This window comes from Lepisosteus oculatus, chromosome 13 (assembly GCF_040954835.1).
Source record: "Lepisosteus oculatus isolate fLepOcu1 chromosome 13, fLepOcu1.hap2, whole genome shotgun sequence".
NCBI lineage: Eukaryota > Metazoa > Chordata > Actinopteri > Semionotiformes > Lepisosteidae > Lepisosteus > Lepisosteus oculatus.
This window is the reverse complement of record NC_090708.1, coordinates 27,081,596-27,153,684: the sequence shown is the minus strand read 5'-3', so window position 1 is coordinate 27,153,684 and position 72,089 is coordinate 27,081,596. Positions and strand designations below refer to the sequence as shown.

General features: G+C 38.2%; 4 protein-coding genes across 4 annotated transcripts; all 4 read left to right on the top strand.

Annotated features, from left to right (window-relative positions):
* Positions 1-12,799: 12,799 nt before the first annotated feature.
* On the top strand, positions 12,800-13,830 carry LOC138242191 (olfactory receptor 6N1-like). Its single transcript, XM_069197562.1, has one exon. It carries the CDS (start codon positions 12,800-12,802, stop codon positions 13,766-13,768), a length of 969 nt encoding a protein of 322 aa, XP_069053663.1. The 3' UTR covers positions 13,769-13,830.
* Positions 13,831-22,699: 8,869 nt separating this feature from the next.
* On the top strand, positions 22,700-23,674 carry LOC102695164 (olfactory receptor 6N1-like). The gene has a single exon (XM_015361539.2). The coding sequence runs from the start codon at positions 22,700-22,702 to the stop codon at positions 23,672-23,674; it is 975 nt and encodes a 324-aa protein (XP_015217025.2).
* Positions 23,675-30,518: 6,844 nt separating this feature from the next.
* On the top strand, positions 30,519-35,725 carry LOC138242254 (olfactory receptor 6F1-like). Its single transcript, XM_069197743.1, has 3 exons — positions 30,519-30,565; positions 33,593-34,533; positions 35,651-35,725. The coding sequence occupies exons 2-3, from the start codon at positions 33,631-33,633 to the stop codon at positions 35,723-35,725; spliced, it is 978 nt and encodes a 325-aa protein (XP_069053844.1). The 5' UTR covers positions 30,519-30,565; positions 33,593-33,630.
* Positions 35,726-51,434: 15,709 nt separating this feature from the next.
* On the top strand, positions 51,435-55,778 carry LOC102694962 (putative olfactory receptor 2W6). The gene is made up of 3 exons (XM_069197742.1): positions 51,435-51,664; positions 53,014-53,185; positions 55,701-55,778. The coding sequence occupies exons 1-3, from the start codon at positions 51,435-51,437 to the stop codon at positions 55,776-55,778; spliced, it is 480 nt and encodes a 159-aa protein (XP_069053843.1).
* The last annotated feature ends 16,311 nt before the right edge of the window (positions 55,779-72,089 follow it).

The following is a 72,089-nucleotide window of genomic DNA, read 5'->3' as shown; positions in this document are numbered from 1 at the left end:
CTTAGACCATTCCAGTCTATCGTCGATGTGCACTCCCAGGTACTTGTACGAGTCCACCATCTCCACGCCACTCCCATGGATGTAGACAGGAGTAGGTTTGACCTTTTTCCTCCTGAAATCTACCACCAGTTCCTTTGTCTTTGTTACATTCAGTTCCAAGTGGTTCACCCCACACCACTCCACAAAGCTGCTGACCAGTCCTCTGTACTTCTCCTCCTGCTCACCCTTGATACATCCCACAATTGCAGAGTCATCTGAGAACTTCTGCAGGTGGCATGACTTTGAGTTGTACCTAAATTCCAAAGAATAGAGGGTGAAGAGGAATGGAGAAAGAACTGTCCCTTGAGGTGCCCCTGTGTTACTCACTACCTGTTCAGACACACAGTTCTGAAGTCTCACAGACTATGGTCTGCCTGTCAGGTAGTCAGTGATCCACAAGGTCATGGAGGCATCGACTTGCATCTCCTCCAGCTTCCTCCTTAGAAGTAAGGGCTGGATGGTATTGAAGGCACTGGAGAAGTCGAAAAACATGATCCTTGCAGTGTTGCCAGCCCTGTCCAGGTGTGAGTAGGCCCTTTGCAGCATGTAGATGATCGCATCCTCCACACCAACACTGGGCTGGTAGGCGACCTGTAGGGTGTCCAGTGATGAGCTGACCAGGGGTCTCAGGTGGGATAAGACCAGCCTCTCCAATGTCTTCATGACGTGAGAAGTCTTTGCAACTGGTCTGTAGTCGTTGAGAACAGACGGGCACCCTTTCTTTGGTACCGGGACCAGGCATGATGTCTTCCAGAGCACCGGGACTCTCTCCAAGCGCAGGCTCAGGTTGAACAGTCGCTGGAGCACTCTGCTCAGCTGATAAGCACAGGCCCTCAGAACTCTGGGACAGATGTTATCTGGTCCTGTGGCCTTACCCTGGTGCAGCCTCTAATAGGCCCCTATGATACAAGATAACATTAAACTGTATCAAACTGAACAATGTAATGATGAATAGCACAGATAGTCTCCACCATGTTTCCAGGCTGGTTTATTGCCAAAGACCACAGGTAAAAAGTCACTATTGAGAACCCAAAGGTACTGTAGATCCACTAATCAGGGATCTGTAGGGAAGAACCACACCTAACAGCACCTTGGCCAGTCACCAACTGGTGATGTTGCCCTATATAAAATGGAACACAAGTCCTTTTTCTTTGGTTAATTCACTGATTTAAACTGGTCAACTAAAATTTATGAACATGTGATTGCATGCAGCCCAAGTCAGAACTTGACCTTTTCTCCAAGAAGCCAGGCTGAGAAAATGAGTCAACAAAGTACCAAAGTCGGACCAAAATAGTTTCTGAAACAGAAGAAATCTTGTGTTCAGGAACCCGTTATTATTTTAGCCTGATCAACAAAATTAGACAGTTGGACTCTTTACCAATATCCAGAATATTCTGAACAAAAAGCTCTACCATGAAATGAACCAAGTTTCCCTTTTGACTACCTTTTGAACCTCAAGAAGACAAATTGTGTACAGGCTGTCTTAAAGACCAAAATTTATCAGGACACAAATTTGGTAGAGCTGCCTGAGCCCAGTGCAAGAAAAAACTCAAGTATGTTTGAACGATGGATCTTTAAGAGAAACTATATTTTATTTAACACATAATTCTCTAGAGTTTAATTAATATTCCAAACACATTTGGCATTTACTTCACAATAGTAAATGTAGATTTGCATGTGTCTGAGAATATAAATGTGATTTAACTATATGAGACTGATAAAACCTGTGCGCTAGAATGTAACACATTGAAGTAATTGTAATGTAATATTTTCACTCTGAAGTAATTGGTACTGATGTTTGGAATCTTTAGAAAGAGGAGTGCATTCCAGGGATGGTTTGTTCAGATAATTGTTCAGATAAGCGCCACAACTGAACTATCTAACAGCCTTTCGCTGAAAAACAGGCACAGTAACTCTGCTAGTGGAGTTAGGAAGAGAATGGCAACCAAAACTGTGGTGGATGTATATCATTGGATGCAGGATTCCAATATCAAGGAAATAATTATGTTTAACATGCATTAACTGCAGTAAGAAGTACCTAATGAGCATTTTGGTGGAATCCGGGATGATGCATCACAAAATGAGAAAGAAAAAATGAGAAAGAAGACCTTGATCAGGGGATTAGCAGGTGGTTTTGAAGAGCTCTCATTTCAACAGTACAGTTGTGGGTAGTTGGCATACAATTAAACTCATGGCAGAACTCCAAATGTAGAGAAAGAACAATGAAAATAAAGCTGTTGTGATAGAACAAACATAGGAGAAATAGAGGAAAAATCATTAAGGACACAAAACTCTCGAGTACCTCAAGAGGGCTAAACAACTAAATCCTTGTCAAGTGTGATGAGCCTTGTTCTTTTCCTGGTTTGACTTTATCATTTCTTACTGACTGAGAAGCAAGAATGGTAACCCCAATGCAAGCCCGGTGGGCAGTGATTCGTCGAATATACATTTATATCATGGCGAAAATACTGCTATATGTATATATACGTCGCCGCGACGTATAATCAACGTTGAATTGCAACCGTAAAACTGACAACATTAATAAACACATATATATCGTCGAAAACACATCTAACACAGTGCCTGAGGCTTTTTACTGTATATATCGTGTGTGCCACAACTAGGAGTATATGGCAATCTGCATAGTGTACGAAGTAAATTATTTTTGCAGTAATTAATATATTTACTATATTTATTACTATATTTATTATACGCGTGTAAATAAATTAATTACTGTGAAAATAATGTACTTTATTACTATGATTATAATTACTATGATATACTGGAAATACCTGCATAGTGTGACCTTTTTTACTCACCCTTTTAAAGTTAACAACATTTTTATCGTTGTCATTTTGTTCTTTAAATCAAATTAGATTATATAAATGTAAACAGTAGAAAATCTCTGTTAAAATCCCAAAAATAAAACTGCTGACGGGAATTGCCGGTAATTACCGAGCATACGATACGGTCTAAAACGTGCAACAGTGCTGTATGTAATTTATTTACACAGCTTTGCATACAGGGGTTTCGCGAGGGGGTCTTGCCACCTGCCTGAAAAAATGTAATTAAATGTTGATTTCTTTGAATGACGATATTTCTATTTTTATTTTCTTAAGAAAAGTTGATACCGTTTCCTTTTATATTCCATAGTCCTTATAGTACCTTACATACAGCAGTCACTGTTTATTTACTGTTTACTGTTTATTTACTGTTTATTTGCATGTGTTACAATTATCTGTAGGTGCACATCAGCACGCAGGGGGCACACCAAATCAGACTTTATGTCAAAGCACTATTTATCCCGATGGAGGAAGCGACATGCAGAGCTAAATGCTCTTGGTGAATCCAGCAGTGATGATCAAGATGACAGTTTTCACATAGATGACACCAAGGAGGAGAATGTGGAACAATCGTCTGGTGATATGGGTGCTAGTGTCAATGATGACATTACACATCAGGATTCAAATGACTATGGGTATACTGAAGAAGGTATTACTTCTGAAGAAGAAATCTTGAACGAGGTTGAAATTTCTGACTCTGATGAATCTGATGTAACTGACCCCAGTCCTGAATCTACTGACCCTTGTAGATGAGGCAAAGACTGACCCAGCAAGGCCAAATCTATCGAACTTGTAGCTTGGTCTGCTAAGCATGGTTGTAAAAGACAGTGTTTCAATGATTTATTGGAGATATTTAGACGTCAGGGGCACAAGCTTCCAAAGGATTACAGGACTCTCCTACAAACACCTAATAAAGTGCAAATCAGTGATTAATGCGGTGGTCAGTACATTTACTTTGGATTAAAGAAAGGAATCCTGAAAAACATATCTTCTTCTAAAACATTCCAAGAAGGCATGCATTCTGTAGACCTGTGTATCAATGTTGATGGAGTTCCTCTCTTCAAATCTACATCTGTGCAATTTTGGCCTATTTTGTGCTCTTTTCACCAATTCCAGCCTTTCATTGTAGCATTATTTTATGGAGGGTCCAAGCCTGAATCAGTTGATGATTATGTGAGTGACTTTTTAGAGGAGTTAAAGTTATGTTAATGTGAAGGCTACAGAGTTCCGCCAGTTCCTTTTGTATACAGGCCCCATTGTTCTTCGTAATGTTGTATCAAAGGAACTATACACCCATTTTCTGATGCTAACAGTTGCTCTTTCCATTATGTTGGACTCGGACGAAAGAAAGAGAAATGCCTGTCTCAACTATGCCCAAAAACTGCTTGATACCTTTGTTGATAATGCTCAGCATTTGTATGGACCAACATTTGTTGTATTTAATGTACACTGTTTGAGACATCTACATCAGGATGTGGTACAATTTAATTGTTCCTTAAATGATGTATCTGCATTCCCATTTGAAAACTTTCTACAGTCCTTGAAGAAACTAGTGTGGAACAGTCATAACCCTATAGCTCACGTAGTAAAGAGAATGAAGGAGAAGGAAAGAATTCAGAGCAACAGTGAAGCATCTGGTTCATGTATGTATATTTTGTCAAGACAAAAAGACTGTTGTTTCCTGTTGGATAATGAGGACTTTGCATTTGTGAAGGAGAAAAGAGCAGACAGAAGTCTTCTATGTGATGTTGTATGAGATACTCAGTCTTGTAAATTCTTCACTGAACCATGTGAGTCAAAACTGCTTAATATTGTATATGTTAATAGTCTGGAGATGCATGCAAGGGAGAAATTCCTCTCTGTAAAAGAGTTGCACAGAAAAGTATTGTGTCTCCCCTATGGTGCTGGTTATGTCCTCTTTCCTCTTCTACACGGCATAGAACATAATCCTGTTCCATGAAGAAGTTGCAACTTTGATTCACACAGGATGCTTCTGTCTGCTCTTTTCTCATGGTTAAGTTTATGTGTTAAAGTTTGTGAGGAATTGCATGTAGTGAATACCATCTAACTACAAATGTATAAATAAAGCAGAATGTTTATTATTGAATTATGTGTTTCATTGAGTATAATCATTATAAGCGAACACAAGTGTAGTAATCAGCACCACAATCTGAATTAAGACTCAAAATTAAAATGTGTATTTCTGTTTCAGGTGATGTGGACACGCGCTGTTTGGATAGAGCAGGAGGGGGAGATTGAGGGAGTCCTGCCCTCAAACTGGGTGGATGCCCGAAGAGAGTATGTGTGGTGGCCGAATGATCCAAAGCAGGCCACAAAACTATACAAAGAGAAGGCCAACCCTAATAAAGATACTTGGGTTACCTTCAAACTCAGTAAAGTTAAACATACATCAGGTATAGCTTTCTTTGAAAATAAGAGCAAATTCCTGTTAATTATAATAAATTTCGATTGAATATTTACAGTAACTGTCTATGTACATGTATTAGTGCAACAATACATTTTTCATATTTGATCATACGTAAGGTAAATATAATTATTTGTAGACAAGAAATCAGAGTGTGATCACTTTGATTTAACTACCTCTGTTACGGATGCTGAAGATGAGGATGAGACAACCAATCCAAAACGCAAAAGTAAGAAGCAGGTGTTCTCCGATTACGTTGATGGTATGTAAAAGTAACAATCTCAATAGCTATATTTTTAACCAGTTATTAATATCAACTGGTGCCTCATTTAGCTTGTACCTTGTACTCATTTATCTTGATTTTTTTTACAACCCTTTAAAATAAGTCATTTTGAAAGCTGTTCTGTATGAAAATGTTAAAAATCGTATCAGATTTGTTGATCATGGAAATTGCTAAGAATTTTGTTTAGATTATTCTGTTAAACTAATTTTCAGTATTATATTGAAATATGATAATTTTCTATTATATTACAGACTTTGATTCTGATGCTGCTACTCCAAGTAACTACATTTCTCTGCCTTCAAAGTTCCCAAAATAAATGAAATAAATGTATTGTAAAAAGTTACAGATCAAGTTGATTAAATAATTTAATTTGATATGAAATATTTTACTGCCATATTTTTTCTGTTTAGAAAAGAAGAAGCCACTGAAGCTGCCAGTGCCACCCCCAAAACTGAGGTTCTCTCCAAGGAAGAGTGTCTCCCAGACCTCACTCAACTGTTCAAGTACACTTAAAGGTAGGTTTTTGCAATTAAAGTTAAAATGTTTTCTTAATGTCCTTAGAAGTTAACCATCATCAATCATATTCAAAGACAAGTTATTCAGTTATTCAAAGACAAGTTGTTCAAAGACATTATTATTTATGTTATTGAAGCCCAACCATCAAAAGTGAGAACCTCCCCAAGGAAAAAAATGGTGCTGAGTTCTGGCTTCAACATTCCTGAAGGTATTACTACCTTTTTTTGCCTACATCTAATTACTCAATGAAATTGAGATGAAATTCACAAGTTAATTTTTTTTTTTAATTATGTCTGAGGTTATGTCACTGTACTTTCTGGAGTCTGGAGAACTGTCTACCATAAGCGGATTATATTAAAAGATTATTGGACTGGTGAACATTTTACATCCATACCTAAATATTAAATTAATCTGCAATATTATATTAACAGCCCAGGTAGTCCAAATTGTGACCTCACCATGCAAATTTCGAAGCCCTAAGCAAGTTATAAGACCAAAGTCTTCAACTGAACCCCAGAGTCACCATGCCTCCTCAGCTTCCCGCTCACCCTCGTCTTCTCCCTCATCTCGATCAGGTGAGGAAATAATGGCTTTATAAATGTTTTAACACAAGGCTTTGTAGACATGAACAATACTACATTACTTGTACCATATTAATTAAATTATTAAATTTAAGAATAGTTTATGATCCCTCTGCAAATGATAGATTTGATAGGTATGAGATTATTGTTAACTTTTTAATTTCTAGTATCAAACCAGGATTGGCCAGATGGTAGAAATGATCCTGGAAGACTGTCAAAAAGTATGTATTTTTTATTGTATCAAGTAATAAATAAAACTACATATATTATAGTTTTACACAGAATGTATTTTAATTATGTGTAGGCTCATATACAATATAAACATATGTTGTGTTTTACCACAATGCTACAATCGACACAAACATATTCAAAATTGAAGCTATGTTTTTAATAAATACACCAATGGAGTTTAATTGACATTGTTTATAGAATCCTAGTTTGATGACAAACTATTATGACTTAATTGAAATATTAAGTTGTGTGATAAAGTAAATGTTTTCCATAACTGAATTATTTTCAGAGTCTCCCAGGCAGAAGACCACGTCCATACCACAGGAATTTTTAATTTTTAAGATTATAAATTGCATGTAGCACATTAGCAACACTACAGTGATGCTAATGTGACAATAATGTAAGAAAATCCTAACCTAATTCCTTTTAAATGCTGGTATAAAATGTTAATTATTTCAGAGTTTCAGAAGGGGGTATTGGGCCTCCTGATAGAGATGAGGGATGAATTGAGGCGTTTGGGTAGGTCCACAGAGCCGGTGGACTCCCAATTCCACATCAGGAGGCTGACAACAATGGAAGAGTTCTGTGTATACGAGAAAGCACTTGACAGCATGGACAATCAAAACCTGCTGGTATGATATTATATTCTCTCTGTGGTGTAGAAAATATTCACTACTAATATTCTGGGTTTCAGATAGGTCATAATTTTATAACCTACATCTGATTAATATTTTCATGTTCTAAAAAGTTACTACAATTTTTTACTTTTAAAAATGGTCACTTTGTATTTTTAGACTGAGAAAATACTGCAAAAAAGTAAATATGTGAAAATGTGTTTGTTCCATTGACTGTGTTAATGGGTATGTCTGATTAGTTGATTAATGAATATCTAGTAGTAAAAATAGCTTACATGTGTTATACTTTTTCAATAAAACATATTTAAATGTGTATCTGCAATATGATATAGCTGTAAACACACATTCAGAAGCGGAAAAGGACAAACTCACACACAACATTTATTAACATCTATCTATCTTCTAACCTCACACAGTTCTGCAGGGGAGCTGAAATCTCAGCAAGCAACATGTATGGATGGTCCAATACAGCCTTTTTATTAACTATAGTTGTAAATGTCTAAATGTGTTATCATTAACATGCATGCTGTGGAAAAAAAAACGTCTTTACTACTAGAGATTAACGTGTTCTATCTGTCTATCCAGGCTAGTCAGCCAGGTAGCCTCAGTCACACCTTAGACAAATTTTTCTTGAACTTGTGGAGGTCACAAACACTTTGGTTTGTCTCCTGCAGTTCCTAAAAGAATATGTGACCAAGTGCAGTGAGTTCATTTCTTTTATTTTTGAGAAATTATGTCAAGCTTATTTATGAATAGAATATTGAATTCTACTAATCTGTTGCTGTATATCTATAAAAAGTAGGCATATGTAAAAGATGTACTGTATGTCCCCTTGTATCACCTTTGGGCCAGTTTCTCAAGCAATCACTTTCTGTCTCTCTGGATTAATAAAAGCTACAGCTGCAGCTCTGCAGTCAGCAGACTCTGGGGTCACTGTGAAGATCTACCCATAAAAGCAGCTGAGAAAACAGGATGACTTTCTTGTCCAGCAGGTGTGTCTTGTGCTGAATGAGCACTGTGAACAGACTGAGGCTCCAGGTATGTGACTCACTGAACTGCATACAGTATAAAAGTTAAACTATCAGCTTTTTATGTAAATCTTTCTTTTTATTTTTCAAAAGAATGTGTTAATTACGTATTTCAGCAGGTGTGCATACAGTTTGTAAAGTAATTCTGTTCATTATCATTCTTTATTTTTAGATTTAGAAATTTAGATTTGGAAGACTCACAAATCTCATAAGAAAAAAATAATTATGCTTGGGGAATATTCTAAACATTTAATTATATTTTTCTCACTTTTCCAAAATTGAAAACAAATATATTTAAAATGCATATCTATATATTACAATATATATTTATATAAATTTTAAATACACTATAACATGTATTTATTTAAGTTCTTATGGAATCCTATAGAATATGAGAGCACATTAATAGTGCTTCATGCATACTGTATGCACATTACTATGATGCTTATATTACATGTAATGTTGACCTTGGACATTAAAATAAAATCTTCACACCATCACAATTTATTGTCTGATGCAGCATGCAGAATTGATTGGCAGAAACCTACTATACAGAAAACTGCCTTTATACTACTAATTTACAGATGTAGCCATACAAAATGTGCAGTAAAACCCTGTACAGCGGGAAATGATCTACAGCCTACCTCATTACATGATTGGCTGGCAAAAATGACTAACAGGAGGCACTTGTGGTGCATTAGTTGTGAGTTAAATAATTGCTTCATTTAATCTCTTTACTGTGCCTGTTTAAATCTGCCTAATATGGAATATTAATATGGAATTTTTCAACTAAAGGGAACTTTTGGTAGCTTAGCATAAAAATAAGAGGAGCATAACATCTCTGAACATCATAAACTATATTAATTTAGGAATATACGTAAATATATTATCAAATTGTATATAGCTGGTAGTGGTAGTTTAAATAAAAAACACACAACAGTATTCCACTTTCTTCATAAACATTTTATGCATCAAAGTCTTTCAATTGGTCACTTACTTTGGTTATTTTGGAAATGTTTTGACGTGCTCATTCTGACTATATTAAGTTTATATACTTTATAAAAATCTATAATGTTTTAACCTTTTCTATGAATATTGTGCTCGTTATTGTCGTAAAACTCTTCGTACTTTTTATAATCCGCTAAATAAAAATATTAATTTAAGGATCTACATATACCATACCATAGTCTACTTTTTCTGTAAACATCTGCATCAATTGGACCCATTCACTTGTGATTACTTGGAAACATTTTGCCTGCCCTTTTCAGCTATAGCTTAAGCTGCCGAGTGGCATAATGGCTTTGGTGTGTGATTTGCATTCTGGAAGCAAGGGTTTGAATCCTGTTTAGGCTATGAGTTTTCCATTAACAAATAAATATTTATTTTAACAAAACTAAAATAGTAAGTATTATGGACACTATATTGATTTTTTTGGTATTTCTTAATATAATCCGTGTTCAAAGTTAAATGAATTATTAATAACAACTAATAATTTCAAACTGCTTGTATTTTGAACTTATATTTTGTTCGGGGTGATTTGTCACTGTTTTCACAACCCTCTCTTTCTTATTAAAATTAAAAGGTGTTCCAGCCCTCTCTTTAATGTGTGAACCTCCCTCTGTATTTCCTGTTTTCACACAGATAAGAATAAACTACATATGCAACATTTTTCACAGGTGGAAAGATGTTCTGTGCTCAATAGGTCTTTCACCACGCATTATGTCACATTTTTTAAGTAGCAATGTCGAAGCCTTCTGTAGTCTGTCGAAATCTTTAAAAATTTAACCAAATAGTGTAGGTGAGGCTGTTATCAGTCCCAAGACTATAAAGCGGCTAGAAATACATAGACTGGTGAATTTACACTTGTTAAAAACTTGTTCCAAATTTAATGTGATACGGAATATATTATAAATAATATTAATAATGAATGACCTTGGATGATCTGTAAGCTGAAGAGTTATAGATGAGACACATTGAGTCTTTTCTTTTCATCCTTGAATTAACTTTTATGTATTCCATTGCAGCCACTTTATGTAACGCAGATCCATACTTCTTTAACAAACATTTGTCACAAAGACTAGGAGTGTTACACCCTGCTGTGTTCATTATGTAGAACAGCCAGTTTTGCTTGGGGGATGGTAATGGAAAACATTCATGTTCTCATAGCGGGGTACTGGGGACCCCACCCTCCTGGACAGAGGTGATAAAGGTGTTAAAAATTCAAAGTGTTGCCTGTGGCAGGGTTCACCGTATTTTAAATTACTGAGAGGCTATGAAAAGGAGCAGCACCTGCGTGGATGTTAGTGGTTTTATAATAAATAACATAATAATTATTATTATTAACAACAACAACAATAATAATAATAATAATAATAATAATTATATAACAAATCGAATTTAAAAAAGTTGAACTAAAGCATGCGTTGATCTTGACATGCATGTGTGAAGTGGAGTTAACAGTTTCTGTTTTAAAAGGTTTTGGATTTGTGTTAAAGTTTAAGCTTTTAAAGTCCTGCAAAGTCTAAGTTAGGCAGGGACATGCTGTTGTGTCTTATTTTTTAAAATCAGCTTCCAACTTTCACCTTGCCGGTAACTACGGTAGCATATCTGGGGGCTTGTTCAAAATCTTCGATTTATTTTGTATAATTATGAAACTTGGATGGCATGCCTCAGTGACTCCGCCCTGGTCTCACTTGAAGTCAGATCCACATATACAGTATAACTGAAACAGTAGTGCACATGGCAATGAACGGCAGTGTGATCATATACTGTATAAATATACTGTATGTACAGTATGATAATGTATGTTTTCAAAGTATGTGTGAAATATTTTTCTTAATCCATTTATTAATCCAATCTATTTTTACACACCCAGCTATGTAGCAAATATAGCCAAAAGGATAGCTCTAAGGGTTAAATTCCAAGCTGAAAAGACAAGACTCAACGTGTATTCTCTGTAACTCTTCAGTTTACAGCACATCCATTCCATGGTAATTCATTATTAATATTATTTATAATATATTCCATATTGCATTTAAATTGGAACATTTTTTATAAAATATAAAAAGAGGGGAAACACAAGGTGTCTCCTCTGTAACTCTTCAGTTTACAAAATAATTTCCACACAGCCACACAACATTGTCACCACATAGTAAACAACAATCACTGGCTCACTTAAAGGTCTAACATGTCTTCACTGTCATGGTATGGTTTCAACATATTGATAAGCTATTCTCCTGTTAGTGGCAATTGTAAAAAATAACCTTCTTGTTCTTTGTTTAACTTAAAGAATTCCACATAGAAATTCTTAATCACAAAACCATCACATATAATAATTCACCCTGATACACACACTTACCCCAGAGCCAACAACAAGCTATAATAGTGGACTATTTTTATGTATTCGTCTATGTAAGAAACAAACCAAAAGTAATTCTCTGATCTGGCTTTGAACCTCCTGGGTGCAGTGTACTACATTATAGTCCATTGCCCATTACCACTATAAGGACAATAAAAGTTAAAAAAAATGTCAAAATGTTTCCAAAATGTCCACTTGTGATATTTTAGCTGCTCAGTTACATTATTCCATATTAATATAAGTATCAAGTGGTATAAAATCAGTACAACTTTTTTACAATAACAGGAAGTGGTGTTCTTACTACATATTCTTAGAAAAGGGAAAAAATGTATAACTTTTTATGCAGGAGAGTACAGTATATAAACTTGCTGCCTCACAGCACTATGGCCCTGGATTCAATTTTAGACCATGTTAGCTATCTGTTTGGAGATTGTATATTTTTCCTATGTTAACAATATTGGTCTCATAGACCAAAGAAATACTGGTAGATTCATTGTCTTTGAGAAAATTGGCTCTGGTGTGATGTGCGTGTTTTTTATTTCTGTGGTTTGCCCTGTGGTGGGTGGATGTGTACCCTACTTTCTGCCGTTTGCTTGCAGGGATAGGCTCTGGCTTCCCTCTGACACTGTAAGAAAATGGATGGTTGTATTTATTCTACAGTATAATACTACTGTATTATACACTATGATTATTCTTAAAAATAAAATGTTCAGCAGGCAATACTAAAAATTAAAAGTTTTCTGTAAATTGTTTATTTGTTTCTGTAAACGTTTTATTATTTCATATCCTTCTATGAAATCAAAAAGATAGTAACACAAATATGCATTAACTCCCAGGCACCCCTGTTTCCTGTCAGAGTCATGAACAGCTCCAATGTCACCCTGCACTCTGAGTTCATCATTGTGGGAGTGCCGAGCCTGCAGGAGCACTACAATGCACTCTTCCTTGTCTTCCTCATCCTCTTCCTGGCCACCTTTCTGGACAATCTCCTCATTGTGCTGTTGGTCAGCCTGGACCACCGGCTCCACTCTCCCATGTACATCCTGCTGTGGAACTTGTCCCTCTCAGACATTTTTCTGACCACGACCATCATACCCAAGTTATTAGAAGCTCTGCTGGGACATGGCAGCAGTATTTCCTTCTCAGGCTGTTTTGCACAGATGTATTTTTTTATCTCATTTGCTGCTGTTGAAGAGTTCCTTGTTGCAGCCATGGCTTATGACAGATATGTTGCTGTAGTGAAACCACTGCATTACAACACCATCATGAGCACCAATTTCTGTATTACAATGGCAGCCATAGTCTGGGTGCTGGGCTTCCTTGCACCTCTTTTGACAGTAGTACTGGCAAGCACATTGCCATTCTGTGGATCAAATTATGTCTTGCACATTGTCTGTGACTACCCCACTGTGATGTCATTGGCCTGTGGTGATGTTACAGGTCAAGTTACTTATACCTTGATAGTCGCCATGATTGTAATCTATGTCCCCTTTCTCTATGTCTTATGGACATACTGCAGAATTGTGAGGTCAGTGATAAAAATGAAAACAGTGGAGAGCCGTAAGAAGGCCTTCTCAATGTGCTCTTCACACATGACAGTGGTCTTCCTGTACTACGTGTCTGGTGCTGTGGTGTATATTGGGTTGAGAGTGGAAAGTATCCCCCCAGAAGGACGCATCTTCATTGGTGCAGTGTACTATTTCCTCACCCCTTTGCTCAACCCCATCATTTACAGCTTAAGAAATGAAAAAATCAAGGCAGCAGCTTACAGATACTTCAGACTACAGGCTCACCGCAGTATAAAGAAAACTGTCTTCCCAAGTAAATAAAACAGTTGGAGATATTTTAATATAATACACTCTGAAAAAGAAACACAGGGCAAAATGCACAGTTACAGGGATTGAATTGAATTTCTTATGATAGCTTTAGTATTACTGAGGAATTAATGTGTTTTAGTTCTGTATATTTTAATAAAAATTGCTTGATGATGTGCTGTGTTTTTTTATTAGTTTTTAATTACTGGTAGTTAATAACCTGTTGGTCATTTCTATGTAAGTTAATCTGGCACTAAGCACTTTTGGACATTGTCAGCTCGTATTGCCATTGTGGACTTTGCAAAAGAGTGAATATTGGTAGAATATAAAAAATGAATTGAAAAGTTAATGTATTGAACCAATCTGATTAAATTCTCTGTACTTTAAAGTTAAGTCAATTTTTAGCATAATTATATATAAGTTTGCCCAGTCTTGAATTGTATCTAAATCTGTTGTTATTTTTCTTTTCTGTCTCTAAAATGTGTGCTAATGCTCCTATTTTGATATAATCTGCAATCCTTTTTACTTTATTAGCTATGTTGGAATTTAGATAAGTGATATAAAATAGGTAGAGCAGCTTAATAAAGATATGTGTTCTATTCCACTATTTACTGTACATCACCACAGTGTGAGCATTATTTTCACCCCTTACCTTTACCTCCTGTCCATTAAATAGCTCTCAATCCAATGACATGCATTACTTGAATGCCTACTGTAAAAGAAGTCTTCTATGAGGAACATAAAAAGCTTTCTAAAAATATAAATACATCATATTACATCTTCTGTGTATGTCCTTTTCTTTTGCTGTATTTTTGTCTCTCAGTGTCCATTATTGTTGTACTGTTGTGTGAATTTACTGGCACATTTAGATATCGTTACAGTAAATGTGTTAGTGTTTTATTAGCTGTAAGGAATCAATCAACTGTCACGCCTGACATCCCTCCCTAGAGTACACTCCACTACTCCTGTTATTGTTCCTGTGATTAAGCTCCCCAGGTGTACCTTCTTAGGTGTATTATTTAAAGACTAGCTCCTCCAGTCCTCGAGGCTCATCATTAGGGTAAGGATGTTGGGAGGCCCGTCTAGCACCAGGAAACCCAACGTCCATCTCCTGAGGGCATAGACCTCATCCCCGACACCTCCCGCTTCCTGAGCCCGGGGTCTGAAGGATTTCGCCCTGTCACCCTTGGACCTCCGTGTTTTGTCTGTTCGTGTTTTCCCCCTCCGGGGATTTTAACCTTGTTGCGTCCCAGGATGGATTACTTGCAGCTGGACTCCCAGACTGTACCCTGACCTGCCTTTGGACCTGTTTGGATTTGGATGCCATTCTTTGTCTCCCTCGTTCAATGTCTCACGGACTGTCACTATTATTTTGTGCACTATTAAACCCCTCTGTTTCCTTTTAACACGCCTCTTATTTTCTCCAGCTCTTACCGCATCACATAGAGTCTACTACAAGACCTGGCACAGATCCCAGTCCATGGTCCTAACATTGACAGGACAACAGGCAGTCTCTGCACACGGATTCAAAGTAAGCAACTTGATTTTATTAACAAATAAATTCAAGTTAAACCAGCCAAAGTAACAGTACATTTAAACAATCTGCCTAGATACTAAGTGAAGCTGATCTTCACTTGAGGTCTACAAAGACATAGACGCATGTTAAGACAAAGATGCAAATATATAAGGGTTAAAATAGTGATTTTAATGTAACATGCTAAAATTGCCTTGAAGGTTAATCAGTTTCAAATACCTATTCAAAATTTAAATACTCAAAGCCTAGTAATTACATTTTTACTATCATGATTTAAATGTTATTAAAAACTGTGCTTAGGTGTTTAGGACAAGTCAATTCTCAAGGTCTGTAATGTGAACACTGAAATATAGTATAGCGCATCCAATAACCAGCTTGTTTATGGATTTCTAATTCCTGCTCAATAAGACAAAAGAGACAACTATCTGGATTTGTGGGTTTTGGTCAGTGTCCAATGCTTTTCTGTTGTCTTAGTGTCCATCTGTAGTGATATTACTGGGGCAAAACTGGAAGATCGTGCTGAAGCTTCATGCTGACTGAACTTTTCCCAGGAAGAACCTCCCTGTTAACAGTGGCAGCAGTTTATCCAAGCAGTATCTGGATTTTTTTGCCAGACAGATGTGAATATATGATACAGAATACATTTGTGTAACTCTTTTATGGGAAGTGGCAGGATGGAAAATTAAGCTTTGACTTACTGTATTTTTGCTTAATGTTTTTAGAAGTGTACTTTGTAAAAACTTACTCAAACTAGAGTGGTATGCTTGAAGCAGGTGAGAATTTTTAAACAAAAAAGTTCAAACTGCAATACCAATCTAGGTAATAGCTTTAACAATTTAAACATTTCTCCCTTGAACCACCAGTTTCACACATCCATGCATTTCTTTCTGTGCAGCTGGGATTCCTGCTGTGAAACCTGGCTTTCTTGACTTTCACACTGCTAATGATGGTCATCAAATCAATATCAATTGCAGGACAAAATAGCTTGTCATACTGCTCTGCACAAATGTACACATTACCTTTAATTACACCATATTAATTACAGCGCCATTTCCAGCACTAAATAGTGTATTGACCTTGTTACCAAACTCTGAATGAAAACACCAAAAACTGTAGATCTTTTCAAATGTTGTACTCTGACACGATGGTGATGATGGTGAGCTATTATTTGTCCTCAACATTGGAAAACAGAAAGATTTCCCCTGAAAGGCACATCTTAATTGTTTTTTTTTAACTACACCAATAAACAACATTACATACAACAGAATTCTTGGTTATTTAACAAACATAAAAGTATAACAAACATAAAGATAAACAAGAAGTGGGTTTTTGTGGTTTGCTATTTTGGGCCCGTTTCCTCCAGAGCTCACTTTTTGTCTCTCCAGATTAATAAGAGCTACAGCTACAGTTCTGTTTTCAGCGGCCTCTGGGGTCACTGGGAAGAGCTGCCCATAAAAGCAGCTGAGACGAGAGGAAGAGTTTCTTGTCCAACAGGTGTGTCCTGTGCAGGAAGAGCACAGAGAACAAACTCCAGGTATGTGACTCTCTGTATTTTCTGATTCAGTTTATTTTCTTCATATCATATTTTCCTTTTAAGGAGAATAGATTTTTTTTTCACATTTAAAAATTATTTCACATTCTTGCCTGCTAAGTTATTATTATAATTAAAAATGTGATATAAATGGACTTACAGTTCTAATATTTCTCATAACATTTTTTAAATCTATAATTTTCATAAACCTTAGTACATACAGTAAACATAATCTCTATATAATATTGTTGGATTGCAACAAATTAGAATGCAACAAATCATGGGCATTTTGCACCGACTTACTCCTTTCTTTCTATAATACTTCTTAATGCAGAAACACTGTTCTACTTAGAACACTCAATTGTGGTATATTTGTATTTAAGAAAATACATTATTTTAAAGTATTTGTAAAGTATTATAACTTTACGAATGTGTAGAAAGGAACAACTAATGTTAAGGCTAAAAATGCCTGACAGTGAATAAGATTTTTTTGTCAAATGGGATACGTACAACACTTCATATTTAGTACTCGTATAATTTACCTTAAAATTTTGGGATTGTTTTTTGAAGATTCTGATCAATATGAACTAAGATTGATAAATGATGAACTAGGTTTACTGTCTCCAAGATTAGGCCACTAGTTAAAGCACTTCAATGTGTGTACACATACACTGAATACAGTACATATAGTGAGACTGAGACACAGAGCACTAAATATCAGGATTATCTATTCAAATTATATTTATGTGAGATACTGTGTTTTTAATTTAGTGAGACTGTTCCTCCCCCCCCCCAAAAAAAAAGAACAGTCCAAACACTGATAAGAATCAGCCAGTCACTGCATTCTGATGTATGACTCAGACAAGTTTAGCTAACATTTAGTATTGTGAAGACTCAGAATGAACAGACAAAGAATACCAAAGGGATGAACTACTGTGTTTCAGTGAAGCAAATATTTCTTAGAAGAAGTGCTTATATAAACTGAAAACAAAAAAGATATTTACTTTATTTCAGATATTATCTGACATCAGAATTAATGAGCATGCAGAAGATGTTGAATTTCACCTCTCATGCAACAAAAAGGAAGTAGAAGTTGTTGCAACCCTGTCTCAGTGTGTAAATAACTTTGAACAAATACAGCTCTCTTTAGGATCTGAAATTAATGACAGACCATATTAGTTATAAATTACACCAGGATGAGCACCAAGGAAAAAATAAATAAATTCACAAAGCTGAATAGGAGCTACAAAACGTCTGATGTATAAATATATAAATCCATGATGTATGTATTTATCCTATGTTAATAATGTATTAGATATTTTCTATAATTCAAAGAATATATAATACAAGGAGCACTTGTGATCACAATACCATGAAATGTGTAAATGTTTACAAATATGACGTCATATTTACATAAAATATCAGTCTAGAAACATGAAAGATGATTTAATTCTAGATAACAGTTTTGAGAATAAATGTAATTTTGAACATTACCATTAATTTGGAAGATTATATTTTGTTCTTTCGTTATTTAATTCAGTCATGACTGGCATAATAATAACATTATTAAATGTTTTGTTTTGGTTTCATTTTATTACACACAATTTGAAGAGGTAAAATTTGAAATCAGTTAGAATATATTTTTCCCTTCCACTTTTTTTTTGGAGACAGATTTATTTTTAAATTTTATTTTTGTGAAAACTTTTGTGGGAAAACCTGCTTTAAAAAAAAATATGACAAATGGACAAACTGGGAATTCACACTTAACAAGGGTAAAGGAAACATATTCTGGAAATGAGAAAAGGAATCTGATCACACAGATTTGCCCTAAAAGTCACTGTGCAGTTTAAGGGTACCTCAGTCATTATCCAAGTCAAAGTGTTTTCTCTGATGTTATATCTCTAAATAAAAAAAAAACACAGTGATTATTATTAAAAAATAAAAATTATCGGGCCCAAACTGTCAAACCCTCACTGGGAAGGTTATGACATGCCACAACCATCTGGAAGCACATAGGTCACATTCACTCAAAGAGCACTGTCATAGAAAAAAAAAAAACCTTGAGTCATAAAAATAAACAAAATTCAACAGAATTTCGACAGAAAGATTGGGATCTCTTACGGAACAAAATAAGAGGAAGGGGTGTGAAGGTTTTTTACTTTTTTTATTATGTTTGATTCCTAAAAGTCATCAAGTATTCATGTCCTAAAATGATATTGAACATATTGATATAGGACCAAAAACATGAAAAACAAAACAACAAATGCAATAGAAATTATACCTGTATGTGAAACAATCTGCTTTGACGCAAAAGGTGATCGTTCACTCAGGAATTACAAAGAGAATAATAAGTTAAATAAAATACATTGACTATAACATTCTATTCTCTAGCTTGTAGGTTTTATCAGTTTCAGATAATCACATCACAGTTGTATTGTCAGATACAAGTAAATATGTGTCTTCTATCATGAATTAAACTATCAAATGTGTTTGGAATAATAGATCAACTCTCAAGAATTATAATGAAAATAAAGACATTTTATACTCAAAGATCCACTAGCTAAATGTTCTTTATGAATTTAAACTACCTGCTAAGAAGACTGAGATGGCTGGACTGGTCTATGGTCCAATTTTTCAGTTGCTTGCTCTGTGTAGGGAGTGCCCTGGTGCCAGAGAAACAGGGGACATCATTGCAAGAAGTAAGTGTCCTGTTGAACTTTGGACTTTAAAAGTCTATGCACAGCCGTTGGGTCTGGCCACAAATGAGACAGTGGGAGTCAAGGTTCGTTCCAGTTATAGCTTTTTACTGAATATACTAGAATACACAGAATATTGACAAAAGAGTAAGAGTCCAATTAGCTGTGGGTTCTAGAACACAAGATTTCTTCTTTTGCAGAACTTTTTACAGACTTACCCTCCCAGTGTCACGATCGCTAACCCCTCCTCTTAAGGGTGCTCCAGCCCTTCCTTGTTTTCTCCCATTTTCTGCACCTTTTCCTTATTCCCGCTCCCCCTTAAAAGCCAGACGCAGACTTCACTTCACCTTCCTCATTGAACTCTGCTTCATGAGAGCCCGGGGTCCTGCTGCGTCTGGCTCCATTATGGTTTTAACCTTCTGTTCCTGATTCCCTGCCCCGCCGGTCCCGACCCGGCTCATGCTTTTAACCCTTGGATGGATCTCCTGGCCTTGGACTCTACTCTTTCGTTTGGATTCCCTGTTTGGACTTTGGCTTTGTTTGTTCGCCCGGACTCACTTCCCCAGGACACCTGCTCACCTCGGACACGCCCCCCAGTATCCAGACCCTTTCCTGCATGACTTTCTCCCTAGTGTATCTTCACAATTCTGGCTCACGTCGTCTGCATAGGGCCCAGAATTAACTGCTTCGTGACTCCCAGCCTCACATTTAAGTTTACGTTTTCACATACTGTAGATGGAAAAATTGGCGGGGCAGGTTAGTTGGAAAGAGGAGCCAGTGAGTTAACCAACAAAAATAAGTTGTATGCTAGCTTTGAATGTGTGACATCACAGAAGGTGATTGGTTTAGAAAGTTATCAAGTGTATGCTTGGTACCCACTCTGAAAATACCTCATTGGTGGTTCGTCCTTTGGGTGATGAACAGTGTCCTACTCTGCTCAACGTTTTTCTTCCTTAGGATGCTCAACACTGCCACATTGATACTAGACAATTCATCATTACTGAGGTTGAGAGTCGATCCATTTTCTGAAAATATGCTCATAAAAATAATTCAAAATGATGATGAAAAAGACTTAATGCCTTTGCATTTTTGTTTGAATAAATTAAAAGGGGACATCATGGTTAATGCTACGCAGTACTTGGCAAGTATAGTGGTGTGCCTTTTCCTTTCCTCTTTTCTTTTTTGTATCGGTCTCTCATTTCCACTTGATCATTTCCACGCCTCATATCATTAACCCTTATGTTGTATTAATTCATTGGCACCCAGATAAATAATACAATTTCTGCACTGTGCTAATAAGATTAAGAAAACTAGTGCACCTTGATTAGAAAAGTAAAAGAACCAAGAAACACTGACTTTCATTTGGATGAAAAAAGATCCAGAGTCTAGCAATACTTTATATATGACGAGCAAACCAGGAAGCAATGTTAAAACATTACTGAAGATAAAGAAACAGAATGCAGCTATATTATGAGCTAAAGAACTACAACAAATTTGAAACAACATATGAATCAGCAGCACCCAGATGCCCCTGCACTGATACATTTTCATTGTAGCTAGTCAAGATATTAAATAGATAACTTGATATCTAAAAAAAATTGCACATCTTGGTTACTGATTAATGTGCAAGAAATAAGTTTCTCTTTTAAATGTGAGAGATTGGTCACACACACACTATGTGTGCTGCACTTGAGCTTCGTAATGGCACTCTGTCAGAAATAAATTGTGACTTCAATTTGATCATATTTTATTTTGAAAATGTTAAAATGACAGCGTAAAATCCTTTTTAAGCCTATCCAGTTAGAACATGTGTACATTAAGAAAAGGACTAAACTTAATTTCTTTAATTTTCCAAATAAACTGAATAAGTAAGATACATGTTAAATATAAAGATTAAAAGAATTAAAGGAATTTTAGACTTAAATAAAACTAAAACTCCTATACATTTATGTTATTTAATAACTAAATTAAACTGCATGACTAAAATGTGACCTTATTAAAACTGCAAAACTGAGTAATTATATTCAATATTTAGTTGACTAGATTAAAAGTGTACGACTAAAATGCGACTAAAGCTAAAACACATTTTAATCAACTTGACTAAGATGATGACTACATCAAAAAATGGTGACTAAATTAACACTGATCTGAATAAACATGCATTTATTATGAAACCAGTTAAGCCATTTTGATTAAAAACAGACAGTAACCATTGCACTGATTTTCTGACCTTTCAGCATTTTTTGTGCATTTGGACTGATTCAGGGTTGCTGTAGAAAATGGGCTAAAATCTTAGGCAGTTGAGAATCTTCTACTTTATTGAAGAATGCATTACTTCCAGTATTTTTAACTTCACCAGTATGAAGCTGATTCTAATATAAAGAAAACATAACATCAAATTCGAAAGTGTCATGATGGCCACTCAGACTGTAACAGAATAAGGAAACCTTGTAGGAGTGTGAGTATTTTTACAAGGCACTTTATAATGTATGATTAATAATGCATATTAATTGTGTCTGTTTTCCAGCATTTTGCAACTGTTGTGTCAACAAACATTAACAAATGTGTCACCAAAATTTGGAAATGTTAAAAAAATGAAAAACAAATAATATAGATTCCTTTTCTAGAGTAACTGAAGTGTTGGTATACACACATGAGACAGAGGCCATGCTCTGTGTACATAAATTACAACAGAGAGTCCGCAGTTGAGAAACGGCTTCATGTTTTATCATGGAGGCAACTATCCACTCAAAATCAGATTAAACATTTAAATAAGCTTTATTTTTTATATGAATAATAATGTATTTGTCCCAGTGACTTGAACATGTATTTAGCAGGAAGGAGCCAGTGGGTACCATTTGTTTTTTATTAGTCTTCAGTAGGTGTGCCATGGGATGGGAAAGGTCGAGACAAAATACACAATACAATTTGTTTTTGTGGGCTTCAAAACTTAGATCATGCTTATTGCTCTGGTCCTAGAATGATCTCTCTACTCAAGGTGTGTCAGTAGTTTTAAACTAATTTTATACTCTACCTGTTTATTTCGTGTTTCATGTATTAATTGATAGGAAATGTTTATGTGTGTGTTTTTAAAGCTTTTGTTTTTGTTTTATTATGATGGTGAATACTTAAATAAAATAAAGATAATTATTTTTATCTCCCTAGACCTTGTGAGATTCTCAACCATGGATGGCTCCAATATTACCCATCATTCTGAGTTCATAATTGTAGGAGTTCCTGGCCTACAGGAACACTACACTGCCCTCTTTATCTTCTTCCTCATCCTCTTCCTGGCCACATTCATTGGCAATCTCCTCATAGTGGTGTTAGTTGCCCTGGACCACCGACTACACATGCCCATGTATTTCTTCTTGTGGAATTTAGCTTTCTTAGATATTTTGACAACAGTGTCACTCATACCCAAGATGCTAGCAGTATTTCTGACCATTGATAGGACCATCTCCCTTACAGGCTGTTTTGCACAGATGTACTTTATTATCTCAGTTGGGGCTACAGAAGAATTTCTTGTAGCAGTTATGGCTTACGACAGATATATTGCTGTAGTGAAACCACTGCATTACAATAACATCATCAACACAAAGGTCTGTCTTACAATAACGGCCACAGTTTGGGTGATTGGTTTCCTGGTACCTCTTGTCTCTGTAGTATTGGCATCTCATCTACCATTCTGTGGCTCCAACTATATTCTTCATTGTTTCTGTGATTACCCCACTGTAATGTCCTTAGCCTGTGGTGACATTACAGTACAAGTGAACTTCGCTCTGCTACTTGCCATGATTGTGATTTATGTTACTTTCCTGTTTGTCCTGTGGTCCTACTGTAGAATTTTATGGTCAGTGATAAAAATGAAAACTGTAGAGAGCCGTAAAAAAGCTTTCTCTATGTGCTCTTCACACATGATGGCAGTCTTTCTGTACTATGTGTCCACTGCTGTGGTGTATAGTGGTCTGAGAGTGGAGAGTATCTCTCCTGATGGACGCATCTTCATTGGTGGACTGAACTACTTCCTTGTCCCATTGGTTAACCCCATCATTTACAGCTTAAGGAATGAAAAAATCAAGGCAGCAGCTCAGAGGCACTTCAGATTCAAAGCTCAATTTCTACCAAATTCAAAAAACTCTGTGACCACAACACACTAAACTCAGGTTTGAGTCCTGACAATACCTTTTGATCTCCGAATCATTGAAGAATGGACAAGTATTATTTAGAGTCTAATTCCTCACAATCACTGCAAAATACTTAGATGTGTAATTACATTATCAATCAACGCATGTGGCATTTTTGCTCAGTGAATGTTACAGGTAAATTACAACATATTTATTGTTATGGGTGATACATTTCTTGTTTACATATGTATTATCGTGTTTTAAATTGTTGGGAAAATGAATCAAAAATAGAATGTTCTGTGGATAAAAAGACATTTTCACCCAAATTGTTAATCTCCTGACAGATCTCAGACCACAAGAGCAAGTAACAATTAATTCCACTCTGATCCTTAGAAAGAAGAAATACAATCTTGTTTGTTCTTATATTTAACATATATATATATTAATTATGTTATATTTAACATATATATATATTAATTGAGCACTATTACATTATAATAGCCAGAACTGAAAACCACATATTCAAATATTATTCCAAGCCATCTTATTATTTGCCTTGTTTTCATTTTGTTATGTACAATACTAATGTACAGTAAATCATATTTCTAAACATCTGTGTGACTGGTTCATTCTAATATACAGTATTATGCTATTATCAAATAATGATTTCAATTTCTGATCATTGATTATTAATAGTCTATTTATCACCAATTTCTACAGTCCCACAAAAGGGTGGTCGCATTAAGTCATGGGCTTCAATTTGCCCAGCCCTAGGAATGACCCTGTATAAACCCCAAATGTATGTGAGGTATCACAGAGATACCTCTGTAATCATAAAAATATAACTTTAGTTTACAAATAAAAGTATAAATAATATATTTTAGACAATACTGTACAAATAAAAGAATAACTGTTACCAACACATGTAGAATAAGAGTACAGGTGTACAGTTTTGGGACATTAAGATCACACCATTCCCTTTCCCATTTAAAAGAATAGTTTTGTGAAGGTTGGAGAATGGCCAGGTTAGAAAACAGCTTGATAAAAATAAGGTGCTGCACCACTATATCTTTCTACAGACAGAGGCAGCATCAGGGATCTAATATAGACAGTAAGGAGAGAGTGGAGATCATACTATGACAAACATGCAAAAAATGGTCCGTAGGAGAGAAAATTAAGATCAGAACTTGATAATTAGGGAGGCAAACACTTTTGGTTTCTTGTGTTTAATAGGAATACACTCAGCTTTATGATGAGTCACCAAAGGTATAAATTATAATCAGTCATGTCAGAGATACTATACATGCTTTAGGAGAAACTGACATCACACAACTATTGGAGAAATAACCCTGACTCTTACCCTTTTTCCTTTCTCTTACCCCTCTGGCCTCCCAGAGATATTCTTTAGATACAACTCTCTGAAAGGGCTAGATGATTTAAACTTGTCAGGATGTCTCCAGTTTGTCCCTGTGTACTCTTTCTTTTAGATGAGACAAAATATACAAACTATTATAAAGGATTTTTTTAAAATCAGTGTCTGATACAGTGCTTTTTTCCTAGGCTCTAGAATAGTATTTTATTAAAGATATCTTTTTATATTTTGTCTAAGCACCAATAATAATTAATATAATTACCGTTGTAATTAACCTGTGTGATCTAGACTTTACTATACAAGCAAATGGAGAACAATTTCATAAATAATCCAAAACAAAAATCACTTTGTGGCAAATCACTTTAACCAAAATATCTTAATTTTGCATTTGCAAAAAAGCAACTAAACAGACCTAATGATAAATATAAAAATGCTCAGTCAAAATGAAATGACAGTTCTTACACGTGTCTTAGATAATAAACTAAACTACAAAAAGGAGATTTTTTATGTAACACTTTGTCATATTGTTAAAAATGGAGAGTTACTGGTGGAAATCAGGAAATGACTGAGCGGTTTAGTAAATAAGTAAAATAGTTATTCATATCCTCCAGCTTGTAAGTGATTTCTCCAGAATATATTGTACCTGAGCAGTAAGTATAATTAGAGGCATGTGAATTCTTTGTTCTCTGGCACAGCTTTGGAGGAAGGAGTAATAATCCAGGCACACTTCGTTAAACAAATGTTTATTAACAATGAGAAGACACAAACCACACTACACACAACAAAACATACAACACACAAGTTACTACATTTACAGTATGTAGCAGCAAGGCTTATTAGTAATGCAAGAATTACGTTTGCTGCTCCCTTGCCAGTTTCTCTGTCCCTCATCTTAGTGGTTCTGGACACAGAGAGGCCATTTCATTTGGTTCAGATTTAAGGTGTTTTTCTATGTGATAGAGTTTCCTGATAAGGAACAACTCCCAAGGCTGAGATTCTCTGGCCACCCTAATAAATGGTCATCTCTGGCGCCTTACTGTCTGGGAGATTCCAAGGGAGAGTCTCATCCCAGGTTGTTTACAACCCTAATGTCAGAGAGCATTGTTACTCATCCTCCACCTCGATCAGCCAATCAGGAACTGGTAGGGCAGGGTAACCCCATGTGGCCTCGAACACCTGCGGAACTTTCAACCAATGAACGACCGTAGTTTCTCCAGATAAAAGAGGTAGCACAGGGCCCAGAAGATTTCCTTCCAGGACATTCACAGACTTGGCTCAGACAATCACATGACGCCAAGTGTATCCGAGTGCCAGGACTTAGCCTAGCAGCAAGCCTTGTGAACCGCCGGTACCCCGCCGGGAATGCTCACCTGATCAACGAGTGAACTACGGTTGGAACTGTTGAGCTTGTCTCCCGTGTTTAATAAGAATGAATTCAACTCACCTGAAGAGAAACTGAATGAATCAATAATAACAGATCAAAGGTCAGAGTAATTGTAAGAAAGACTGACATCACAGGACCAATAGGAGATGCAGTCCTGACTCATACACTTACCCGTTCCTCTTGTCCACACTAGACAGAATGGCACCCCAATATCACTGGGGATAAGCTCCTATCAAAAGGGCTATGTGATCAAGGAGAAAGACTAGTCAGAAAGTTCCCAGTTCAAATCTTGTCTGTCACTGTGTTTCCCCCTAAGTAAGTCTCCTCGATCTCCATCTTTTAGATGGAATGTCAGGGCTTACTACCGTACGCTGGGCAAACGTTCCAGGACATGGGTACCTTTAAAGCGGAGACGACGGAACCGAAAATTTTTGGCGCGCCCTCTCTTTAAAGCCCTGGCTAAATACGAAGACAGTACGTACAGTGTAATTCAAACTGAATTAAAAGCTACACATCCCAATTACCAATGAAACGGTGAAAAATCAGTCACATGACTTTGGGGCTGAGTTTCGAAAGCTTAACCTATCAGCAACAAAGTGAAATCTACACGACAGGCTACCTCAAACTGTCACTTACACGACTGTGCATGTCGCTTAAGCCACTCCTATTTGGCATTTTAGTAACGGAGGCAGGAAGACGCCCCTCCTCCCCCTCCCTCTGGGTGCCTGACTTGTCGCCATCGTTAACCGCTCTGGTGCCAAGCCGCAGCGAATGAGAGAGACCCTGAGAAAGAAAAAAAAATGAATCCAGAGAAAATGCTTGTGTGCCTTGGTGGTAAGGGGAAGCAATACATCAGTAGCTACTTCGAGGAATTAGGGATAGATGTAGAGTTAAAACTAGATGTTAAAATCTTGACGAACAGAGCGATGATGGAGATCTACAAATTTTCCGAAGCCAAAAAATCAAATAGGAAACAATGCTGATATCTTTGATATCTTAAATCATAATTTCAACCTAGGTCTAAGAAATGAACAGGAAAAAGAATATTTTCAGCGAGTGATTTGTTTGTATGTACAGAGGATCATTAAGAAGAAATCCTGCTTAAGAAAAAGTGAAAGGGAAGATTTTGACCACCAGAACTTTGCTCTGCCCCCAGTAAGAAAGGAGAGCAGTGAAATTTCAGCTGCAGAAGATGCACAGCAAACAGCTAGCACTAGCTCTGCTTGTGATGTAAGATCAGGAACGAGTGAATTAAGTGATGTAAAGTACACTAATGAGGTAGTTAGCAAATTAGGAGCACAGTTCAAACATGTGCATAGATTAATGGAAGAATGCAGGAAACTAGATGATGAAAGAGCTAGGTTAGACAAGAAAAAAAGAGAGAGGACTTATGCTTTATATGGCTGAAACTGAAATTCAAGCTCTCAAATAAATTAAGCAAGGCAAATGAAAAGTTAGGACATGGAAGTGTTAGGAATGTGAATAAAAGGCTTAGACGCAGGGATAGTAAAATTCTGACACTTGAGCAAAAAGTTGTGGAGTGTGAGCAGGCAGTCATTTTGAATGAACAGGAGAAAAGTGAGTCAGATAAGGAAAAGGCACAGCTAGAGAAGAGTATTGATGAATTGCAAGAACAGTTGGAAAAGCTTAGATATACAAAAAATATATATTTTTTGTTGAGTCAGGGGAAATCTGATCATGTCCCTCTAGTTCTTTCACATCTCCCTTCTCAGATGGACCATGTGCAGTTCCTCAGGAGCAACAGAGTGCTTCTAAAGAATAAGCAGCCGATTGCTCAGTCCTCTGCTGCTGATGGGCTTCATCTCAGTGCCGATGGGAAAAGGAGCATTTTTCAGTATATTTTAAATTGTATTTCTGATTATTTTAGAACTTGATTTATTTTGCTAGTGCCACATTTTATTTCATATTTTTTTTTATATTTTTATTTTGTCAGATCAAATGCACATTTGACCAAAGTCTTGTAAATGATTTTGTTTTACAAGACATGGAAAAAAGTGTAACAGTATTCCAATGCAATTTTAATATTACTATATTTGTCATTCATACCTTATATTATGTATGACAATTATTATATTTATAATTTATACTTACACTGTGTAGTGTGCTCTCACGAGGCACCAGTTCTGTAGGGTTTGGGCATTTACGGGGACAATTATTAATTGTAGCCGTAAATCACAAAATGATTCTTTTGATGGCCTTAGAATCCAACCATGCGATATAACTCAAACAACGCACACACACACGGGTACTAATACACGAGGATACATTTATTAATACATAAAATATGCATATAAACCTAACAGATCTTATCGAGAGGGTTATCAGAATACAAAAGGTATATATTCAGTCTGTTACGAAGTGTTACACATATCAAGAGGACATACGTTCAGTATATCATTCATTTAGACCGTTTCGTAAATGAACTTGGTTATAACCTCTACATTAGATACTCAAAACAAGTACATAACTCTTAGGAATTAAATTGTTATCAACTGGTTGGGATAACAATTGAATTCTCGAGCTGTAATGCATTGAAGTCGAATACTCATCCAATCTCTGGGGATTCAGATCTCCTGCGGGCTCTCTGGCTCCGTGCCAGGCTGTGCTGTGATGGTGCGCTGCTGATGCTCACTGACCGGCTAGTTAGTGTTGGCTTTAACTAGCAAAGTTGTGCTCAGGAGAAAAGATGACTGTGGGTCCCAGCAAGTCAGGAAGAGGACTGGTTCGTTCCTGATGAAGCGCTAGTTCTGAATAGTGATTCAGCTGCCTACAGTTCCGACCTGTTCATGAGGCTTGCTGCTGATGCTAACCTCGGGTGTATCTCTGGTTACTCTCTGGCAACCTCTGCTCTCGACTCTTAGAACAAAGCAAAGTTCTGGCACTCGGACACAATGGCCGTTCCGTGGTGGTCCGGGCTGAGTCTCAGGATGGTCAGGAGGCGCGCTGCGAGAATGTCCTGCCCTTGGGAGCCTTCTGCTCCTGGGCCATCTTGCCCTGGAATTGTCCCGCACCCCTGGAATTCTCCTTAGAATTCTCCTACTGGAAAAGTCTCTGAATAGTTCTCCTGTGTTGCCTGTTTTTACCTGGAGGAACTTCAGCTCGTTCATTGGCTGAAAGTTTCATGGGCATCAGAGTGCCACGTGGGTTACTCGGCCCTACCAGTCCCTGATTGGTTGATCAAGGTGAGATATGAGTCACTTACTCCTGACACTTAGGAATGCAGTCCAGATGTCCATCTGGCACTCCCTAGACAGATAGGTGCCAATGGATGACCATTGATCATGATAGCCAGGCTTAGCTAAGTGCATCCCCTTTGGGAGCTGTCCCTTATCAAAGGAAAACATCTTTAAATCAGCCTGCATGAGTAGCTTCTCTGTGGCTGCACCACAGAGATGAAGAGAGAGATGGGGCCTCATTTGGGAAAGCACAGCAACACTTAATTCTGTCTTATTAACAAGCATTGCCGCTACAACTGTTTTGTATAGATGAAACCTTTCCAAAATGTATAAATCATTAAAGATTATTAAAAACGTATTATTTTCAACATGTAATATAATTAGGAAGTACAATAAGATGTTGTTTTAACTGTTATAAAATGATACATCTAATTTGTTGAAAAAGCTGTTTGTTTAATGATAAGTAAAGGACTTAAAAGAGATCCTTCATATTGCTTGATTAATTTTAAAAACTAAGTTATAAATGCAGACGCGATCAGTGCCTGTGACTCCTCTGGAGTAACAAATGAACCAGCTCACCCCTACAAAAGTGTCTGTTCAAAAAAAAGCATTAAGTACAATAATTATTCTAAGTGAATCCATTAAATATATAATGTAAATATTAAATAATATTAATAGTTTTAAGTTTAAAAAATAACTAACTTTAAGTATTAAACTTTCAGTGTCCTATTATGATGCCATTAGAAATAATACATGCAACAAAAGTTTTGTGCTGTATCCCTTGGGCCTGTTCCCTCTAGCATTTTGTCTCTCCAGGTTTATCAGAGCCACAGCTACAGTTCTGCACTCAGTGGCCTCTGAGGTCACTGTGAAGAGCTGCTATTAAACGCAGCTGAGATTCTAGGATGAGTTTTTTGTCCAGGAGGTGTGTGCTGTGCTGGAAGAGCACAGTGAAAAGATTCAGGCTCCAGGTATGTGACTTTATACTTACTGTCTATGATTCTTTTCTACTGTTGGTCTGCCTTGTTTCCTCAGTAGAGAGAATACTGACTTTTTAAAGATTTTAGATTTAGACTTCTATATGGACTTATGCTTTGCTACTATTTTTATGAAGGTTATATAGAATATATTTAAGATGTTCTAAAATTGATCTTTAAGTTGTATATTAGTGCATTAATTTTTCTCAGTGAACAGTTATAAGCAACATTCATTTTTAACACCTATACAGTAAATGCGTTACCAAAAATATACATGGGCATTCATTTTTAAGTATAAAAATTGAAAATTGGTTTATAATGTTTTTCAGAACAACATTTGTTCACTGATATACAAAATAAAATACAAAATACATACAGTACTTAAAAATCAGTTGTAGAAGTACTTAAATATATTCTATATAAACTTAAGTGAGCCAAGAGCCAAGCCACAACTGGCTACCCAGTGAAGCTAAGCAAGGTTGAGCCTGGTCGGTACCTGGATGAGAGACCTCCTGGGAAGCTATGGTTGCTGCTGGAAGTGGTGTTAGTGGGACCAGTAGAGGGTGCCCACCTTACGGTCTGTGTGGGTCCTAAAGCCCTGGTATAGTGGAGGGGACACTATAGTGTAGTGAGTGCCGTCTTTGGAATGAGACATTAAATTGAGGTCCTGACTCTCAGGGGTCATTAAAGATCCCCGGGCATTTCTTGAGAAGTGTAGGGAGTTTCCCAGTGTCCAGGCCAAATTTCTCCCTCCGAATTGTCCCCATGTATGATTGGCTTGCACGTGCCCTGTGATGGGCTGGTGACCCGTCCAGGGTGTACCCTGCATTGGGCTCATTGCTTGCCGGGTAGGCTCCGGCTTCCCTCGACACCATATGTTATAAAGTGGTTTGGTAAATGACATGACTTTAGTGATTCATTGCTCTGCAGGGATGTGTCCAGGGGACAGTGTCACGGACGTCCAAAGGGACTAACCGTGGGGAGCAGGAGAGCAGAAAAAGACCCATATGCGTAGCGGCGAGACGGGAAAAAGGCCCGGGCTCATTGTGCAGAGAGTTCAGGAATGCCTTATAGAAACCTATGCCCTCAGGGAGCGGACGTGGGGCGCCCTGGTGCTAGGCGGGTCTCAGGACATCCGAACATCAATGCTGAGCGAGGACAGAGTGCAAGAACCGGAAATATATAGCCCAAGGAAGAGAGGGACAGGAAGTACAGCAGACCGGAAACTAGGGACAGGACAGAGAAGGAGCGCCCTCTGGCTGCAGAGGGCGTGACAGTACCCCCCCGTTCATGGGCGGCTCCGACGCCCAAACAAATAAATAAGCTGCACAGCACTGGGGGGAGGAAAAACCTCATTTAACTGAAAGGAAACCTCCGGGAATCCACGGCTGAGAGCTACCCCTTCCTCCGGGGTATAAACCTTTATTGGGTGGAGGAAGGGGGTGTAGAGAAGAGCTCCGGAGACTTAAAACAAAAAAAGTACACAAGCACAAACCCAACAGACAAAAACCTGGGAAAGACCAGGGAGACAAACCACACAAGACAGATAGGAACCAAAAACAGGTAGGAACCAGAGTTCCGAGACACAGAGAGCAGGGGGGACCAAAAAGGAGGGGAAACCAGGAAGAAAAAAATCAAAACAAAAGGCAAAAAACAAGAAAAAAAACACAAAAATCCCGGGAAAAAATACCGCAGACTGGGGAAATGGCACGTTCACATTCTAACGCTGATATCGGAGTGGACAACCTGAGGAAAGCCAGACCGAAGTCCGCTCACAGACACAGATGCCCAGAGTGATATCCAGCGAAAAGAATGGAGGAACGGCAGAAAGCTTACCATTCTATCACTGATATCGGAGAGAGCAAGACCAGGAAGAGCCAGGCACGAGAACCCGCTCCAGACACAGAAGCTCGGAGTGATATCCAGTAATAAGAATAGGCAAGCCAGCTCAACATTCAATCACTGATATCGGAGTGATCTACCCGAGGAAAGCCAGGTACAGGACCCGCTCACAGGCACTGAAGATCGGAGTGATATCCAGTGATTAGAATAGAGGAACTGAAAAAAAAAAACAGCCCAGAGAACAAGAAAAAAAAAACTGCGGCAAGACAAAAAAAAACGCCGCTCTCGGGGTCAGTAGGGGGCTCAGCATTCTGTCACAGACGTCCAAAGGGACTAACCGTGGGGAGCAGGAGAGCAGAAAAAGACCCATATGCGTAGCGGCGAGACGGGAAAAAGGCCCGGGCTCATTGTGCAAAGAGTTCAGGAATGCCGTATAGAAACCTATGCCCTCAGGGAGCGGACGTGGGGCGCCCTGGTGCTAGGCAGGTCTCAGGACATCCGAACATCAATGCTGAGCGAGGACAGAGTGCAAGACCCGGAAATATATAGCCCAAGGAAGAGAGGGACAGGAAGGACAGCAGACCGGAAACTAGGGACAGGACAGAGAAGGAGCGCCCTCTGGCTGCAGAGGGCATGACAGACAGTTCAATGGCTCACCTGAGCCTTAACCCCCGTCAAAACTTACTGATATGACATGGCATCCGTAGCAATCAATTTACAGTAAAAAAAATAAAACTGTCAGTTCCATCTCTTTCTCTTATGTGTCATTCTCTAAATAGATATCCCCCATTTACTGTGAACAGCAGATTAAAAATAATATAATACATACCTAATAATATACTTAATTAGTGATTCTGTATTTATTTTCACATTATGTAACCCCCTCCCCTGAAAATTAATTATTGCTTTTATAGTGTCTGTGTATACTTTTTACAAAATTTGAACATCTTAAATGCTGTGTTTTATGTTTCAGACAAAATACAAGTATGTAGACGTTTAACTCTGAAATATTTGTAAGCAGATTTTCTTTTTCTACAACAGGTGGTGAAATCATCAAAGTGAAAATAACACATTGTATATAGATTGCCCTATACTGTGTGTCAGGGTGTCACCTGATTCAAGATTAGAAATGAAAAACCAAAAGCCCTAAATGAAAATACTATTGAATTATCCTCCTAGGTTTCACTCTTCTGTCAAGGTCTCTGAGCTTCTGAGTCATGAACAGCTCCAATGTCACCCTGCACTCTGAGTTTATCATCGTGGGAATGCCAGGACTGCAGGAGCATTACTCTGCCCTTTTCATCATCTTTCTCATCCTCTTCCTGGCCACATTCCTGGGTAATCTGCTCATCCTGGTGTTAGTGGCCCTCGATCACCGGCTCCACACACCCATGTACTTCTTCCTTTGGAACTTGGCTGTTTTAGATGTACTGATGTCGACATCCATCGTACCCAAGATGCTTGCAGTGTTTTTACACCATGACAGAACCATCTCTTTCACAGGCTGTTTTGTTCAAATGTACTTTATAATCTCACTTGGTGCTACTGAAACATACCTTGTTGCAGTCATGGCTTATGACAGATATGTTGCTGTAGTGAAACCGCTGCATTACAACACCATCATGACAAGCAAGGTCTATATCACAATGTCATCCTCTGTCTGGGTGCTGGGCTTCCTTCTACCTATATTGTCAATATCACTGGCAAGTACTTTGCGATTCTGTGGCTCTAATTATGTCCTCCACTGTTTCTGTGATTACCCCACTATAATGTCATTAGCATGTGGTGAGACTGCAGGACAAGTTAATTTTTCCCTGTTTCTTGTCATGATTTCTGTCTATTTTCCTTTAATCTTCATTCTGTTTTCCTACTTCAGAATTGTGAGGTCAGTGATAAAAATGAAAACTGTAGACAGCCGTAAGAAAGCCTTCTCAATGTGCTCTTCACATATGACAGTTGTCTTCCTGTACTATGTGTCCACTGCTGTGGTGTATATTGGACTGAGAGTGGAAAATATACCCCCTGATGGACGCATCTTCATTGGTGGGCTGAATTATTTCCTCACCCCTTTGGTAAACCCAATCATTTACAGCTTAAGGAATGAAAAAATCAAGGCAGCAGCTCACAGATACTTTAGGCTCCAAACTCTTTTTCCTCACAGTGCAAATAACTCTGTTATCACCACTACATGAGCCTCCTTTTCAAGAATTCCAATGGTCCATCTGCTTAAGGGGTTGCATTGATAATTCTATGCAAATCCTTGAGGGCATAGTGTTGTCTGGTTTTTGTTCCAATCTGAGTAATTAAAGAATTACTAAATTATTTTGTAGTTTCACATGTAAAGGATCCATAAAGGAACTAAAATTAGTCTCTGTTCATTACCCAAAATCGTTCACTTCATTATAGGTACAGTTATCTTGAAACCTGGTTAGAAATATTTTGAATGATACAATTAATAAAATACATTGATACAATTGTGGAATAATAACAGATTGCACTGGGACCTCCAGGAAGCGAGTTTGACCCCATTTTCTGTGCAATACACAATAAAAGATTTGTCATAAAAAATGTTAAAATATTGTTATGGCTTACACTTGTAATACACATCATTATCTTGCAGTGATTATAATCATATTCATGAAAACAGAAGACTTCTATGTTCTAATCCTCACTACTGAGATTAAATGTTTCTAAGAAGAAGCACTTTCAGGAAATATCTGGGCATTCTAAATTAAGTCCTAATTTAAGGACTTTACCTTTCAAAAATATCTAGATTAAATAATCATATTATAAATTAACCTAAATAAGTGAGAAATGTCCATATTATTATCTATACATATCTTTGCATGTTGCATAATGTTGGTGACTCAAATGTCTGTACTGTGAAGAAAGATATAAGATGTGAAAAAGGAGTTAACTGATTTCCTTCTGCACAAAGACTTCTTGTGACACAAGACATTCCATGCTTAAGCACATTTGAGTTATGGCAGGGATGGGAGTTAACTGATAAGAGATTTCAAGTGCAAGATATAGAGACCCCCTAACTAAGAAAAGATAAAACCGGCCATTCAAAGTAGTTAAGGTCTTGGGAATGTCCAAACACAGGTGACCTCCTCCGTTACCATGGTAACAAATTGCGTCAGAAACAGCTGACGTTTGCTATATAAACTGGAAGTTTTGTACCTATATTCCAAACAATACTTTGGTCTTATTGTTCCTTGCATGCAATAAACTCAGTTGTTAAAACTTCATCTCAGGAGACTTATATTTCTGTTACAACACTGGTATACAGTTAACTGTGAAATGTATTAACATATTAACATAACTAAAGGAAAAAAATGTATGGTCACAAAATATTTTCTTTCTCTTTTTAAAAGAAATAAAACAAATCTTGCTCTAACTTTCATCAGACCATTGATGTGGCCTGAAACTTCAACTGTAGACAAGTATTAAATTATACTAGTTTTGAAGATAATTTGAAATAAAAATACAGATAAGTCTGTGTATTTATTGTTCTTTTCTTTGTTCACTTTTCATGAAATGTGCTCGAACACAATATATACTCTAAGTAAACTGAAGATATGCTCTTCTCGTGACAATGTTTTATGACTACAAACAAAAATGAACTATACTGTAGGCTTATTAACCATTAGGTATCATATACTGAGTTGCCAGTTAATACCTGCCCTTCTCATGTTCTGTATTTGACTGTTTAATCAGTGACAGCATTATATGTACAGGAAGTGATATCTAAAGTAAGTAGGCAGGTTACAAGATGTGATAATTTGTGTGTGTGCAATTCAAAAGGAGAATAGGCAAAATTAAAGATTAAGTGACGTTGAATGCGGTATGGTCATACCCGCATGGAACAGAAACTCTCTGTATCAAGAATGGGCAACCATCCAAATGGCACTGTCCTGTTGTAGGTGTCGAAGAAAACTCTTCAATCAGGTTAGGTGTGGTTCAGCAGAATCCATTATTCATGCACATGGAGAGGATACAATCATACAGATGTGAAAGCAAACTCTGACTGATGGTGTCAAAGGTAATGGGTTTTATACAGCAGGTTCATGGTAGCATAGCTCATTCTAAATTTCCATATGAATTGTTTTTCTCTACAAATACTGCTTTGTATATGACCACTACATTGTTAAGAAATGAAATTTCACCTTTTGTTTGGTCTGAAAGAAGTATACAAACAGAATGCGTGAAGACTATCTAAACATTCTGTGGTTAAAGCATTAGCATCAAAAAGATCAAATGATGTCTCTGCAATTTATTCTTTCTTACTGTCACTAGGCAGAAAAAGCATATTAGGAAGAATAAACAGTTACTATCTTTCCTCTTAGGAAACAGACCGTTGATGAAAGAGGTTAATGGAGCGTGTCACAACTTGTGTAGATGGGCTACAGTCATTCAACTAACAGCTGAGTACAACGGTGCCAAGTGTCAAAATTGCTTGCTGGTGGAGGTGTTGTAATGGTGTGGGGTGTGTTTACATGAATGTGAAACACATTAGGTTCCTTGATATGAGTAAAATGTCACAGGATATCTGAACATCATTGCCGATCTGGTACACCTCTTCATGGCAGCAGTGTACCCATCAGCAGAATAATGCTCCAATCAACAAGGCTAGGAAAGTCCTGGAATGGTTCCAGGAACATGACAGTGAATTCAACTTAATGCAATGGTCTCCCCATTCATCAGATCTCAATTCAGTCTATGGGAGGGTCTGTGGGATGAGACAGAACAAGCTACTTAATGGGCAAGCATCCCTGTAAAACGCTTTTTACAACTTATTGAGCCAATGCCCCAATGAATTCAGGCTGTTCTGAGTGCAAATGGGGGACCAGATCACTATTAGGGAGATGTATCTAATAAGGTGGCCATTAAGTGTATGTTTGTAGTTTATAGTCAGTTATACCACCATGACATAAACAGACAATGCTGTCACGGGAGCCGGTCCTCACTCCCGTGTAATGTGTAGTAAAGACCCTATGTGTGATGGTATAATCCAGAAGTGACTGGATAAGGACAACAGGGAAGACATGGCATGGTATGTACAGGATGACGGACAGGGGATGGTGTAGACAGTGGTCCGGTGCTTGGTGGAAAGAAAAGTGAACTAGTGCAGGAGGAAGTCCCAAAGGGGGAAATTAGTCACAGTCCAGGGTCCTGGTACCAGGAGATCCATCCAGACAAACACGGGGAAACAGGAATCCAGGAACATAGAAGGTAAAACCGTAATGGAGCAAAGCGCTCCGAGCCCTGGGCACAGTGGTCAGGACACCGTGATGAAGCTACTCCTGAGCCCAGTGGTAGGCGGGCTTCCGGGCATCCATCTTCCAAAGTTGAGCCCTGAGCTGCGGAGGCACCGGTTTATAATAATAAAAAGGGGATAGGACACAGTCGACACTAATAACACTAGGAACACAATGAAAAAGGTAGGAGAGCCCTCAAGAGGAAGGAAGATGACTGTGTCAAATGCACTATGTACATATTTGATACAAACATAATGCTTTCATTATTAACGATGAAGAGGAATTTCTCATGCAGCTCTGCACCTTGTATAGTGCATCACAACATGCAGCTCAGTATATTCTTAATATGGCAGTGAATATACTCACCTGCATGTTGTGATGGTGCCTCAGGAAGTAATATTGTTTTGATTGACAATACTAAGCTGTTAAGTAATGTAGTTTTGTAGGGTCATATAGTTTTGGAAGTAATGTAGAGTGGAGTGTAAAGAGCTGAGAAAAGCTTGCAGAGATGAAGACACATAGTCAACTCTGCAATGGCTAGGCTGATCTCTTTATCACCAAAGGTTAAGAGAAAGAGTGTGGATACATGGGTCTGGGAGACAAACCTCGAAGTAGGATGCAGAACAGAAAATCAAGGGCCAACGCACTGGACAGGAAAAAGAAGGATCCTCGTCAGAGCACAGCTATACTTTGTCCCATAGGCTTCATAAAGAGGAGGGGGTCTGAGCGCATTGGCGAGGCAAGAATATGTCACACAGTGGTCCTGTCAGAGGGCACAGGACCCAGTGATTCAAGGCATTTGCTTTTATGGGGGTTCTCCTCTGAGACCAGGCCCGGGGTGCACTGTCAAATAGTAGGGTCATAGGGTCAATTTGCCCGACGGAGGTGCCCGGGTGGAAATGGGTTCAGACACCCAAGCGCCAACTGCAATGGAAAGGAGGCAAAGGACCTCATTCCCCACACACTTCTCAGAGCCCTGCGTGGTCCTAGTTAGAACCTGAGAACTATGAGAACTAGGATTCCTTAGGGAGTTCAGACTAATGGAGTGATGCTCACCAGGCATCAGAGCAAAAACAGGATTCCTGGCTCCCTAGAGAGAAAAATAAGGCTCTGCTGGGAAACTGGAAGAAACTGGGTAAGGAGAAAGGAAAGTAACCCAGACTGCACATGAGATGAGGAAAAGTAAAGAGTCCTGAGTGTGAAGAAAAAGCTGCCAAAAAGTGAAGCTGGAAAAACAGCAGAAAAGAGGGCAGTCTGAGAAAATAAATAGATTGCTAGGGCAGCAATGTACAGAACAGGAACAAGGGTGCTAGGTTTAGAATAGGATGACTGCACAAGGAGAGCCCTAGGGTCCCAGACAATGAAAGATGCCTTCTGAAAGCGGAAATGAAGTATAAAAGAGGGAGGCCAGTTGAAAAGAGTGCGGGATCCATGGCAGAGGCCTGGAGCCACTGTGCAGACTGGTAAAGGCGCTTCAGTGCAGAGTGAAGTCCTGGAGAAAGGGAAACTGGAGCAGAGCTCTGCAGTGCAGAGTGAAGTAAAGTCTTGAGCTGAAGTTTCATCACTTATTAAGATAGATCACCAAAAGGAGATGCAGTCAAAGCAGCGATCCCTGAAAAAAACATGAGCCCTAGTGTGAATATGATCGTTTCCCAGGGAAACCCAGATGTATGGGATGTAATTTTTGAGACTGATAAAACCTAACCATAAGACCAGAACACATATTACAGCTGATGTATTTTTTTAGTTGTTGTTATGCTTGCTTTAAGTGTTATATCAATTAATTTTATATAGTATATTAAGAACCCATGTGTTAAAAAGTGACGTTCTCTTGCAATTTGCTGTTTCAATTCCTGTTTGTTACAGTAAAGTTATAATGTAGGACATATGAAGAAGAGGCTAGGTTAACATTTCAGACACCTAGAAATGTGAAGTTGACCAGAGAGATCCACAACACTGTTACAGCTTGTAAGTCATTTGATATTAGGGTTATGAACTCATTTCTTGCTAACAGAAAGTCTGAGCAAAAAGTGGTTCCGGTAGGAAAATGTCAACTTCGCTGAAAGTCTGACCCTGAAATTTGTTGATTGTGATGACACGAACTAAGATTATAGGAAATTGTCAACTCTTCAAAGTAAACGGCAAGTTCGTTTCACTGAGAGCTAAATCAGTTCTCGGGATAAAAACTATTTATCCTTTGTTGCTTTCAGTTAAAATCTCAGCATCAATGAAATGTAGATGTAGTGTCTCCACGATTAATCTTGTTTCATTAAACAGTCCTTTTTTCAGATTAAAATTTCAGATTAACATCATGATAGCTCCGACTTTTAGGTTTAGTTTATGAGAAGCAATACATGAAGGTGTTTGCTCATTCAAAAACTCAGTTGGGAAGTTTAATAGTTTTTTCTCATCATCTGTTACAATGGTATCCGACAAAACTTTGACCTCCTTTGACATGTACAGTAGAAGCAGTGGACGAAGGTAAAAATGCTCAGCATCTTTCAGACTTGCATAGTTCATTGTTGGAATGATCTTATCTGCTTCTCGTTGTCTGTGTTCCCATTTTGTCAAACTATCCTTGAAGGTGAAGTGGTAAGGAATTTCAGTGTAAAGATATTGTAGTGCTTCCTGATTTTCGGCATTCAGTTTAAATGAGGAAGTCAGGAGAGTATCTTTATTCAATGCTCATTGCAAGGCTTCACTTTCTTGTCCTTCAGCAAAATACACCAATTGTTCTTGTTCCAGATAGATGGCTAAGCAAATAATGATACTGTATATAACCGATCACGCATCTTGTTTTCCAGTAATCTCCACATTGCTTCTGGTGCTGACACATATTAATAATAATAATAATTAATAATAATTGCTATTACTTATATAGATCTTTTCTGGACACTCCATTCAAAGCGCTTTACAGGTAATTGGGACTCCCCTCCACCACCACCACCAATGTGCAGCATCCACCTGGATGATATCGGGCATCTAAGTAATTTTTCACCTCATCATGAGCGACAGTTTGCTAATTTTCCTGGCCCACAAAGTTTGCACAGCCGTATCCTTAAAGATACATTCGACCAACTTGATCGAAGTGCAGACTTCAACATTGATGTGGCAGTTGAATTTGTAGCTCAAGAACTTGTTGTATGGAACGACATTACAATTATCAACATGATCAATTCCAATTTGAGCTGCATCAAGACGCGATATTGTTAATCTCTCAACTAGCTCTGTTCTAAAATTGACGTTGCTGGCTTCAACTTGAAGGTAAAAATCAACAGCCCACTGCTGGAACAGCTTTCCTCCAAACAAAATAGGATTAACACAAACCTCTCCTGTTGGCAGTTTGATCGACTTTCCACTGATCTTTTTGCATTTTCATGGCCAACCATGTTGATTTCAATATTTGGCTGCCATCAAGCTTGACCATGAGGATAAAACAAATTGTATCTCATTGGATCTAAATTGGGACTGAGAATGTTCAAATTAAACTGAGTGTTCTGATCGGCTTGTGGTCTTGGGTAAACTTTGAGATCTCTCTCAAATGTGATTTGTTCATGAATGCTGAACAGCTGATGAGATTGTGGCAGTTGTAGCGGCGAGGCTTAATAATAATGCAGAATTAAGTGTTTCTGAGCTTCCCAAATGAGGCCCCATTTCTCTGTTCATCTCTGTGGTGCAGCCACAGAGAAACCATTCATGCAAGATGTTTTCTTTTGATAAGGACAGCTCCCACAGGGGGATGCACTTAGCTAAGCCTGGCTATCATGATCAATGGTCACCCATTGGCGCCTATCTGTTTAGGGAGTGCGAGTTGGACATCTGGACTGCATTACTAAGTGTCAGGACTAAGTGACTCATATCTCACCTTGATCAACCAATCAGGGACTGGTGGGGCCGAGTAACCCACGTGGGACTCTGATGCCCATGGAACTTTCAGCCAATCAATGAGCTGAAGTTCCTCCAGGTAAAAACAGGCAACACAGAGAGCCTGGGAGATTCAGATTCAGACAAGATTCAGATTCAGATTCAACAATTCTAAAGGGAATTCAAAGGAGAATCCCAAGGGCAGGACATTCTCGCAGCGTGCCTCCTGACCATCCTGAGACTCAGCCCGGACAACCACGGAACGGCCAGTGTGTCCGAGTGACAGAACTTTCCTTTGTTCTAAGAGTCTAGAGTGGAGGTTGCCAGAGAGTAACCAGCAGCAGGCCTCGTGAACAGGTCGGAACTGTGGACAGCTGAATCACTATTCAGAACTAGCTCTTCATCAGGAATGAACCGGTCCTCTTCCTGACTTGCTGGGACCCACAGTCATCTTTTCTCCTGTGCACAAACTTTGCTAGTTAAAGCCAACACTAACTAGCCGGTCAGTGAGCATCAGCAGCGCACCGTTGCAAGCCGCACAGCACAGCCTGGCACGGAGCCAGAGAGCGCGGATTGGACAGCAACAGCCTGCAACTGTTTCTTTGTGCCCGCAGGAGATCTGAGTCCCCAGAGATTGGATGAGTATTCAACTTCAATGCATTACAGCTCGAGAATTCAATTGTTATCCCAACCAGTTGATATCAATTTAATTCCTAAGAGTTATGTACTTGTTTCGAGTATCTAATGTAGAAGTTATAACCAAGTTCATTTATGAAACGGTCTTAATGAATGATATACTGAACGTATGTCCTCTTGATGTGTAACTCTTTGTAACTGATTGAATATATAACTTTTGTATTCTGACAACCCTCTCGATAAGATCTGTTAGGTTTATATGCATATTCTATGTATTAATAAATGTATCCTCGTGTATTAGTACCTGTGTGTGCGCGTTGTTTGAGTTATGTCGCATGGTTGGACTCTAAAGCCATCAAAAGAATCAACTTTGTGATTTACTGCTACAATTAATAATTGTCTCAGTAAATGCCCAAACCCTACAGAACTGGTGCCTTCAGAGAGCCACTATGATTACATATTTGGCGTCCCTGAACCGGTTTTCCCTACACAGTGGTTCGTAATGTAGTCTGCTGTTAGAAGTAATATGACTTTTCCATTATGACAGCAGCTATTGAATAGTCTGTCAGATGGTCTCACAGCAAGGAAGTTCAGAGAATGGCAGTTCTGACACACTGTATCCATTGGACTACAGTTATGCTGCTCTATTCCGCTCTTAATAAACTTCTTGTTATGGATACTTCTTATTGCACTGATCCATGATTCGCTCTTTTTTGTGCGTGACTTTCAGCATTACATTGAAGTCTATTTTGATTTTGCTCAACAGTTTCATTAGCCAATCTATTTGCAAATCTTTCTCTAACAAGCTCATGTCATCTATTTGTTTCTTTCTGTCTTTCAATCCTTTGCCTGTTTGTTTACTTTCAGCTACTTTTCTTTTTATTTCAGATGCTTTTCTTCAGTCTGCCAAGCTCTATTCATTCTATTCATTCTGCTGCTTTCATTCATGAACTTGTTGGTGATGTTTTTGAGAAGCAGTTTCTCCTGTCATTTTCTTAAAAAAATACATTGAGAAAATCGGTCAGAAAAAAAATGGAAATTTTGAAACAAGGTCAGAACATTTTTAGGAAAATAGTACTGCAAACTGTTTTTTCTCAATTTTACTGCTAAATAAAACCTATTGCAAAAGGAATTAGGTCAAAAGCATGTTTGGTAATTAGGTTATTCAAGTTCAAAGAGCTTTCTGGACAGATGGACATAAGCAAATAATAAGTATTAATAATAATAATAATAATAATAATAATAATAATAATAATAATAATAATAATAATAATAATAATAACAATAATAATAATGTTACTATTATTATTATTATTATTATTATTATTATTATTATTATTAATATTAATATTCCACTCGGAATTAACTCCAAAACCAGGTTACACTATGCCTCACACTAAAGAATACTTAAGGATTGGAGGATGCCTACTTCCCCACAGAAAATGAATGATAGGAACATCATCAAACTTTTATAACTTGTGCTTCCCAAGGGAATATTTCATATTTATCATGTGTTTTGGTTAAATGCATGATAGTCGTGAATCTTTCCGTTCATAAGTAATTACTGTAACTCTATGTCTTTTGCCCAAATTAAAATTAGAGTTTTCTTACACTAAAGTTATCATGTACCTTAGTGAATTTCACTTTCACGCGATTGTAACTACAGCATGGGGATTCCACACAAAAGAGAGTATAGCAGAGATAAAAGAGGCCAGGGGTATTCTAAATAAATCCCTAGGATGGACCATCTCATTCCCTAAATGGTTCAGGGAAAGTAAGTGTTCCCCAACTTAATGGTTTAGGAGGGAGAATCAAGATGCTTAACGGTGCTCTGATAAAGGAGGCTAGAGAATGGAATGGAATGTCATCTGCCAGCCTGATAACCACACAAGGACCCCTTGTTTAAAGAATAAGTTCATTTACTTTTAAGTTTAAAGAATACTTGTTCCTTTGCAGTTACGTTTAAAGAATACTTGTTCTTTTGCAGCCTACGCATGCTGACGCAGCTACCCACCTGAACTACTATTGTTTAAAGAATGTCCCTTAACAGAGAGAGTCCACTAAAATTGGCAATCTGTATGGGCACCCAATAAACTGAATCCTTCCCAAATACTTCTGAATCAGGAAATTTCTGTCTCACGGATACATGGGGATCAGATATGTCATCCTGGTGTGCACTCCATCTGTGGCAGGAGCTTCACTATTAAACCAGCTGTTGTTCCAGGAATAAACTTTTCTCATATCTCCCAGATATTACCATCATCGGGCATGTCCACTGAGGATGTTCAAGTGACAAAAAGAAGAACTATTAAATTCTGGAAAAACACAACAGGACTACTGTTGTGACTTAAGCCCAATATGAAAAAAATCACCTTAGCTGGACAGGGTAATTGGGAAATGGGTAAGAAAGGGTGATGGCACACAAACACAGAACAACTCTAAATCTGCAACATCACTCTCTTCTCTTCAAAATACCAGGAATTCCTGATATGCAGAAACAGCCTCCGATCTCCTTGACACCTATGAGACAGGACTTCTAACTGTTGACTTTCACTGAAATCAGTTGGAGGGCCTCACCTTATATCATGCCAGGGCCCAGGTTGTAGAGTTCAATGGAATACCTGTCAGAGACAAGAGACACAAACAAATGACCAAGTTCCTCCATTATTAAAAATGATATTTTCCAGAAAGATCCTAATAAGGAGAGACTCCTTATGTGCTGGAAAACATCGCTGCCTAATTTAAAAACTCACCCACTCGCTTCAATTGGGGGCAACTAGAGGTAGACAACACATGTTGGTATTCTGGGGATATATGCTGACGCCAGGCACTTCTGTCAAAATTGTCCTGACTGTCAGCTAATCTTCCCGAAACTCAATTTACGTGCCTCTTAACAATGTTTACCCATTATAGAAGACCCCTTCTCCCCTACCTAGGACGGGTATGGTGAAGTATAAAATATATCACCAGGACCATAGACAAAAAGAAAAATTTACCACGTGAACCTATTAAAACCTTTGCAAAACTTTTCCTCAGAGGAGGAAACATCCATCTAGTGCTACTGCCCTTTCACTTGTTTGACATATGCTCGAATAGTCCTTTCTCCCAATCTATCACCGAAATAGAGTGAGGAAGCTACCACACAACTACACTGTTACACTGCTGTTTTCTCTCCCATTCCCGATCGCATACACATTTAACATCACATCAAGATGCCCCCTGAAAACATTGTAAATCTTCTCCTTTATTGTATCTATTAAGCAAAACGAAAGGAAGTCTGTCAAAAAATATCATCAAGAAAAGTAATAGCCCTTGATTCAGCCCTGTCATCCTGGTACTGAATGAGGTCTCTCGATTTGATTCATATCCAATGGCTCGGGTGATGAAGTTTTGGAGATGTTGGGGAAAGCGGCATATCTTACAACCCTGGACTTGACAAAGGATTATTGGTAGATTTCCCTCTAGGAAGAAGCCAGACTTAACGTGATTTTTAAGGTGAGCTCAGTGGTCTAAATATTTTCTCAGAACCACCTCTCTCTTGGTAATCAAAAAAAACATACAAGTAAAATGCTTTTTAAGTTTTAGTATTTAGTGGATCACCTTCATCACATCAACACAGCAATAATAATAATAATTCCAGTAGCACTAGTTTTAATATTCATCATTAATCTTCTTTAAAAAAACTACACATCACAAACAAAAAGTAAATATATTCAAATTGAAAATAGGTTCTCACAACAGACAACACAATTAGTCAAGATTTGTAAAACAATGTTGTCCTCAGTCTTGGTGCTGGGCTTTCAGTGCCAGTTTTGTCTGTAGTACTGGAAGCAACATTGCCATACTGCTCTAAATATGTTCTCCACTTTTCTTTGATTACTCCACTACAATATTTTCATCATGTGTTAAGACTACAGCACTAATACATTTTACCCTGTTCTTGCCATGAATGTTCCCTGGTGCCTTTCCTCTTTGACCCAGAAGAAAGTCTTTTCATATTTTTATGAGGATCCCTTCAATAAAAATGTGTTCAAATACTGTCATTTATGTGATGAAACTCATAAACCCATTTTTGATTTTTGCAGATTTATATCATTGATAATTTAAAGATTTTCATCTGACGATTTTAAGGAACAAATAAATTTCAATTAAAATATGTACAAATTCTTACATGTGACTGTAGGTGTCTGTGAATCTTTACAAAATTTATGAAATAATGAATCTTTAGTATTACTTTCTCCCAATTAATCCACTATGCAGTTTCTATTGTAATCACATTATTAACAAATGTGAAGAAGTAAAATGTGCACATTATCTATGCATTTCTTTTGTAGTTTTCAATTGTACAATTCTGTATTATTGTACACTTAACAATGAAATACTGTAGGTGACGATAACACAGTTTTGGGGAAAAAAGCATACAATCTCCATGCAGATTGCACCACAGGAATGTAACCTTTGGTCCCAACACTTGTGAGTCAGGAATGCTAACTACTGCACTACAACATCACCCTGCAGAAAGAACCTTCTGTTCTTCACTGACTTTCTCTTTTGGCCTGATGTGTTGAACAGAACAAAAGCCTTGACTTGGAAGAAATGGCTGCAGTTGCATGGTTGAATATGATGACAGATTGCAACATTAGATGAAGAAAGAGGAAAACAGTCACAAAAGGAGTAAGCCAAAAACTGGGTTGCACAGTAACTTTTAAACCAAGAAATCACAGTTGGTGTTTGGTTATGATGACATCAGATGTACTGTAGTCCTTCTGTCCACTATGATATTACAGTTCAATCAACTTGTTGCTAGAGGGCACCACAAACCAGGTGCTGGTAAAGCTGTACAACAGAGGCACAGAGCAAGCAGATGTCTCTAGCCAACCCCTGATTGCCTAGTCCTGTATCTAGGGTCCCATACCTCACCTCCTCAGGCCTATATAAACTCTGCTCTTCGGCCTTGTAATGCTCAGTTTTGTCTATGTTCTGAGCTCCAGATCTTTACTTAACAGATTTTTTCCTATTTTTGTATTCTTATCTTTGTCTTTATTCCTTCACTTGTTTAGGTCTGTACTTGTTAGTTTTTTGTTTTTTTTCTTGTTTCGTGTTCCCTGCCCTAGTTGTTTTGTGTATTCTCCCTGGATTACCTACCTGGTTCTGGACTTTTTTCTTGACTTGTGGATTGTGTTTTATTATGGTACATTGGACTGCTTTGACTGTTGAAACCCCGCACTGACCCATTCCTTTATTTTTCTGATCTGTTTAGGCAGCCTTTACACATGCAGGTTCTTCACTGTTTGGCCATCCTTTGGGTGAATAACAGCGACCTCTGACCCACTGTCAGTGTAAAAGTACACATTTTGAGAGGACTTCAACTAAGAGGAGCCTTGCTACGCAATCATCAGTGTCTTTCAGAATGGACAAGACTGTGACATACAAGCCTGTGTGACATCAGTGGAATATTATGCCTATCAGAGAGGCCCCTTTCCAGCAGTATTACTAGTGCTTTAAAAAAGGGGCTAAGCTGTCTTGTTAAGGGAAAAGACTTTTAAATAACTTGCCTCTTTACACCATGAAGAAAACTGCTATCTGAATCTGATTAACTGTACTTCTTTCCTTAAGAACAGCTTCCATAAAACTTTTGAAAGGAAGCATAGTTTAAAGGATGTAGTAGTTCAGATGGGTAGCTGCGTCAGCATGCGTAGGCTGCAAAGGCACAAGTAATAGGTTTATTCCATGCTGAAAAAAAGAAGAAAGAAAACACAATGTTTTGGCTGTGGAGACTTCTTCAGGTGTGCTCACATCCTCCCTGAGAAGCCAGAGATGATGCAGAGTTCCTGGAAAACAAGAGGGTGCCATATGGCACCACTCTGATGAGTCACTGATCTCTAACTGTTGGACCCTGCTGCCTGAGCCTGTGTCCTCCTGCAGCAGGGGGGCAGGCTCAGGGTGGTCTGAGAGTGGGTGCAGGATACCCAGCACAAAAGGACAATGCAAAGGCATTGAGGCAGGAGGCCTTTCCCTTCCCTCAGAGTCATTACTTTGCTAGGCAGGAGTTGGTCCTAGCTCCAGGTGATGAAAGGAAGGCCTCCACCGTTGCTGTATGCCAACAGATTCAGACCAGATTGTCTCTGCTACCAAGAACTCATAACATAGTCAGTTCATCTGTGGAATTTCAAGCCCTGTCATTCCACACATTCCAGACACAGCACATGTTACCTTATTTTTAAATGTGTTATATGTGTAACAGGAAGGGAAAATTTTATTAAATGTCTTGGTGAGTTATTAAACATTATGCCTTGTTTGTGAGAATGACAAACTAGAAAAAAGCTGATTCTGACATGACTTTGAGGGGAATTTCTAGTGATTCATGGACAATAAAATATAAACACATCAAACACAACACAAGAAACCTCTTCTCAAAGGAAGATACAATTTCTCTCAGCTTGCTCTGATGTAAAAGTATTTAACAGAGCAGTTTCTTTATAACAATATATTTTAAAATAATGATTATAGCCCAAAATAATAAACTTTCAAGTATAAAGTATTTATGTAATAAATAAATATTCAAATACAGCAACTTAACATGTGCTTTGATACTTTAATATTACATTTAGAATACGTACCAGTATCACATTTTAAAATATGTAATCATTGTCTTTGTTCTATTATTAAATGGGTCATACTTTGTCTTAGCAACATGAAGAAGCACAATAAAAGATGTCTCTTTAAAAGACGTGGTTACTCTGGGTTGCAATTACATTACTGTGTATACATGTATTTGGAGACATTATGATCATACCATTTTACTTCCCATTTTTGAAAGCAGGTCACAACTTGTTCTATGAGGGCTGAGGCTCTGCCAGGATACCGTTGTAAGGGAATAGCTCATACAAATCAGATGATGCATGTTCTGTACCACTGTATCCCTCAAAAGGCTGTACCATTTAAATCAAGCTGACATTTTTCCTCATTATGCAAATAATTCTGTCAGCACCAGTAAATAGGCCTCTTTTTCAAGACTTTCAATGCCCAATCTGTTAAAGGAATTCAGCTAATACTTCTGTACAATTCTCAGAGTCACAGCGTTGTCTGTTTTTTTTTTTGTATCAGAACAACTAATACAGCATTGGAGCTCAGGTACACCAAGTGTCAAGGGAAGAGACACAGATGTGACAAACACACAATCAGTAGCTTTAAAGTGAGCTATACATTTGAACCGTAATTAGTGAAGAGAACTTACATAGTCTCCTGTGTTTCATAAGAATGAGTTTGATTCACTTGAGGAGACACTGTACAAGAACAGATAATAATAGATCGAAGGTCACAGTTACTGTAAGAAAAAATGACATTACAGCTTCTTAAGGACTCATACACACCTCTTGTCCACACTGGACAGGATGCCACCCCTGTTTCACCAGGGATAAACTCCTATTAAAAGTGCTATGTGAACCTTAAGCAGAAATACTTGTACTCAGAAAGTTCCCAGCTCAAATCTTAAATCTGTCACTATGTTTCCTCTTAAGCAAGTGTTCCTGAGCGCCATCCTTTAGGTGACATCTTAAAGACAAGGCCTATTATCAGTGACTTCTCTGGAGCAGCACCTGAAACAGCTCACTCCTACAAAAGTGTCTGTCTAAAAATAAGTGTATACTGTAGTACTATAATTATTCTATGAGAATCCATTTAATCTTAATCTTTAATCGCCAGCAGCCATATCACTCTGCAACTCACAACTGGCAACCCACTGAAGCTAAGCAGGTGTGAGCCAGGTCAGTACTTGGATGAGAGACCTCGTGGGGAAAACTAAGGTTGCTGCTGGAAGAGGTGTTAGTGAGGCTAGCAGGGGGCTAGTCTAATGCCCCTAGTAGAGTGTCAGGGACACTAAACTGTAAACAGGTGCTGTCCTTTGGATGAGATGTAAAACTGAGGTCCTGACTCTCTGTGGACACTGGTGTCCTGGCCAAATTTCCCATTAGCCCTTACCGATCATGGCTTCATAATAATCCCCATCTATGAATTGGCTTAATTATTCTGCTTTCCTCCCTACTGATAGCTGATGTGTGGTTGGATGTGATGTGTGTTCTGGTGCACTATGATTGCTGTCGCATCACCAGGTGATTCCCATAAAAGCAGCTGAGATTCTAGGAAGAGTACAACACCAGCAGTCGTGTCCTATGCTGGAAGAGCACAGTGAAAAGATTCAGGCTCCAGGTATGTGACTTTGTACTTACTGACTCTGATTCCTTCCTCCAGTTTGTCTGTCTTGCTTCTTCAAAAGAGAGAATGCTGACTTTTAAAAGATTCTTTAAAAACTTACATTTTTATATATGGAATTATCCTTTACTATTATTTTTATTAAGTGTATATTGAATATAGTTTAGTATTTCTAAAACTGGTCTTTAAAGATCAATGTTATATACAGTATTTAAAGATATTCTATATAAACTTTAGTGATTTATAGCTCCACAGCGATGTGTGCAGGGGACAGTTCATTGGCTCATCTGAGCCTCAGGCACAGTCAAATCTGAAACATCAGTACTTGCTGATAGAGTATGATCCGTAACAAGCAATTTACAGTAAAAATTGTCAGTTCCTTCCTACTGTATTTAAACTATGCATCTTTTTCAGATTTGTGTGAACAGCAAACTAAAGCAATTATATCTTTGTATCCCAGTATTCCCCTAATTTGTGTGAACACTTAACTAGAGAAATTCTGTCTGTTATATACACATTTAATAATATACAGTACTTGACTAGTGATTCTAGATATATTTTCAAATTATTATCCTCCCTATAAACTGTAGTTATTGCTTTCATATTGATTTCAATTTCCTGATTAGGATAAAAGCCACCTGCCTCATAAGTACTTTTTAAAACAAAAAATCAATGTTACTTTTTCTGTATCAGACGGAATACAGTTATGTGGATATTTAACACTAATATTAAGTCAACAGCTGCAGAAAAAATTCAAAGCTCAGAGACACACTAAACTAGATAATTGAATAATTGAAGTTCCTGAGTTCTATACAGAAATAAGATTAATTAGAAATACGATTAGATTATTATAAATTAATTTGAAAAATCAGATAAGAAGATAAGAATAAGAAATAATCTTAATATTAATAAAGATAAACTTTAATTATCTTAGTAGGGTCCCATCTGATAAAAAATTAACTCAGAAATAACAGAAACCCTAAATGAAAATACGTATCTATTGTAACTCTGTCCAGACTCTTCTGTCGAAGTCTCTGAGCTTCTGAGTTATGAACAGTTCCAATGTCACCCTGCACTCTGAGCTCATCATCGTGGGAATGCCAGGCCTGCAGCAGCACTATACTGCACTCATCCTGGTGTTAGTGACCATGGACCACCGGCTCCACACACCCATGTACTTCTTCCTGTGGAACCTGGCTGTCTTAGATATACTGATGACGACGTCTATCATACCCAAGATGCTTGCAGTTGTAGTGTGCTCTCTGAAGGCACCAGTTCTGTAGGGTTTGGGCATTTACGGGGACAATTATTAATTGTAGCCGTAAATCACAAAATGATTATTTTGATGGCCTTAGAATCCAACCATGCGATATAACTCAAACAACGCACACACACGGGTACTAATACACGAGGATACATTTATTAATATATAAAATATGCATATAAACCAAACAGATCTTATCGAGAGGGTTATCAGAATACAAAAGGTATATATTCAGTCAGTTACGAAGTGTTACATATATCAAGAGAACATACGTTCAGTATATCATTCATTTAGACCATTTCGTAAATGAACTTGGCTATAACTTCTACATTAGATACAAGTACATAACTCTTAGGAATTAAATTGATATCAACTGGTTGGGATAACAATTGAATTCTCAAGCTGTAATGCATTGAAGTCGAATACTCATCCAATCTCTGGGGATTCAGATCTCCTGCGGGCTCCCTGGCTCTGTGCCAGGCTGTGCTGTGATGGTGCGCTGCTGATGCTCACTGACCGGCTAGTTAGTGTTGGCTTTAACTAGCAAAGTTGTGCTCAGGAGAAAAGATAACTGTGGGTCCCAGCAAGTCAGGAAGAAGACCGGTTCGTTCCTGATGAAGCGCTACTTCTGAATAGTGATTCAGCTGTCCACAGTTCAGACCTGTTCATGAGGCTTGCTGCTGATGCTAACCTCGGGTGGATCCTCTGGTTACTCTCTGGCAACCTCCGCTCTAGACTCTTAGAAAGAGGAAAGTTCTGGCACTCGGACACACTGGCCGATCCGTGGTTGTCCGGGCTGAGTCTCAGGATGGTCAGGAGGCGCGCTGCGAGAATGTGCTGCCCTTGGGAGCCTTCTGCTCCTGGGCCGTCCTGCCCTGGAATTCTCCTTTGAATTCCCTTTAGAATTGTCTACAATAGTCCACAGAATCTGGAGCTCTGTGTTGGCTGTTTTTACCTGGAGGAAATTCAGCTCGTTCATTGGCTGAAAGTTCCATGGGCATCAGAGTCCCACATGGGTTACTCGGCCCTACCAGTCCCTGATTGGTTGATCAAGGTGAGATATGAGTCACTTACTCCTGACACTTAGGAATGCAGTCCAGATGTCCATCTGGCACTCCCTAGACAGATAGGCGCCAATGGATGACCATTTATCATGATAGCCAGGCTTAGCTAAGTGCATCCCCCTTTGGGAGCTGTCCCTTATCAAAAGAAAACATCTTTAAATCAGCCTGCATGAATAGCTTCTCTGTGGCTGCACCACAGAGATGAACAGAGAGATGGGGCCTCATTCGGAAAAGCACCGCAACACTTAATTCTGTCTTATTAACAAGCATCGCCGCTACAGTGTTTTTATAACATGACAGAACCATTTCTTTTGCGGGCTGTTTTTTACAGATGTACTTTATAATCTCACTTGGTGCTACTGAAACATTCCTTATTGCTATTATGGCTTATGACAGATATGCTGCTGTATTGAAACCGCTGCATTACAACACCATCATGAGCCCCAGGGTCTGTATTACAATGGCATCCTCAGTCTGACTGCTGGGCTTCCTTGCACCTGTTTTGTCAATAGTAATGGCAAGCAATATGCCATACTGTGGCTCTAATTATGTCCTCCACTGTTTCTGTGACTATCCCACTATAATGTCATTAGCATGTGGTGAGATTTCAGTACAAGTCAATTTTTCCATGTTTCTTGTCCTGATTTCTATCTATGTGCCTTTCATGTTCATCCCGTGGTCTTACTACAGAATTGTGTGGTCAGTGATAAAAATGAAAACTGTGAAGAGCCGTAAGAAAGCCTTCTCAATGTGCTCTTCACACATGACTGTGGTCTTCCTGTATTTGTCCACTGCCATGGTGTATATTGGACTGCGAATGGAAAATATCCCTCCTGAAGGACGCATCTTCATTGGAGCGTTGAGTTACTTCATTACCTCTTTAGTCAACCCCATGATTTACAGCTTAAGGAATAAACAATTCAAGGCAGCAGCTCAGCGATACTTCAGGCTCCAAACTATTTTTCCTAACAGAGGAAATAATTTTCTCAGCAGCACTAAATGAGCCTTCTTTTCACGAATTTCAATTCCCAATCTGCTTAAGGGGTTCAGTTAACACTTCTGTACAATTCCTGGCTGGCACAGTGTTTTTTTTCTGACCTGAGTAGTCAATTGAACCATTTTTCTCATATTTACAAATATACTGATATAAATAAGAAACGCAACATTTTCTGTAATGAGAATGCTATAGTTATAACTTATGTACTTTCACAAAAAGTTTTCAATTTGTTTTAAGCTCTGACCAGCAGTACAGCTTTTGAAGTGAGGCATTGCAACTTGTCAATCACACGAAAGCTCATTAGCTGCACTTTTACCCAACGAGGATCAGGTGGGACAAAGCCTGATCAGGTCACCTAAAAAGGCCTTAATTCAAAGGTCACTGCAAGAAATAGGCAACACTAAGTCAGTTTTCTGTGCATTCCAAAATGCCTCTAATGTCAACAGAAGCAAGGGAGAGGGCAGTTCACATACTGCAGGAAGACATGTCTTGTGTCAGCGTTGCCAGACACTATGGAGTAAGCTGCTCCACTGTGTTCTGACTGCAGAGCAGATTTCAGCAGACCAGCAGGACAGATGACCATCCAAAATCCGGTCACCATCGAGTGACCACTCCAGAGCAGGTCCGACACAAATCAGACTGGTCCATCTGAGAGATCTTTTCAGATCTACCACTTGTACTGTTGCTGAATCTGCTGGCAGACACAATTCCCACATCAGTGACAGGACAGTGAGGCTCCCTGCGCCTGGCCTTAGAGCAGGACGACCTGTCAGTGGTCCCCTGCCCACACCTCATAGAAGTCATACCTGACTAGCTTGGTCCAGACGTAAGCTGCAATGGACTTGTCAGCAGTGGCATCAGGTTCTCTTCATGGCTGAGTCACTCTTCAGCCTGTTTAATGCAGAGGGGAGGGCCAGAGTGTGGAGGAGGAGGTGTTGGGTTTCTTTTTTCCATCAGTATATATACTTTTGTATTGATAAGGGAACTGTAATTCTTATTTCAGTTTTTTACCCAAAATGTTAACTTCTTTATAGCTACAGCTACCCTGAATTGTGGGTAGGAATATTCTGATATGGACTTAATGAAATGATTTGACTGACTATGTTATGTACAACTTGGGTGGAACAAAATACCAAAAGAGGGTTCCAGGAGTTGCATTTGAGACCCATTTCTCCACATACATTACACAACTAAACATTTTTTGTTTGTGGTCCCATTAAGACCTGATTTTTTTCTCTGAAAGGGTGAAACAGTGTTTTCTCTAGATTGTTGGTCATTTGTTGTGTTTTTGCTGATTAAAATTTCTAAATGTAAACTCCCATCTACACTGGCATAATGTAAATAGTACATTATATAAAAAATATTTTTAAAAAAGAAAGATGAAAGCTGTAAATCTTTTTTCTTAGTTTTGTATATGTTGTATTTATAAATTCTTTCATTGTTAAATAAAAGTTTAAAAAACATTTTTTGGCACATGTAGGGGTTTTGTGCATTTACTGGGACAATTATTAATTGTAGCAGTAAATCACAAAATGATTCTTTGATGGCTATTAGAAAACCGACTTTGCGGGATAACTCAGCAACGCACAAACACGGATACTAATACACGAGAATACATTTATTAATATATAAAATGGTCATATAAACATGACAGATCTTATAGTGAGGGTTAGCAGACTAAAAAAGGTATATATTCAATCATGAAGAGTTACAAACCAAGAGAGGTATACATTTAGCATACAATTCATTTATACCGTTTCATTAATGAGCTTTGATTACAACTTCTACACTAGATACTTGCAAACAAGTATGTCACTCATAGGAATTAAATTGATATAAACTCAGGTTGAGGTAGCAATTGAATTCTCAAGCTGCAATGCAGAATGTTGAACACTCATCCAATCTATGTGGATTCAGATCACCCGCGGACACAAAGGAACAGCGACAGGCTGTTGCTGCATCAAATCGGTGTCCTCTGGCCCGGTTCCAGGCAGTCCTGGTACGACGTGAGGTGTGGGAGAAGAAGGGAGAGATTCTTGCTGCGGTGCGCTGGCAGTGGGCTCTCTGAAGACCGGCTAGTTAGTCTTGGCTGAACTAGCAAGAGTTTGTACACATGAAAAGTAACTGCGGGTCCAAGCAAGTCACACTCTTTAGACAGGAAGAAGACCGGTTCATTCATGATGTAGCGCTAGTCTTGAATCCTGAGATTCAGCTGTGGACAGTTCTGACCGTAGTTCAATCGTTGATCAGTTGAGTGTTCGTGGTGGGGTACAGGTGGTTCATGAGGCTTGCTGCTGGGCTTACCTCGGGCGGATCCTTTGGTTACGCGTTGGCAACCTCTGTTCTCGACTCTGAGAACTAAGTTAAGTCCTGGCACTCGGACACACTGGCCGTCACTTGATTGTCCGAGCTGAGTCTGAGAATGTCCTGGAGGGGGCATCTTCTGGACCCTGTTCTGCCTCTTTTATCTGGAGGAACTACGGTCGTTCACTGGTTGAAAGTTCCGCAAGCATTCGAGACCCACGTGGGGTTACCCTGCCCTACCAGTTCCTGATTAGCTGATTGAGGTGGAATATGAGTAACAATGTTCTCTGACCTTAGGGTTGTAAACCACCTGGGATGAGACTCTCCCTTGGAATCTCTCAGACAGTAAGGCGCCAGAGATTACCATTTATTAGTGTGGCTGGAGAATGTCAGCCTTGGGAGTTGTTCCTTATCAGGAAACTCTAATGTTTTAAAGCTGGTCCAAGCCAGGGTTCTGATCTCTGTTCCTTGTGCGGCTGCTAGACAGCACCCTGGACAGCACAGTCACAGACAGAGCTCTCAGACATGGCCCAGGTAATGGAATTCTGGGAACAGGGAAAGCTTCACTGGCCCCCTGGAAAGCAGCCCTGGACATATCTCCAAAAAGAGATATGGTAAGCAGTGTTTGGAGGACAATGGAGTGAATGGAATGTCAGGAAGCAGTCAGGAGAGAACTCTGGAGCTGCACAGCTGAGTTCAAGGTTGGATAGTACCAGTCCAGGGTGGGGACTAGAGCTGTCCTGGATAGCAGCTGAATCAGTAGCTACTGTATATGGAAGCAGTCTGATTCAGCCTCCGCTCTGGCCTGGAACAAGTGTTGAGAACTGGAGTGTGAGATAGCTGAATCAGATAGGAGCAGTCCGGAGTGAACACTAGGTCCACACAGAGTGAAAGCAGATTCAATTTACATATTTACAATCTGGAGTCAGCACTGGAAGAGCACGAACTGGCTGCTCAAGAATGGAAGCATCTTCATGAGTGTAGGGTGCTTCAGCAGGAGGCTCACCCCAGAATAGAGCCAGGGAGCTGCGGAGAAGGGGCCAGCTAGTTAAAAGTCTAGAGTTCCAGGTTAGATAGGCCTGCATGTAAAAACATCTCTGAGGATTCGGTCGAATGAAACCAGGCAGAGAGGAAAGTGGAGTGTAGTGAAAGGAGCACTGCCAGATAAAGGTGAATGACGATATGCTGCTGGAGAGACGCTTCTGGAATACAAAGGGAAAGGGAGAATGGAATAATTGGTGGTCTGTGATTAAAGAGCACAGAACAAAAGAGGGTCCGATTACAGCAATAAGCTATGGAAAACTGAGCCACCGTATGAATGCTCTGGTTTCCCTTGACAACAGCGGGCCCTGGATAGACACAACAGAATGCAAGATGTAACACTTAAGTTCTCTGCTTGTCGAAGAGGCTCCAGTTATTTGGCAAAATATACCATCAATAACCATATTTCTGATAAAAACATATAGTTCTTTTTTTATTTTTGTGGACCAAAATACCCTGAATCAGTAGTAATTATAGTAGGTAGTAGTTCAGGTGGGTAGCTGCGTCAGCATGCGTAGGCTGCAAAGGAACAAGTAATAGGTTTATTCCATGCTGAAAAAAAGAAGAAAGAGAACACAACGTTTCGGCCGTGGAGCCTTCTTCAGGTGTGAGAGAGACAGGGCAGTAGGCAAAGGTAAAGTAGCGGGAGAACAAAGGTTAGGAGGGAGGAGGAGTGAGAGGCGGAAGCAGGGGACAGAAAGAGAGGCCAATCAAGAGGTGTGAAGTCAGAATGGGTGCAGAGAGGTGTGAAATGAAACTTCCAATGAATGGAGAAAATTTAAAAGAACAGTAATCTGTCGTTAAGGGAAGGGAGAATGTGTGATCCTAACTGCAGAATAATTTTAGTTTCGGTGGTCTTTCTGATGTATGAGTTCGGAAAACCGTCTTTGAGAACTAATCTCTCCGTCTGTGTTCTCAAAGACGGTTTTCCGAACTCATACATCAGAAAGACCACCGAAACTAAAATTATTCTGCAGTTAGGATCACACATTCTCCCTTCCCTTAACGACAGATTACTGTTCTTTTAAATTTTCTCCATTCATTGGAAGTTTCATTTCACACCTCTCTGCACCCATTCTGACTTCACACCTCTTGATTGGCCTCTCTTTCTGTCCCCTGCTCCAGCCTCTCACTCCTCCTCCCTCCCAACCTTTGTTCTCCCGCTACTTTACCTTTGCCTACTGCCCTGTCTCTCTCACACCTGAAGAAGGCTCCACGGCCGAAACGTTGTGTTCTCTTTCTTCTTTTTTTCAGCATGGAATAAACCTATTACTTGTTCCTTTGCAGTAATTATAGTATGTGCTCCTCAATGCACATAACAAATTTTAATGTTATAACAAACCTGGTTATTTATTGTCTACCTATTTTTTTATATCAGTCTCATATGTTAATCATATTTTTTTCAAAGACAGATTACTATTCTTTTACTATTGTGAGCTCAACTTTATGAAAAAAATAGATATTGGAATAGTAGTTTTACTCTCAATTATAATGTGAATATACTGTAGATGTGTTACACTCACATTTCCATTGGACAAACAACTTCTTCAATAGTTTTGAACTTCCCACAGAAGATGAGCTTGGATTGGTGTGTTACAGTGGCCTAATATGCCTTAACTGGCCTGCTGTGTGCCTCGGATGTCCTGGCATACAGAGAGAGAGCTTTGCTTAGCTTCTTACCTTTTCTGAAGACAGTTTTTCAAAGAGGTTGGAAGGAAGACTCAGCACATGTAAACCATAATGTGAAATAGTATCTAGCGACTGAAATGTGAAAATTACCCTGTTCAAAATTTCATCTACTGTATGTCATTCGATCATAAGAATGTATTTTCCATATTTCACAATAAGGTACAGGCATATACCTAAAAAGAAACCACAGCCTTTGCACAAAATGCAAAAAAAAGTCCTGGTTACAGTACAAACAGGGGGAACATCTGACCATACCACATGGTAATATCACAGTTTTTCTAAGTATTTTTATGTGAATTTTGGGCACAAATGTCACCTCATCTCAGACTCTAAAGAAGTTAGAGTTGATAAGAATGCTTAATGAGAATTAATTCAACCCTCCTGAGGAGGACTCAGCTTGATCGCCGTTAGGAAGCCTATGCCCTCAAGCCACGGACATAGGTCTTGGATGGATTTCCTGGTTTTGGACTTTGGACTGCACCCCAGATTCCCCTTTTTGGACTGTCTGAATCTCTTTGCCATCACCACGCCTCCCTGAGCACCCGATCACCATAGTCACACCCCCCTGTCTATCAACCCATGCTCTTCTGATCCTCTTCATCTCCTCCCCTGATGTCCTTCTCCACTTACAGTACTTCTGGATTATACCTTCCATCTTGAACTATGCTTCGTGGGAGCCTGGACCGGTTCCCGTTACACATAGTACACCTGAGAACATGTAGTGCCCTTTATGTTAAACACAGCATTCGCTTTAAAATTTCAACTTTAAACTTTACATTTACTTCTATGTTGACCTAAACAATATACTGTAACTGAACCAAATGTTTTTTGCTGTACCCTTTGTGCCTGTACCCTCTAGTTCACACTTTCTGTCTCTCTGGATTAATAAGAGCTACAGCTACAGCTTTGCACTAATTGGCCTCTGGAGCCACTGTGTAGAGCTGCCTATAAAAGCAGCTGAGATGAGAAAAATAATTTATTGTCCAGTAGGTGTGTCCTATGCAGGAAGAGCACAGCATCAAACTTAGGCTCCCGGTATGTGACTCCCTGTACTTTCTGACTGGTAGTTTATCTCTGGTTGGTCTCTCTTGTATTTTCAGATTAGAAATGAAGATGACTCTAGCAATTATGAACTATGCTTCACTACTGTTTGTTATAAAATGTATATACAGTATATATAAATATGTTTTATAAGTACATATTCATTAAGCCATTTTAAGTCATATTCACCTTTAATATATATGCATTCTTTTTTTAAGTATTAAAAGTGAAATGGTTTATAGTAGCTAGCAGAGTAGAAATTATGCACTGATATACAGTACAACATTCTGCATGTAATTTACATAACACAAGACAGTGATAAACACAGTCCAATTCCATTGACATGGCTTTATGTTTTGTGTATACTGTCTGTTTGTACTGTACAAATTTTAATTCAGTAAGGTTATATCATAGGGGTTAATCTCTAATTGGACATGTGCAGAACATGCAGAACTCTTCATTATATGTAATAATGATTTAATCGTATAATGTTTGATATAGTTTTGTTTATGCTTTAGCTTGGTTCATATAATGTGTGTTTCTTTTCCTCTAATTTTTTTTACTTCTGTTATGATACTTGATATACTTGATATAACTAATACCTTATATTTTCATTTAGTTTGAAAATCTGTATGTCTTACATTACACTCAAATGTATTGATTTGGCTTTTTTATCATTGTGGAAATTACGTGGACAAAGTGCAGAAATATTTGGAAAATAGATATACAACAATGGTCTGCTCCTGTTTGTAACTTTCTGTTAAGTTCATCATCATTCTCTTCATAATAAGAATGACAGTTATATTACTGATAATTCCACTAGTTTAATTAATCATTATCAACTTATTAGGAACCAGTAAAACATCCAACCAAGTAGAAGACAGGTGAACAGACTACGCTTCCTTTACACACTATCCTCTTTACTTAAGAAAACAGGATTCAACTGTACTGCTTTTCTTATACAAGGTGGAGAACAAGTGACTCATCACATTGTAGGGACATGTGCAGGAGGCATTTCAATAGTTTTGAGATGTGCAGCTCATCTGGGACTCAAAATCAGGCAAAACTGAACCGTCAATATTTACTGACGTGATATGGCATCCCTAAAAAACAACTTAGAGTAATCCCAAAGATGCAAATGTTCCATGCCCATTCTGCATATGTGTTTTTTTCACACCTGATAACCTGTACTTTATGTGAATACAAGAGTCAAATAAAATCTTTGTATCATATATGGTTTATGAACATTCCATAATATATTTACTGTTTGATCCTGAATTTCTGGTTTTATTCTTAAATTACCCTCATCCCTTTTAACTGGAATTGTTGCTTATATAGTGTCCAAATTATGAGAAGCCAAGTGTTACAGATACTTTTTTTATAAAATATAAAAATCATAAATGCTGCATTTTCTGTTTCAGAAATAATACAAGTACATGTGCATTTAATGCTGAAATATTTGCAAACAGATATTTTTTAGCGGCAGGTGGGGGAAAATCCAAAATTCAAAAACACACTTAACTAGGTTATCTAATATTTAAAGCAATATTTGAGGTGTTTTTAATTATCAAGCTAGATCTTCTAATTTTAAAAGGGATTAAATCAAAACGTGATCACCTTATCAAAAATTAACTCTGAACAACCAGAAACCCTAAATGAAAATACAAATTTATTGTTACTCCATCCAGGGTCCCCTGTTCTGTCAGTGTATCTGAGCTTCTGAGTCATGAACAGCTCCAATGTCACCCTGCACTCTGAGTTCAGGCTTGGGAGTGTCAGGCTTGCAGGAGCACTATAGTGCGCTCTTCGTAATCTTCTTCATCTTCTTTTTGGCCACATTCCTGGGTAATCTACTAATCCTGGTGTTAGTGGCCATGGACCACTGACTCCACATTCCCATGTACTTCTTCTTGTGGAACTTAGATATATTGATGACAATGTCCATCATTCCCAGGATGCTAGCAGTGTTTCTACATCATGACAGAACCATCTCTTTTACTGGCTGTTTTGAACAGATGTACTTTATAATCTCATTTGGTGCTAGTGAAATGTACTTTATTGCTATTATGGCTTATGACAGATACAGATGTAGCCATTCAAAATGCACGGGCGATACCGCATTATTTTCCGGTACGCTGTACACAGTCTACCGCAAGCTACCGGTAAATACCGCGAGTTACCGGTAAATACCGCTAGTTACCGTAAATTCTCCTATAATACGACAAGCAAAATAATAGTATCCGGAATCTCCGCAAGGTGGAGCTAATAAAGCTCAACCTCTCATGTTTGAGCTGTGGCCATCAGTCTTTAACGAAGATATTACTAATAGTATTAATAATGAATGACCTTGGACAAGCTGTAAGTGTAAACTCAAAGTATTGCCCTGGTCAACATTCTTTTTTTCATTGACCGTCTTTGTAAAAGTAACACCACAGCATTTCGCAATCACGCATTTGTTTCCAATCATGCAAAGTACAGTGATTCACCATGCCTTTCACATGCTCATAAAAGAGATTGATTTAGGAACATAAACATATTACCGTATGCAAACTGTACTGTATACAGTATGTATATGTATATTTAATGTCTTAACTGTGCCCGTTTAAGTATTGAATATTCATATCTAATTTTACCACTGAAGGGAAATCTTAGTAGCTGAGCATAAAAAGAATAGGAGCATACTGCAACGCGTGTGAAGGCCATAAACTATATTAATTTTGGAACATTAACATACAGTATATAGCTGGTCTTGGTACTTTAAAGAAAAAAATACACACCAGTATTCCATTTCTCCCTAAACATTGTAAGCTTCGAAGTCTTTAACTAACGTGATACCGGAGTCAACAAGCATACTTTTAGAATTTGATTAAAAGGGAATATAATATGGAATCGCGTATCTAAAGAATTTAATAACGGTATTGTACTGATTCATAGCCGTTCAGGGACGCCAAATATGTAACGTTGCCATAGCCAAAATGTAATGTAGTGGCTCTCTGAAGGCACCAGTTCTGTAGGGTTTGGGCATTTACTGAGACAATTATTAATTGTAGCAGTAAATCACAAAGTTGATGCTTTTGATGGCTTTAGAGTCCAACCATGCGACATAACTCAAAAAACGCACACACACAGGTACTAATACACGAGGATACATTTATTAATACATAGAATATGCCTTAAACCTAACAGATCTTATCGAGAGGGTTATCAGAATACAAAAGGTATATATTCAGTCAGTTACAAAGTGTTACACTTATCAAGAGGACATACGTTCAGTATATCATTCATTAAGACCGTTTCGTAAAGTGAACTTGGTTACAACTTACATTAGATACTCAAACAAGTACATAACTCTTAGGAATTAAATTGATATCAACTGGTTGGGATAACAATTGAATTCTCGAGCTGTAATGCATTGAAGTTGAATACTCATCCAATCTCTGGGGATTCAGATCTCCTGCGGGCACAAAAAAACAGTTGCAGGCTGTTGCTGTCCAATCCGCGCTCTCTGGCTCGGTGCCAGGCTGTGCTGTGCGGCTTGCGACGGTGCGCTGCTGATGCTCACTGACCGGCTAGTTAGTGTTGGCTTTAACTAGCAAAGTTGCGTTCAGGAGAAAAGATGACTGTGGGTGCCAGCAAGTCAGGAAGAGCACCGGTTCGTTCCTGATGAAGCGCTAGCTCTGAATAGTGATTCAGCTGTCCACAGTTCCGACCTGTTCATGAGGCTTGGTGCTGGTGCTAACCTCGAGTGGATCCTCGGTTACTGGTTACTCTCTGGCAACCTCAGCTCTAGACTCTTAAAACAAAGGAAAGTTCTGGCACTCGGACACACTGGCCGTTCCGTGGTTGTCCGGGCTGAGTCTCAGGATGGTCAGGAGGCGCGCAGCGAGAATGTCCTGCCCTTGGGAGCCTTCTGCTCCTGGGCCGTCCTGCCCTGGAATTCTCCTTTGAATTGTCCACAGAATTCTCCTGGATCTTACTGAATCTTACTGAATCTCTGTGTTGCCTGTTTTTACCTGGAGGAACTTCAGCTCGTCGATTGGCTGAAAGCTCCATGGGCATCAGAGTCCCACGTGGGTTACTCGGCCCTACCAGTCCCTGATTGGTTGATCAAGGTGAGATATGAGTCACTTACTCCTGACACTTAGTAATGCAGTCCAGATGTCCAATTGGCACTCCCTAGACAGATAGGCGCCAATGGATGACCATTGATCATGATAGCCAGGCTTAGCTAAGTGCATCCCCCTTTGGGAGCTGTCCTAGGACCTTAAATCACCCTGCATGAATAGTCTCTCTGTGGCTGCACCACAGAGATGAACAGAGAAATGGGGCCTAATTTGGGAATGCTCAGAAACACTTAATTCAGCCTTATTAATAAGCCCCGCAAATCTGATAGGTAACCAGTGCAAGGACTTGAAAACAGGTGTAATGCATCCCTGATAGGATTCTTGCTGTCATATTCTGAACATATTGAAGATTGCTCAGTGTGGATTTAATTTCCCCAGTGAACAGGATGTGCATTTATTAATTTTAGGAAAAAAAGCCTTTCTTGATTTCTCTAGTTCTTAGTTTCTCTAGTTCCCTTTAAAATAAACTATTATTCCACAATGCAGAGTATTACATGGCCAGTATTTACACATGATATTTGTGATTTCAAGAAATTAACACAAGCAGCTTTTGGAGATTTAAGTGTTGGCTGAGTTATTGCAGGATAAAAGACTAGAGATGTTGGTAAGAAGAAGATAATTTTGGGATAGCTGAGGAATACACTGATAACAAGAACACTTCCTAATGGGGTTAGGCATACTTTTGATGAAGATGATGAAGTTAACAGACTATATGTTTACATAGATACTGAAATGAGGATTGTATTTTAGATTTTGTGTAGTTGCTAGCGTTGAACTGTGTGTTGGATGCACATGAATTGAAGGAATGGGCAAACATAGCTGATGCGGATCCACAGAGCCAGCATATTAAGATGTTTATAATTAGAGGCAATTTGTTTAAATAACTAGGTATGGATACTGATGTGCAAGAGAGGTGGAAAGGCTGTTTCCTTAAGCCAGCACTATGAAATATTTTATTCTCAGTGAGATGCTGCCATTTCATAGTGGGTTTCTAACACTGTGTATAGTTCCGTCCACACAGTGCCTTTACTTTCATCCATTTCTAATCTCTTTATCCAGTACAGAGGATTTGGAGCCTATCCCAGTAAGCGACGGACACAAGGCAGAATACACCCTGGACATAGCGCCAGTCCATCACAGGACAGACAGACACAAACACACACACTTAGTGTCTGTATCTGCTTCATTTTCTAATTTTGGTAGCACCTCTAACTGCTTGTCTTTCTTATATACATTTACTTTGTAATCTGTGGTCCTTTTATCTGTTTATACATCTACTGTATTGCTTTGAGATGCCACCTTTAATGGTGATATATCAAATAAAGTTTTTTATTATTGTTATAGGGAAACATGATCAGATTTTCCCTGGTTCAGAAAAAAAGATCTAAAGTATACTAGTTTGTCACTCTTCTCATTCCCTTTGCTAAATGACTTTTCATACTAATCTGATCAATCTAACTGCCAGTTTTCTGTGCTTTCTCTATCCTGCTAGATTTGCAATTATTCTGAAAATTTTCATCTTGAAATAACTCATTTCTAAATACCTTTTTCACTGTTAATATCTTGCAGCAACTCTGCGACAAAATATACACTTAGCTCAACCCGACAGTTCATCCTGCTACCAACATTACATAAAACAAATCTTAAGATTTCTATATTTATGTCTTTATTTAGTGGTTTCATTAGTGACAAAGGCTAAACTTTCTTGGAAAAATGTATTTTATGTGTTGCGGAAAAAACTGACTTGCTTTAACAAAATATGTTTACAAATCCTTTCACCTGGCAGTTTACCTGAATGCCCAACTATCTGAGAAGCCCTCCATGAAACCATAGTTGCTATTAATTCATTTAGGGCTCACTGACAGAACTGCTGTTTTGTATGCATGCTAATTTCTGATTCCTCACTCTGTTTCATGTTTATAGATAAGACTATTGATCGCGAAGGGAAATTGATGTACATGTTTGCATGTTCTTTTGTAACATACACCTTTTTGTGATATTTTTTGTATATCTAAGCAAGTGTTCCTGCATCCCTCTTCTGCACTATAGGCATGGCTTTTTTTCTGTTTGCTCAATTTCTAAAACTTTTTGCTTATGTGCATTTTTGTATTTTTTACACCTCTAGCACTTTAACGTCCTGAATTTTCATTTGCCTTAATTTGTAGAATGAATTTGAGTTTTAGCCTTAAAAATCTTAGGTTTTCACTATCTTTTGTTTCTTGTCCTACAACTGTTATTATTGATCACCGAATTATTGTACTTGACATGACTTCATTCAGCCTTTCCTGAACGTCTATGACAGACAGAGAGAGTGCTGTTTCTGGTCCGATCTTTTGCAGCTGACATTTCACTGTTTTAAACGAACAAGAAATTAGATTGCTCATAATTCAGTTATTCTATATAAACACAGCGTAATTGCCCTCCGAAAATCTTCTTTTTCTTGTTCGTTTTAGAGACCTTGATCGAAACTGATTATATAATAATACGGATTACACGAATATAATTATATCTTATTAATTTCTTGAGATACGCGATTCTTTTAATACAGTCTTTGCTGTGCTCTAGAGGATCCTTGTGATATTTCGAGCTCTGGTTGAATGATAAGTGTCGCAGTTTAAATCATTTTCGTAGTTAGAAATTATGGAACGCTCTGTTAAAAGCAAGGGAGTTTTTATGTCTGTTGCAGTTCTTTTGCAACATGAATATAATTATATCGTTATTAATTTCTTGAGATACATGATTCCATATTATATTCCCTTTTAATCAAATTCTAAAAGTATGCTTGTTGACTCCGGTATCACGTTAGTTAAAGACTTCGATGCTTAAAATGATTAGGGAGAAATGGAATACTGGTGTGTATGTTTTCTTTAAAGTACCGAGACCAGCCATATGCTGTATGTTTAAGTTCCAAAATTAATATCGTTTATGGACTTCACACGCGTTGCAGTATGCTCCTATTCTTTTTATGCTCAGGCACTAAGATTTCCCTTCTACTTTGTGTGAGGATGGTATCAAAAGCAATCTTAAGTGTTGAGAAAGCTGTACTCAATGTATTTAAGGGACTTAAAAGTAAAAGGAGATGCTTCATATTGCTTGACTAATTTTAAAAACTAAGTTATAAATGCAGACGCTCCCTCGGTGCGCTGCTCTGGTACGCCGGCTCTTACACAGTGCCTGTCGGCCGTAAGCGTTACAATATACACACCCAACACTGCTTGTACCCATCTGTCATGCAAATAAAACACCTTGAATTGAATTGAATTGAGGGGAGAGGGGGGGACTACTAAAGCTAATACTGGCTCAATACCCTCAATGGGCTTTGACGTGCTAATGCGTTGGTTTAACAGTCCAGGTGTGGCAAGCTTCCAATGTAAACTCGACTCGATTGGAAGACAATGAACGTATTTTAGCCCTAAATGAATTAATAGCAAACATGGTTTACATAAAATACATTTTTCCAAGAAAGTTTATAATAATACGATCTATAGTTGAAATCTGAGCCTACTGTAAATATAAAGGAAAAGCATTTTCAGAGAGCAATCACGCTGTGTTTATGTAGAAAAAGCGATTAGGTTTATGAGCAATCTAATTACCTATTCGCTTAAAACGCTATATAAAATAAAGTTTATTTAGAGATGAATGATCAGTGTCGCAGTTTAAATAATTTTTGTAGGAGGGCTTGGACAGATTCCAAGTGCATTTTTGCAATTTACGTTGCATTGCCCAATGTTCTGTTGTAATACAGGCTAGAATACAGTTACAGTAGTCTAAGCTTTATCAGCCTATTTAAAATAATTTTTTTGAATCCCCAGCGGAACACACTCCATAGGAATCAGCGCTTTTATACAGTATATCGCCTTTAAACACATATATTTAAACACGCGTTTACGATTTAAATCAAAACGCGATTCAAATCAATATAAATGTATATTTTGTAACGCATAGGTGACTATTCATTGTTATTAAAAAAACTTAAATTCGATCATGTCGTGATATTTAGAAATATAAATTTGTTTGGTGCAAGTGAGGTTTTATTTAATCTCTGACCAAGGGAAACGTTTCATTTTTTCAAAGAAATGTTTGTTAAAAAATAAAGTCATAGTTCCATGGGATTCAATCACAGACCATGTGACATGGGAGTCAGAAAACTAACACACAGTGCCACCGGATTTAATAACGCAATAGAAACACTATAAAATAATGTGACTAGGCACAGAAAAAGTTTACAGCACAGTACAATAATAAATGCTGACCATGGCTTTAGAAGCATAAATTACCTTACACTCAATTTAAACACAAGCTGTCTTTCTGTATGAACCTCTAAGCTGGTTCATACAGAAAATGTAGAAATGCATTAGCCTGATTATGATTAAAAAACATATAATTAAACACGCGTTTGTGATTTAAATCAGAACACGTTTTAAATCAATATAAATGTTTATATTGTAACGCATACTGTCCAGCCTCCATTTCTCTATAAAAATTTACTCTGTTGCACACACACACACAATAGAAGCAGGAACCGCTGTCAGAAGGGAAGATATGTTCAAAATATCGCAAATATCGATCATGTTGCGATATTTTGAAATATAAAAGTCAATTGATTGTCCATAATATCGCTATTCTATTTTTTCGAAGAAATGTTTGTTAAAAGAAGAGTCCAGCACCAGCTGGATTCAAACACACAACCTATGCGTTGTTAGTCACACACCTAGACCAGTAGGCTATAAGACAATTCGCATGAACAGGGAGGCGAAACAGCCTTACACAGCCCTGTCGCAGTACACGACTTTAATCATACCGTTATTAAATTCTTTAGATACGCGATTCCATATTATATTCCCTTTCAATCAAATTCTAAAAGTATGCTTGTTGACTCTGGTATCAGGACTTCGAAGCTTAAAATGTTTAGGGAGAAATGGAATACTGGTGTATATTTTTTTCTTTAAAGTACCAAGACCAACTATATACTGTATGTTTATGTTCCAAAATTAATATCGTTTACGGCCTTCACACGCGTTGCAGTATGCTCCTATTCTTTTTATGCTCAGCTACTAAGATTTCCCTTCAGTGGTAAAATTCAATATCTACAACGGGCACAGTAAAGACGTTTACAGTAAGTCTTTCTACGACAGACCAACGGACCACGAGTGCCCCTGTCGGTCAACCAATCACGTATCGCGTCATATTGCGTCATGATACGCGATACCGCAGCCAATTACCTGCGGTACGTGTCTGTACACACACTTTGAATGGCTGCATCTGTATGTAGTGAATCCGCTACATTACACCATCATGAGTCCCAGGGTCTGTATTACAATGACATCCTCAGTCTGGCTGCTGGGCTACCTTGCACCTATTTTGTCAATAGTACTGGCAAGGACGATGACATACTGTGGCTCTAATTATGTCCTCCACTGTTTCTGTGATTACCCCACTATAATGTCATTAGTATGTGGTGAGATTACAGGACAAGTCAATCTTTCCATGTTTCTTGTCATGATTTCTGTCTATGTGCCTTTCATGTTCATATTGTGGTCCTACTTCAGAATTGTGTGGTCAGTGATAAAAATGAAAACTGTGGAGAGCCATAAGAAAGCCTTCTCAATGTGCTCTTCTCACATGACTGTGGTTTTCTTATATTATGTGTCCATTGCCATGGTGTATATTGGGATGAGAGTGGAAAATATCCCCCCTGATGGACACATCTTCATTGGTGGGCTGAATCATTTCCTAACCACTTTTGTCAACCCCATCATTTATTGCTTAAGGAATTAATCAAGAGAGCAGCCCAGCGATACTTCAGGCTCCAAACTCTTTTTCCCCACATTGCAAATAATTCTACTATCACCACTATGTGAGCTTTTCAAGAATTTCAATGTCCAATCTGCTTTAGCAATTCTGTTAATACAGTACATCTGTACAATATCTGGAGGCCATAGTGTAATCTAGTGTCGTATATTTACACATACAGTATACAGTACATGTGTCCTACAGTACACTGTAGGCTAGATAAGGAAACTAATTGTTCTTTCAGTTCATTAACCACAATGTTCAGGTGGAATAAATCCAGAAGGAACCTTCAGGAGTTGTGTTTGAGACCCATTTGTTTGCACATTACTCAACAATCCAAATTTTTTTATTTGAATGTATTTGTATATCTAAAAACATGATAAAGTATTTTGATAGCCTACACTACCTGTACACATTATCTTATAATGCTTGTGACATTGGATGGTACAATGGCACAATTGTTTAGCATTGCTACCTTGCAGTGCTGGGGCTCTAGTTTCAATTCCTGGGATGCTGCCTGTGTGTGGCTTGTATGTTTTCCCAATGTTTATGGGGGTTTCATCCAGGTGCTGCAGTTCCCCTCCTCCAGTCCAAAGACATATTGGTAGATTAATTGGGGGGGGGAGGGTAGGTTTGTTTTCAGGCCATAAAGTCCAATGGGAAATGGGGTGATTTTTTCTTGACCATCTGAGGTGATGTGGCCAGCATCATACTCCAGCCAGCCTATCACCACCAAAAGGCATAACCTTTTACTCATTTTAAAAGCAGGCTGAGTGAACCTGGGAGCTGTCTAAAAGGAATTAGAGCAAGCTACATCTCTTGCCCCTATCGGATGTTGAACCCAGGACCTTCCAGTCAGGAGCTAGAAACCTTGCCTTTTTAAGGCCTTTTTTGTTGCATTCTTAATACTGAGTTCATCAAACTGATTTCTGCAAATGTATATCATTTGCACCTGAGGATAACTAAACTATATTTCAGTTAAAATGCATTGCAATTTTTTCAAAAGCTAGGTAATGGATATTTTAAATTACTTCTTCCTATTAATCTTTTATGCTATTCCAACTGCAGTAAGGAATAACTCATATTGTATTGCAACACGATGTCACTTTCAAGAAATATCTGAGCATTCAGAATTAAGTCATTTGATGCTTAATTGCAAAAAATGTTTATATTGTAAATGAGCTCATTATTAATGTAAATAAATAAGAAATGTACACATGACACATGCATGACACTTTTGGTGATTCAAACGTCTGTACTGTTTTACTGTTGACATAAAGATGACATGAAATAGGTAAAAATAACATACATATGAGAAAAAAGGTATTGTTACAAAAAAAAGATTTTCTCTTTTCCAAAAAGAAGTAGGACAGCTTGCTCTAAGAGCTGTAGGTAACGCTTACCAGATCATTGGTGTCTGGGTTACTTTGTAGTTCTGAACTATCAGCTGTAGGCAATAAATTGTTCAATTTTTTTAAGATGAATTGGAATAAAAACACAGATAGGAAGAGGTCTTTGTTTTTATTATTCTTCGTTCACCTTTCATGAAATGTGCTCCAACAAGCAAATAATCTGTAGATATACTCTTCATGAGACAAAGTCTCATGACTGAGGTTAAAAAAAGAAGTTTAATTGTAGTGACCATTGGGTATCGTATTGTTACATATGGACATACAGACTGCTGAACTTTGTAAAAATAGTCTGTGCAAAGAAAATTATGGGTAGAATTGCCTCTCTTATAGCTTTTCATTGAATATGCTTGGATATTTATAAAGTAAACAAAGGACTCCATCTGTTTTCAATAATCAGGCAAAAATAACAATTGGTTTGGGAAACACAAGATTGTTTCTGTTCAAGAAAGAATCCATGGTTGTGGGGGGATCTAGAGCAGCAAGTAATGGATGCAAGGTAGGATATGTCCAATCCAGGGGAAACTCAAGCACTGACATGAGTGCACTCATACCAGGGCCATTTTCCCATGAAGCTAATTAACCTACCAGTATTGTACATCTTTGGACCGAGGGAAGAAACCAGAGCATCTAGAGGAAACCCACATAAACATAGGGAGAAAATTCAAACCTCTTACACATAACAGCCCAAGAAAAGAACCTATGGTCCATATGTTGCAAGGTACCAATACAACTGTCCCACCCTGCAGAAAGAATGTTTAGCAGAATTATTTTCGTGCTCTCTCTGCCTAGCGTCTTTGAACAAAATTAAAGTCCTGACTCGCATAGCAATGATTACATTCATGTGGTTGGTAATGTTAATAGACTGCAAGATTAGTTGGAGAGGGAAAAGAATAAGCACAAGTGAGTAATCCTAAAAAATAAGTAGTGCATTAACTTAAGATAAGTAAATACAGCAGTTGATTAGTTATGAGAAAT

Bases quoted from the DNA above. Each gene is read 5' to 3' on its own strand.
- LOC102695164 (XM_015361539.2), top strand. From the start codon at position 22,700: ATGGATGGCTCCAATATTACCCATCATTCTGAGTTCATAATTGTAGGA.
- LOC102694962 (XM_069197742.1), top strand. From the start codon at position 51,435: ATGAACAGTTCCAATGTCACCCTGCACTCTGAGCTCATCATCGTGGGA. The intron at 51,665-53,013 runs GTAGGGTTTGGG...ATAACATGACAG, and splicing joins TCTCTGAAGGCACCAGTTCT to AACCATTTCTTTTGCGGGCT. The intron at 53,186-55,700 runs GTCTGACTGCTG...GCCCGGTTCCAG, and splicing joins GTATTACAATGGCATCCTCA to GCAGTCCTGGTACGACGTGA.
- LOC138242254 (XM_069197743.1), top strand. From the start codon at position 33,631: ATGAACAGCTCCAATGTCACCCTGCACTCTGAGTTTATCATCGTGGGA. The intron at 34,534-35,650 runs GCTCACAGATAC...CAATAAACTCAG, and splicing joins ATGAAAAAATCAAGGCAGCA to TTGTTAAAACTTCATCTCAG.
- LOC138242191 (XM_069197562.1), top strand. From the start codon at position 12,800: ATGAACAGCTCCAATGTCACCCTGCACTCTGAGTTCATCATTGTGGGA.